Below are 69,014 nucleotides of genomic sequence, written 5' to 3' on the forward strand. Positions count from 1 at the left end.
TTATTTTAAATCGATTTTCAACTTTAAATGTCTGATGTGCTCATTAAAGGAGATGTGGAGATTAAACGCAGGACTACAGTTGCAAAAAGTCTTTTCTAGTAGAAGGTCGTCATTATATAGAGTGGCGGAAAGAAGTCAGACTGGATTCTAAATTAGACACGTGGAGGCTTTGCCACCTTGAACGAGTGCCCTAACCTCTCTGGGCCTCTTCGGGCCCCTTCCTCCCGAGAGGGTGGCTTCCCCTCTTTTAGCTTGACACACATTTTCTGGAGAAAAATGGAGACACCGCATGCGTGTGCCCCGTAATCTGGACAGGACTCTAAAGTGAAAAGGCGTGCCTCCGATTCGGGTCCACGGCTAGAAGCACCCTTGTGCCGAGGTGGAGGGGCGAGGGCCGCCGGGCGCTACTTTTAAAGCGAGACGAATCGACGTGTTACTTCCTCCTTGCTGGGCTTCTGTCGGGGAGGGTGGAAGAGCCAAGCCGGGGCGCAGAGCCGGGCGGCCGGGGCGCAGAGCCGGGCGGCCCGAGGGACGGGGCCGGGTCCGCGTCCGCATCTACCCCTCTCCTCTCAAGAATTCCAGGTGGCCGAAAATCAAGAAAGGTGCTCGTCTCCCCGGACGAGCAGATGAATTCGAGCTACCGTCGCGAGCTCGCGCCCCTGCCCGGCCCCCTTGCCCAAGGCAGGAGACGGGTGCCCGGGAGGACGGGACGCGGCCTTCGTCCAGCGCGGGTCTCCGCGCGTCGGCCCATCGGGTAGGAATGGGCTCCGCGTCCGGGTTCTGCTGCTCTCTGAAGAGTCGGGGTGAGGGTTCGGAGGACGGGGACCGGGGACCCGGGGACCCGGGGTGAGGGGACAGTGTTTTAGGCGTCGTTTTCCTCTGGGTGCGGTGCTCACCAAGGCCGATTCCCAGTGCGCGGGGAGAGGGGGTCAGGGAGGGGGTCTTGTCCTAGAACTTGAACTTCCTCCTCCCTCCCCACGGGGCACTTGGTGGAAGACCAGCCTGACCGGGTCTGGCCAGGACCTCGCTAGAAGCGGGCCAGAAAGCCCGACCTGCGCTGCCCGCCTTCCTCACCGGTTCATCAAGTATGGTCTGTCTGTCTGTCTATCTGTCTTGTCTTGTCTATCTATCTAATCTGTTTCGATGCAATCTCAGCCCCGATTCTCCATTCTTGGGTTCAGTCTACAATTTCGTCTCTGCCAGGAACAGACGGACTTCCGCGGGTCGGGGAAACGCCGCGTATTTTTGTAGTCTGCCCTTGAGAGGACCGCACAACCTGGTACTTCCCATTTGTCAAAAGTCCCCCGACTTGATGCGGGGTGCTCAGCCCGCGGCCTGGGTGAGAAGCGATCGAAGGGGAGAGAGGGAGGCTGGAGAGGTGGAGGGTTGATTTTTCCTGGCAGAACACGGGAAAGGCAAGGCGGGAGGAGGACTTCAAAAACTGTCCGAAGCTCAGAGGCCACCCCCCTCCGCGGCCTCCGGGGAACCGGCGGTCACCCCCTCCGGACGCGCCCCCCGCGCCTGGCACCGCGGCGCCGACGCCCCGCGCGCCCCGCGCAGAGAGGAAGGGGGCGAGTTGAGGCCCCCCCCCCCCCAGCACAGGCATTTGCCCAGCACCTGGGGTAGGTTTTTGAGCCCTAGGAGAGAAATTTGGTGCTCTGGACCCGCGCGCGCGAGAAAGCCACAGGAAACAGAAACAAATGTTCCGCCGCCGGCGCCTGGAGGGGCCGAGCGCCGCCCCTGCCCCCCCCCCCGCGCCCCGCTCGGGCTCCGCGCCACCCCCGCGGGGCTCGAGATTAGGAGGCGGGGTGGGGGTGGGGGAGGGCACCTGGGCGGGGAGAGGCAGGAGCCGGCTGCCCCGGATCGAATCCTGGGTTTGCGGGTCCCGGGCTCAGCCGCAGCTGCTCCTCCGACCAGGGGTCTCAGGGCCAAGTCTATCGCCGCCCCAACCCCGGGAGAGGGAGAGACTGACGGGGGGAGGCATGCAGGGCCGGCGTGAGAGCTCACTGCGGGGCGCAACAGCCCCGCGTCCCCCTCCTCTGCGCCCTGACTCCCGCGAGCGGCCGCACAATAATCCCCGGGTTTTTTGGGGGGGGGGGTGGGGGCCGGCCTGGTCTCAAGGCTCAGCCCTGGTGGGGGGGCGCTGCTGGCCCGCGGGCCGTGGAGATGGGACACGTTCAGGGTCGCTCCAGCCTGGACTTCCCACTTCTCCGGCGAACAGGCCGGCTTGATGGCGTGAGAACGGGGTTCACACCGGGAGGCCGCACACCGGGGTTCCCACGCGAGGTCGCTCCTCCCCAGCGCTCCCTTCCCGAACCTCCGAGGCCGTCACCGGGCCTCGCGCACGCGGCGCTGGATCGGAGTGGGAGGAGGCGGCGAGGGGACCCCAACCGTGCGGCCTGGGGCTCGAGGAGTGCGGGGCCCCGGGAAGAGGGGGGGCGCCCCGCGCCGGCGCGTCTCCAGCGGCCGGGCCTCGGCGCCCCCGGGTTCCCCCTCCGCCGCGGCCGCGTGGACCCCCCTCCCCGCCCGGCTCAGGTCGCCCGGCTCCTCCCGGGCGCTGGCGGCGGCCCTCGCTCGTTCCTGCGTTCCCACCGCAGAAGCGAGTGTGGGGCGTGTGCGGGAGCTGGACGGGGCTCATCCCCCGCCCCGGCCCAGCGCGCGGCCCGGGATGGAGAAGAGAGTGCTGGGAGACAAATTCTACCGGGAGAGACAGACCGACAGACAGACACACAGAGAGAGACGGGGCTACAGAGCGAGAGCGAGCGCGGTGCAAGGCGCGGGAGGCCTCCGCCGCTGGGTCCCGGGGCCGCTCCGTTAACCTTGAGCCGTCGGAGGGACGCTGGGCTCCGGCTCGCGCGCCGCGCCGCCTGCCGCCTGACCGCCCCCTCCCCCGGGGGAAGGCGAGCCGGGCCCTCCGCAGCTCCGGGCATGGCTGCCGGGGGAGGCGGGGAGGCCGCGGGGCCGGGCTGGAGGGCTGGGGCCGGCTCCCCGGCTTCGGTTCTCGCCCTGACGGCCAAGTCCGAGAGTTCGAGGCCAGGAGGAGCCCCTGGTCGCCCGCCGGGAAGCCGGGACAACCCGGGTGACCCCGCGCCCCACCAGGGACCAGGAGCCCAGGCGGGAGGTCACCTTCCCCCCCCCGCCCCGCCCTCCGCGGTGGACGCGAACCCCCGGGGTGAGGTGGGGCGGGGGAGACGGAATTCTTCCCTCAGCCGTCCCGGGGCAAAAGAGCGAACCGCCCGACCTCCGGGCGGCGGGGGGCGCAGGCCCGGGCCGGCCCCGGCGCTTCGCGTTCGCGGAGACCCCGCGCCTGGACTTTGCCTGTGGGGAGCGCTCGCCGCAGCCCGGTGGGCGGGCGCTGGGCCGCGGGGCGCCCCGCCCCGCCCCGCCCCGCACGTGACCCGCCCGGGCCACTCCGCGCGTCCGAGCGCGGCGCAGGGGCGCGGGGACGGGCGCGGGCAGCCGCGGGACCCGCCGGAGGCCGGCACAGGGGCCGCCGCCGCCGCTGCCGCCTCGGGGGCGCCCGGGCCTGCGCCCCTCTCCAGACACCCGAGGCCCAGCAGGTAGGGCTTAAAACCCAAAACCTCGCCCTCCCCTGCCTCTCCGCTGCCAGGCCCGAGCTCCCGCGCCGCCTTCACCCCGGAGTCCGGCAGCGCAGGTGGGACGAAAAGGGGGCGTCGGGCACCCCGGGACCCCAACTCGTCCCCAGCCAGCTCCTCGTGGGACTCTGGCTTCTTTACCTCGAAGCCGAGGGGGCGGGTGACCGGGCTCCTCTCGGGCGGCCTTGCGTACTCGGGATCCGTTTCCGAGCGTCGGTTCTCGAGCTCAGGTTTGCGCCCGCGCCGAGCCGCGGTGGGCGGCGGCCGTGTGGAGCCGCCCGGGCCGCCCGATGGCCCCGCGGACGGCGGGGACGGCGGGCACCGCGGGGCCGGACCCCGGGCCGGGCAGCGGAGTCGCCGGACTTGTATCGGTTTCCTTCTAGCCGGCCTCCTGGTCTCGCAGCCCTAGGCCCGGGAGCTCAGCCCCCCGGAAGGCGAGCGATTTCGCCCTCCCAGGGCGCTCCGGGGTGACCCTCCCCGCGGGCCGCGGACCCACGAGCCTGGTGCTCCGTGGGGGTCGGGTCCCCTGAGGAAAGAGGGCTCCCTAGGGGGTGCACTTTCACCAGATCGCGAGAAGGGATTTGGGATCGGCCGGCCGGCCGGCGAGGCCCGGGCTGCGGGGCCCGGGGCGCTGGGGCGGCCGGGGCGCGCTCCGGGGACGCACTTCCGTGCTTTTAGCGAAGCCTGGCGGCCCAGAGCCGATCTAGGGGCGCTTCACGGAGGAAACGTGGTCCAGGACCGACAACCCCGACCCTGCCTCGGGACGGCTGGCGGGCGTGTGGGGTCTCGGTGACGATGGTGCGGGGCAGGCCCGGAGCCAGGGCGCGAGCCGACCGGGTTTGGGGAGGAACGACTCCCCGGGGCGCTTTCGCTTCTCCCACTCCCCAAAGTAGATCGGAATATGGCTGGTAGCTAAATTCAGGGAAGGAGAGAAGCGTTTCCCGTTGTCTTGCGAAGTTGGGGTGAGCTGGGATGAGGGAAGTTGGGGGTGAATGGGGGGGGGGCAGGGGGCCTGTTCGCTAGGCTGCCTCTGCGGTGCGCAGGTCTGAGGCCCAGTAACCGGGAACAAGTTCTTACCTTCCCAGAACAGCACTGGGGAAAAGACACCCCAACTTCCACTGGCCACTGCGGGCAATGCAGCTGCCATTGGAAAAGGCAGAGCGCACGGAGGACGAGGGGAGGTTTGTTCGTATTTTTAGCGATTACATTTTCAAGCCTCTCGGGTAGACACCTGTTTGTGTACTACAAGTTAGGTGACAAAACTCGAAGTCGCCTTCCTTTCCCGCAGTTATGTGAGGAAAAGAAAATGTACAGCGTTGTCTTTTAGAACTGCGGGAGTACCACAGAAAATAAGTGAAATGGGTCAACTACTGGATTTAAAAGTCAAATACTGAATCTATCTCTTTCAGGCAAATGTATGTATTTACTGACTGAAGGCCAGAGATTTTTTTTTCTTGGCCTTTATTTTCATAGAGAAGGTTTGATGATGTCAGGTCAGAAATTGTTCACCAAACCCAAAAATGAATTGTATGTTTTGGAAGCAAATAATAAAGCATTAGCAGTTACCATGCAATATATAATCCACACTGTTGGCTTTGCTGTTAGTAGCAGAAACCTTGCAACATGGCAAAGTGTTAGAGTTTATGTATTAAAGGCTTCATTTTTGGAATTTTTACAATAATAAATGTGATGATTATCACATCCCAGGTACTTTCCTACGGCATAATAGAAATCTGTAAGAATAGCCAACCTTTGCATACAACCGATTTTTTTGGGGGGGTACCTGATTAAACAGTCCAAAAAGGTCTTGTTACAAGTGCCTTATGGACATTCATTTATAACCCACTCCCAATTCTCAAAGATTCTCTGAGGTAGGCCCCTTAAATGTTTGCCCTTGGCAGATAAGGAAACTGAGGTACTGAGAGGGTGGGAGATTTGTCCAAAGTTACTCATTCGCCAGGTGCAGAGCTTGCGCTCAGTGTGCAGTTCTGTTACTATTCTTGCAAGTGTACTGTTGCAATGAAAAACAATCCAGTGTTAGATGTCCCGCCTCTTCTAAGGGAAAATGTGGGTGTCATGAACCACTGAAGACCCCCCCCTTGACAGGTTTCAAAACTTACATGCTTTCATTCCCCCTCCCTTTTCTTTTGTAAAATATGGACCGATACTTTTACTTTATGGAGACTGATGACACACAGGTATGTTAGAAAATGAAGATATTATTATTTATTATAATTAAAAGTCCCTGGTCATACCCTAACATAGGAAGCTAGGGAGCATACAAGCAAATTCTAGACACCCCCTTCCCCACAAGCAGTCTCGTTGCTTTTAGATGGACCTGTGACTCCACAGGAGAAAAGGAAGAGAAAAGAAAGGTTCTGTGACTTAGAGTCGTTCATTCAGTTGTCTATAAAGTGACCTTGTACATTCCTATTCCTCCTTCTTCTCCTTCTTCTCCTCCTCCTGCTCCCCCTCCTTCCCGCCCCCCCCCCCAGTCCCCATCTGCAAAATGTCTAAAATGTAGCTCTTGGAGAAACTTGTAGCTTGTCCATTTGACACCGCGTGTATGATGAAGAGGCTTCCCGACCCCTTACGAGGCTGAGCAGACACTTGCCCATTTATAAACATTTAGACTCTACCTCGAGTGGTTTTTTTTTAAGGATTACAAACAAAACTTTCTTAGGTTGCTGGTTTTTATAAAGTTTGTCACGGTCTCCCGCCTCCCCTCCCCCTCTCGGTCGGGAAAGACGAGGACTCCACGCGTCCCATTCTTGAGAAATCGAAACCCCGGTTCCCACAGAACCCTGCAGCAGAAGAAATGTGCTTGAAGGGAGAAGGAGAAAAAGAAAAGAAGACAATTAAAGCCCTTCCCGACAACCCCAACGTGTCCTAGAACGCAACCCACCACCCCTGCGGTGGGCAGCCTGGCCCCCTCCCCGACACCGCAAAGGCCTCCACCGCCAGGCGCTGGGGGGGGGGCGGGTCGTGCACCGGGGCGACGACCGGGGGTTCGAAAGCTTGGCGGTGACCTCCTCTCTCCCTTTTTGTCTCTCCTCCTCCAGGACTGCGGCGCACGTGAGGATCAGCCCGCCTGGCCTTCCCGGGGCAGTCGGCGGCGAGTGACGCGGAGGCCCGCGCCCGCCACCCACGCCCGCGCCCCACCGCGTCTGCAGCTGCGGGCGCCGGGAACCCCCGGCCGCGGGCTGGGCGTGCGGCGTCTGCAGCTTCCCCGGCAAACCAACCGCCCGCCCGCGCCTGGCTTTTTGAGTGACTTTTCTTCTTTTTGGTGCCCGTCGCGGCTTGGCGACCTCGGGGCCTGGGCGCTGCCGTCCCCGGCTTCCTCGCCCGGGCTGGCGCTCCACCTCTCCAGCCACTCCTCCACCTCTGCCTTTGCCCCCGCTGGTTAGTGGAGATAAGAGGCCCGCGGACTTTCCTGCCCCGGCTGGCTTCGAACTGTGCCCCTCCAACCCCGGCCTCCTGAGCAGCCAGGACTCCAGGCGAGAGCGGCGGGCGCCTTGACTGTCTTCTGATTTGTCGCCCTCCGGTCCCCTCGCCCCGCGTGGCCCCTCGCCCCGCGAGGGCTCGCCAGGGCCATGTACCAGAGCCTGGCCATGGCCGCCAACCACGGCCCCCCACCCGGGGCCTACGAGGCGGGCGGCGCGGGCGCCTTCATGCCGGGCGCGGGCGCGGCGTCCTCGCCGGTCTACGTGCCCACGCCGCGGGTGCCCTCCTCCGTGCTGGGCCTGTCCTACCTGCCGGGCGGCGGCGGCGCGGCGGGGGCCGCGGCTGGGGGTGGCTCCGGGGCCGCCCCGTCGGGCGCGGGGCCCGGGGCCCAGCAGGGCAGCCCCGGCTGGAGCCAGGCGGGCGCCGAGGGCGCGGCCTACACGCCGCCGCCGGTGTCGCCGCGCTTCTCCTTCTCGGGGACCCCGGGGTCCCTGGCAGCCGCTGCCGCCGCCGCCGCCGCCGCCCGGGAAGCCGCGGCCTACGGAGGAGGGGGCGGCGGGGCGGCGGGCGCGGGGCTGGCGGGCCGCGAGCAGTACGGGCGCGCGGGCTTCGCGGGCTCCTACTCCAGCCCCTACCCGGCCTACATGGCCGACGTGGGCGCCTCCTGGGCCGCTGCCGCCGCCGCCTCCGCCGGGCCCTTCGACAGCCCGGTCCTGCACAGCCTGCCCGGCCGGGCCACCCCCGCCCGACACCCCAACCTCGGTGAGTACGGGGGCGCTGTGGGCGCGCGGGGACGCGTGGGTGCTGGGAGCCGTCGAGGCTCCGAGCGAGGCAGAATGGAGCAGCGCGGGGCGGGGTGGGGGTCCCCGTTCCGGGAGCCTGGCCACCGGGCGTCGCTGGGGCTCGAGCGCGCCAGGTGGCAGCGCCGTTGGGGCGGCCCCCGAGGGCCGATGATCGTCCTGGAGGGGGGAGGCCACGCCGGAGACAAGAGGGCCAGCCTTGGAGGCGCCCGACGGCTGCGGCCGGCAGGCTGGGGGCGCCGACCCGGGCCTGGTTCTTCATCACGGCCCCGGGCTGGGGACAGAATGACCATCGGGCGATCCGCTCGGGGCGGGGGGCGGGGTGCCCCTCCCCATCGGTCCTGCGTGGCCTGGGAAGGTCCCCGCGGGGATCCCGCCACATACGTACCGCGGGGAAGCGAAGCGGAGCAGCCGCGGCGCCGGTGCCGGGTTCGTGGCTCCCCGGCCTGGGTCTTGCTCAGAACTTGCCCGGGAAGCGTCGGCCCGGGGGCGGGACAGCAGGCCTGCCCTGCCTGGGAGGCAGAGGGTGGAGGACGCGAGCGGGGGACGCCTCCAGACTGCCGCAAAACACCGAAAACGAAACGAAGCGAGACGAGTGAAGAAGGAAGGAGGGTCTCCATTCTGCTTTTAAATTCGGGGCTCTGGACGCATGCTTTGTAGCGCTTACAATCGCGTGCTGAGAATTTGTTGTCGGGTTGAGAGACAGACAGACAGATAGAGACAGGGAGACATAGAGAGAAGTTCCAAATGGAAGATGGAGGAGACTTTCAGATCTCTGACTGTAAGAGCCCAGTGAGGGACAGGGTGTGGGCACAAGGTAGGCATTCAGAGTTCTCAGTGGGTGCTGAACTTAGTAACGTCTCCAAATTCCAGTGTCAACCCAGGGCTAGCATCCCTGGGATCCACGAAGCCCAGGTTTTCCCTCCTGCCCGCACCCCGCCCACCCAGGACGGGCACTCAGATCTTCAGCTCTGCTGGCTTCCACACACAGGCGTTAAAGAGCTGCACAGACACGGGTTTAGGTTCTTCAGTGAGACCTAGGACAGCACACTAAGAGAACCAGTTCCAGAATCTTCCCAGAGGCCTGGCCCCTCTGGGGAGTTACTGCCACCCCTGGAACACATGGCTTACACCTCTCCATGGAGCCTCTTTCCCTGTAAAACGGGATAGGAGGTTCTTTGTGTGTGGTCTGAAATCAGATATTCAGGAAGTTGGTTTGGTGTTGGCTCTGCATAATGATGTGACTTTGCTAATGTCATCCCTGTCCTGTATAGTGAACTACTTTTCTGGCAGGACTTAGGCTTTTCAGTGACAACTGTCCCCAGTAAGTGGGGCTCCTGTTCTCCCCAAGTAGAACTAAAAATGAGCAAATGCAGTATCATTGTTGTAGGGGCAGTGAGCTGAGAGGGAAGGAGAGAAAGCAAAGCAGGTTCTTCTATCTGAGCGCTGCAAGTTCTTCACCCAAGTGCGACATTTACTTAGGGTCTTGAAGGGTGGTTTGTCAGGGAAGTGACCTACGAATAAAGAAGAGAAAAGAAAGATAAGCTGGCATCTACTCCATACAGTGTATACTTCATGAAATAATGGAACTCAGACTGTCTTTTCCATAGTAGGTAAAAACACATAGACTGTTCAGCCTTAACTCATCTTCAGTGAGGTGAAGTAAGAGAACACCTTTGCTTTTCTATGAGGTATTATCTTGTTTAGTAGGCAGAGTGAACATATTGCCAGAGTTCTTATACTGGAAACAAGCAAAAATCAAAGTGGTAAAAGCCAACAAGGGCAGAGCTCTATGCTTAGGTTGGAAATGATTTTGTCCTAACTATAATAATGTGTGTGCCCTTTAATTCATTCCAAGTTCAATAAGACCTGCAACCCTGAAACAATTGTAGAAGCCATTAATTAGACTCATTAATGGACTTCTGTGCCCTTACTGAGGGCAGGTGCAGAATCTTACTCAGATTTAAGTGCCTGGCACATGCTGGACACTTAACAAATATTTGAGCAGAAATCTAGGAGGTAATTGCCCCAGGACTCTGTCCTGCCCTGGTCAAACCACACAGAGTGCCTGCCGAGTCCTTTAAGAGGCAAAGCAGAGCAGGGTGTGGTACTACATTCAGTAACCCCAGCATTTTGGATGCCAAGGCAGGAAGATTGTGTTTGAGGCCAGCCTGGGCTGTATAGTGAATTCCAGACCACCCCAAGCTACAGAGCAAGATGCTTTCTCAACAAACAAACAAAAAAGCCACACAAAAAACAGCAACAAAAAAAAAAGAGTGGGCTGGATGGCAGGGAGCGGGTCCTTGGGGAAGCCACTGGAAGAAGAAGGACTCTGAAGGTCTGTGGCCTCCCATGCCGCTCTAGGGAAGCAGGTACTAAGAAGAACGGTAGGGTGCATGGCTGTACTTGCTGGTAGATGCAGTTAGTGCTCTTGGGGTTGTTTTTCTGATAAGCTGGGCATCCAAGAACTCACATCTGCCCTTCGAGCTGTGCCACAGGCACAGCCGTAGAACTGTGTGTGATGAAATGCGAACAGTCTTCTCTTAAAGAGCTGAGCTGTGTGACGCTATCCATTCCGCAGAACTCATGGAGATGTACTCCTTTTTTTTTTTTTTTTTTTGGCAGAACTGGGGATTGAACTCAAGGCCTTGCATTTGCTAGGCGAGTGCTCTCTCTGCCTGGGCTGGGCTGGACTGCGGACCTCCAGTCTGTGCTTCCCTTTGTCACTTGAGATGACAGGCACACGCCACTTGCCCAGCTACTAGTTAAGATGGAGCCTCCCCAACTACTTTTTACCAGGGCTAGCCTTGAACCATGAACGCCCAATCTCCGCCTCCCAAGTAGCTAGGATTAGACTTGAGCCACTGCACCAGGCTGGAGATAAACTTTTTTGTTTTTGCTAGTTGTGGGGCTTGAACTCAGGGCCTAGGGGCTGTTCCTAAGCATTTTTACTCAAGGCTAGGGCTCTACCACTTGAACTCCAGCTTTTTGGTGATTAATTGGAGACAAGACTCTCCTGTTTGGGGTAGCTTCAAACCACATCATCAGATCTCAGCTCCTATGTAGCTAGGTTTGCAGATGTGAGCTACCAATGGTTGTCTGGAGATACACTCTTAAAAGAGGAGTCTTTTATTTAAATATGTCATATCAGTTTATTTCTTTATCGATTCATGCTTGTGTATGCTTAGGGCTCAAAGAGCGACTGAAATGGAAATTATATGTAAGTATGCCTTGGAGGACATAGCATGGTGGTAGACCCTGCTAGAAAAGCTAACATATATTTTAGTAAGGAATAATTCTTTCATCACGGAGAAAGAAGCAATCCCACAGTTCGCAAAGCATCCAAAATCACAAACCACTTGCAGGTTCTGCGAAAGCAACCCACAGTGCAATGTGCATGTCTCAGTCCTGCCAAAACCATTCACCTGGAAACACGGTCACCCCATTATGTGTGGGGAGGGGTACTCAGGGGGTTCGGTTCAGGGAGTTTATGAGGGAGGTCAGGGGAAAATATTGCGGTGTTTGCTGGATCTTTGGGGTGCTGCTTATCGATGAAGCCAGCTGCTTTCAGAGCCAGCTCATTTGTGCAGGAAACCAACCTTGTGAGGCCAACTCTGAAGTTGCCTGCTTGGCCAGAGAACAATTTGTCAGTCTTCAGGGAAACCAGAGTTGTTTGACTTTCCGGTTACCACCCTGAGCAGGTCGATCAGAGTTGGAATTGGTCTTCAGGGCTAAGTGGAGAAGCAATTAAATAAAGCCGGTGCTCTGGGGTGGCCTGGGGTGTGTCACTGCCTCTGGTGACACCTGTCACTTGCCCAATTGTATCCCCAGAAGAGGTCAGGCCACATTTGCTAGGCACTTTCCACGCCCGCACTGGAGCGATGCTCATGAGGCAGTTTTAAATAACGCTTTCCTCCGTGTCATTCACCACTTCTGTTTCTTTTTTCTTCCTTAAATGCACTAAGAAAACAAATGCACTCTAAGGTGTAGGGAAACAGGGCCTCTGAACTGTGGAGGTGGGAGTGTAAATTGGTACTATCTTCATAGAGCAGCTTTGGGAAAATCAGCTAGATTATAAAGTAGATGGCTTTGCTGCAGGATTCGAACTCTGAATTTCTTCTGTGCTGCATATTAATATCATCGCTGCATATAATACTTCATGTCAGAAAACAAAAATGGGAAATTAAAACCCAAATTGGAAGTAACTTAAACGTCCCCCCTCAGGAAGTATTTGGACACAAGGGGTACAAAGCCACCACAAGCTGTCATTTGGACATAGAAAGATGAAGGTCGCTGTGGAGGGGGGTGGTATCTTTCCCAAGACATTTGTGTTTACATAATTTGTAAACAAATGTTTGTGTGTGTGCTGGTGCCAAGGCCTGAGTGCTCTTAGTTTTGTTTTGTTTTGCTCAAGGCTGGTGCTCTACCACTTGAACCATACTTCCACTTCTGGCTTTTTTGCTGGTTCATTGGAAATAAGAATCTCACAGACTTCCCTGGATAGGCTGGCAATGAACCAGGATCCTCAGATGCAGACCTCCTAGTAGCTAGATTATAGGCAGGAGCTATCAGTGCCCACCTATGTAATAAATATTAAAATATAAATTGTTACTTGGAATGTGTAATGCTGATAGCCAGGGGGCGGGGGGGGGGAGTGTGGGATGATGGGTAGGGTAGGGGTACAGGTAAAAGGGTGAAGGATAAGTGTTTGGAACTTCAAAAAAAATTTAACCATCTTAACATTACTTATAGTCACATATGTGCTTCATTGTTAATCTATTAAATAAGAAAATATATTTGAAGTATGGGAATGTTGAAGTTAGGTTTGGTTTGAATAGTTATTTTTGTTTTGTTTTGTTGCCAGTCCTGGGGCTTGAACTCAGGGCCTGGGCACTGTCTCTGAGCTTCTTCTGCTCAAGGCTAGCACTCTTACCACTTGAGCCACAATGCCACTTCTGGCTTTTTCTGTTTATATGATACTGTGGAATCGAACCCAGGGCTGCATGCATGCTAGGCAAGCACTCTACCACTAAGCCACATTCCCAGGCCCTGGTTTGAATATTCTTACTACCTGGATTACTAAAGGAAGAGCTCAGTAGTGTTACATATGGACACATTGTTGTATAACAGCACTTTTTATCTTTTAAAATGGAAACTCTACCTACTACAAACCAGCCCCCAGCCCTGTCCTGAGTATTGCCTTGTTCTACTTCCTGCCCCTATGAACTTGACTCCCTCAGGACCTCAGATCCATGGAATTATTGTGCTCAGCAGGATGCCTTCATGGACCATCTACGCTATAGCACATGCCCACTTCGTTCCTTGGGTTATTTGAATAGTATCCCATTGTATGGGCAGACTACATTGTGTTTACCCATTCATCCTCAGATGCTCACTTAACAGCTACTAGTGTTACAAATAATGCTGCTGTGTGAATGCAAACAGAATCTTTTGAATTAAAAATAGATAAAAATATAGATGTTATTACTTATTTCCAAAAATGTATGTTAAACTAATTAAGCTTTAAAAAATTTTTTTATTGTCATATAATTTCTTTTTTGCCAGTCCTGGAGCTTGAACTCAGGGTCTGGGCACTGTCCCTGAGCTCCTTTTTGCTCAAGGCTAGCACTCTACCACTTGAGCCACAGCGCCACTTCCAGCTTTTCCTGTGTATGTGGTGCTGAGGAATTGAACCCAGTGCTTCATGCATGCAAGGCAAGCACTCTAGCCACATTCCCAGCCCCCAACATTTAAGCTTTTTTAAAAACAGACATATGTAATTCATGAATCAGCTTCCTGAAAGTCTTGAGACCTTTTGGATATTTAAGTTTAAGGATTCTATATTTAGTGTTTCTGGATACACAGGGGAAACTCTTTAACATATAACTCATTGTTTATTGAGCTTAATTTTTTCTGTAGCTGTACATGGCCCAGAAGCTGCCGTACGATTCAGCTAGGCAGATCAACGCCATCATTACCGGAAATCCTGACTTTGGCTTTGGTTTTGCCCAGCTCAAGGCTGCTTTTCTGAGGGCACTGTCCTGTCCCATCTCCTTGTTTCAGTACTGGGAGAAAATAAGTCAGGAGTTGCCAGGGGTGCCTACTCAGGCTGATGAGCCCCTTCACGGGCACAGACACCCACCCAGCTGTGGTTGAAGCCCTCTCCTGGTGGGCTTGCCCTCAGGTTACACTGGGACTAGAACCTGCTAGAAAACCACTAACCTAGTTATCTTTCTCCAGGATACAGAGTGATTCTTCTACTACAGTCTTGTGAAAGACTGGCCGGGCTGGCCTTTGAAAATGATAGGGTGGTATGAATTTAAAATGAGCCCTCTGTGGAAGTCCAGTGTCGACTTGCATGAGAGGGAATGGGCTGCTGACCTTTCCTTCTTGGTCCCAGGAGGGCTGCAGCCTGAGCTGCTGCCTTAAGAATGCAGTGGGACCTTTGATAGACCATGCCAGGCCTCTGTAACACATCCACCAGTATGTTACTCAGACACTGCATTGGCTGTCTATAGAGCCGCTCCTTTGTCATTTGCTAAAGACAGGAAAATAATATGAATGCCGTTGTAATAGGAATAACCTCAACCTGTTAATTATGTAAGACCAGTTTATAGTTTGGGTACATCAATGTACCCGAAAGTACTGACTTTTGAGGGATGGGAGCTGGGGTACCTTGTACAGTGTCCCTTTGGAGTATGTTGGCTCCTTTGTCATGGGTCAGTGAGGAAATCCCCAGGGATGTTTAAGTCTTTCCTTAAAAAGAAATGAGTGTTAGCTGGGTGCCAGTGGCTCACGCCTGTCATCCTAGCTACTCTGGAGGCTGAGATCTGAGGATCATGGTTCAAAGCCAGCCCAGGCAGGAAAGTCCTTGAAACTTTTATCTCTAATTAACCTCCAAAAAGCTGGAAGTGGAGGTGTGGCTCAAGTGATAGAGCAGTAGCCTTGAGGGAAAAAGCTAAAGGACCGAGCTCAGGTTGAGTTCAAGCCCCATGACTGGCAGAAAGGAAAGGAAGAGAAAAGAGCAAGAAAGAGAGAAAGAGGAGATCTCTATTTTGCTAGAAGGAAACAGATGGAGAAAGATGAAGTAAGCGGCTCTGCCTTAGAATGCAAGGCAAGGCAGGCTCTAGGTTTGTAGCTGCCTTCCTGCCACAGTTTGCATTTGTCACACGCAGGGCAGGGTGCGAATCCCTTCTGAACCACCAGTGAGCGGCAGCTGGAGCCCAGGCTTCTCACAATTCCACCCCACTGGCTTCTCCCCTGATGGGCCCCTGCCACCAGCCGCAGGCTCTGCAGTGTCCTCCTGCAGTCGCCCTGCCTGTCCCCCCAGAGCTTGTGGTGGAATGCCTGGAAGGACTTTCAGCCCTGTGCAGACTGCGTGCTTTGCTGTCCCTCCCTCCTGCATACAGGGAATGGACGAGGACCCCAGCACTCACACCCTCCACACTGGAGGATGCTCCTGCCTTCAGCGGGCTGCAGGCTGCTCACAGCCGAACCCTACCTCTGCCTGTCTTTGCCTGTCTCTGAAGATTGCACTGTGGTTGCTGTCGGAGCTGAGACAGGAGGGGAGACAGGGAACACTAGTTAGGATTTTCATAAAGGTGCCACGGAGGCAGGGATCACAGACCCTGGGTGAACGCGCAGGGGTGAGTTCTGAGCTGAAGGGAGCAGCGCCGGTGAGTAGCAGTTTGCTGGTTTCTGGCGGGCAGGCTGTGGTTTTATCTTTTTACTTTCTAATCAGAATTGGGCCTGGATAATCAAGTTTATCTGAAAGAAGGGAGTTTGGTTTTCTGGCCTTTGGCATTTTGCAGGAGCTCCGTTTATGACTTGATGTTTTAAATAATTGTCTTGCACACTAAAGGCAAGCGTGTCCAGCAGGTAAACCTGGGTTACAGTTATTATTACACAGCCCCTGCCTGTGGGAGTTGAGGCTGTCCTTTTCCTCCATATTGAATGATCATACACACACTTTATTTTGGAGGATAAGAAATCCAAAATTACCACTCAGATTTGGTAAAAATTTTTGAAGATTAGTAAACCCTGAACTTTGGGAACCACCTCAAACCCAGATCAAGTTTTGCTGCTGCTGCTGCTTCCTCCTCCTCCTCTTCTACCTCCTCCTCTTCTTCCTCCTCCTTCTCCTCCTCCTCCTCATTCTTTTAAGTTTTTGCTTCTTAAAACAGAATTCAGTCTTATTTCTTAAGCTTCCTTCCCCCTCTTCCTGTTTAAATCTTTATTTCTACTCCAGAAATCCAGTCAAACTTTATCACCTCCATTTAGAACTGATCGATAGCAACTGGTGAGCAGGTTAATTATAATCACAGAATAAACGCCCCAGTCTCAAAGTTCACCACTTTTGCAATGTTTTCAAACCCCTGGGGGACCCAAGGGGCTCTCATTGACCCATTGAAGCAGGTGTGGGGAGTTTGAACTGAGGGCAGACAATCCGATCTGATTTAGGACAACTCAATTTGTTTTCTTATCTGTAGCGTTTCCTATCTTATGATGTCTTGTTGTTTCAGATAAAAAAAATTTAAAAGTCCATCAATTGAGCTGGGAAATGGCAAGTTATATTTTCTTCTGATAAAAGTGTTGGGGTTGCTTTATCAGATTGGACTGAAGCTATGCATGTCTCCGTCCAGGTGGTCATGACCTTTCCTGATATTTTATCAGGTATTAGGTGGATTTTTTTTTAAATTTTCTTTCTTCGACCTAGGAAAGAATGACCTGACTTCCAAGATCATAAATCAAACCGAGTAAAGAGAGGTGATAGATAATACACGTTGCCCCTCAAAATTGAGTAGGCGGAGAAAAACAAACAACAAATAAAACCCTTCCCCAGCCTATGGGGAGAACTTGACTTGACCCGAAGAAAGAATGTGGCTCCCACGGCCCAGTTAACAGGGGAATGCTGCTTATTTTAAAGAAAGTGTTTTCTAGGTTTCGGAAGTAGTTGTTTTTTTTTAAAGTAGTGTCAGTAAACTTTTAGTTATCCTATTAAACTCAATTTATGTTTAATATGTCAAAATGAAAACCTCAGATTCACAGATAGAAAAGGGCATTAATCCTTGAAAAATATAAATATGTGTGTATGTGAAGTTTTTTTTTTTGGTCAGTTGTAAACTATGGGCCTGGGTGCTGTCCCTCAGCTCTTCAGCTCAAGGTTAGCACTCTACCACTTGAGCCACAGCGCCACTCCTGGTTTTCTGGTGCTTTATTGGAGATGAGACTCATGGACTTTCCTGCTGGGGCTGGCTTTGAACTGCAATCCTCAGATCCCAGCCTTCTGAGTAATTAGGATGATAGGCATGAGCCACTGGTGCCCGGATTAGTGTACAATTTTAAGTAATCATAAAACACAAAAGTTGCTGCTTAATGTCACTTAGCACTGAAAATCATGTCTTTTTGTGATGGTACTGAGGCTTGAACCCAGGGCCTGGGCACTGTCCCTTCATTTTTTTTTTTTGTTTGTTTGTTTTTTTTTTTAATCAAGGCTGGTGTTCTACCACTTGAGCCACAGCCCCACTTTGGGTTTTTGGTGGTTCATTGGAGATAAGAGTCTCATGCACTTTCTTGTCTGGTCTAGTTTTGAACTGGATCTTCAGATCTCAGCCTCCTGAGTAGCTAGGATGACAGGCATGAACCCCTGGTGCCTGGTTGAAAGATAATTCCTTTAAGATTAGTGAGCCACACTGGCTTACAAAGACTGCGTGTATTTTAAATAAAGCAAAAATGGGGAAGTGGCCAAAAGAACAGACAAGAATAGTGGGGGGTGGGATTTATGTGTATAAAGATGTTTTTCAAGCTGGTGAGCATGGCTCAGGTGGGTGAGCATGTACCTGGCCTGCTGCAGTTGTAAATGGGCACCACGGTGGCAGGGTGTGTTGGCTGTAGCTGTGCACCTGCAGCTTCGGAGGGTCCAGGAGCCCAGCAGCGTGGAGAAGGTGCTGATGTCCTGGAGTCTGCGCAGGCCTCCCCGCCTGCACATCCACATCCGTCGTAGGCTGCTCCGAGAGAGCCCACTGGAGATACTGTACAATCCAGCATCCCCAGAGAGAGTGGCTCAGGAAGACAGCATCTTCAGGAAGCCCATAGCTGTGGTGGTGATACTGACCTTCATGAGCCCACCCAGACAGCAAATTCACACTCCTACTACCTTCATCAAGCTGGTTTCCATGGCTACCTGCCTTCTTCAGCAACTGCATTCGTGAAATCTTCCATCAGATGAACTCACTTGGTTTTCTCTTTTATCTTTGAAGAAGCTGGTGTATGCATTGGTACCAGGCCTGGCCTTTCCTAACCGGCCAGGCCAAGAAACCTTCCTTCCTGTTCTGTGAGACAGTTCATAAACTGAGCAAGATTATCTCTGAATTCCAGCAGCTCAGACGGGGCCAGGAGATTAAAATTAAATGTGGTCAGGTGCAGATGGCTCACGCCTGTAATCCTAGCTACTCAGGAGACTTAAGATCTGAGGATCTTGGTTCAAAGCCAGCCTGGGAAAGTTCCAAGAGACTCTTATTTCCAGTTAAGCACCAGAAAGCCAGAAGTGGCACTGTGGCTCCAAGTGGTAGAGTGCTAGCCTTGAGCAAAAAGAGCTCAAAGTTACTGTTCCATCTGAACAGTTGCAGGGGGGAAATTGTGGTTCTTCTGGAGCCTATAGCCACTTAGTCCTGCCCTGGGGTGGCAGGCATAGGAGTGGGGGTACAAGGGGAAGTTTGGAGCAAGGCCTTGTCTGTGGGGTCCTGAAGTCTGAGTGGATGTTCATGGGGGAAGGGTAATGCCAACTGGGGACCATGCTGGGGTCGCTTTTCTGTGCTTTCAACTGGGAGCTAGAAAACAGAGGCCTCAAGAGTTTGGAGCTGGCCTGGTTGTATTGGAGGTCTTGGAAGTGGAGGCTTTGCTTACATCAAGTCCCCTTCTCTCCAGTCCTAGAACTGCACACCACCCCGCCCCCCCCCCCACATGGTAGCGTATGGTGATGTCCCTCTGTCATGGGCTGTGCCCCTCGGCACAAAGGCCTCGAGCTCCCTTGGTGAACCCACATGCTGGCATCTCCTTCTGCAACGGATGACCATGTTTGTCCATCTGCTCATCCGCCCATGGGCACGCGAGCTGCCTCTGCCCTCTGAATATACTGCGAGCAGTGCTACCGATTGCACACAGTCTAAGCCCCCACTTCCACCTCTCCCGAGGATGGCCACATCCCCTGGGGTTCTGTGTGGTTTTGAGGGCCCACCTTTCTGCTTCTCCCACAGTGGCGGCACCATTTTATATCCTTTGTGGCGTCTCGCCTAACATCTCTCAGTTGTGTGCACACCCCAAATCTCATTCTGGGCAGCGCCATTGCAATTGATCAGTCACATCCCACCGATGGCAAGTGCACCGAAGCCCATTTGTGCTGTTTCCCCGTGGCTCCTTGCCTTTGTTTTTGTGTTTTCCCCACTTCTGCAGGGCCGGGGATCAGACTTAGGTCCTCCTGCGTGCTCAGCTAGCATGCTACCACCCAGCCCCACCCCAGCCCTTTCTTGGCACTGGCCTTTGAACTTGCCTGGAGTGTGTCTAGCTCTTGGCTTCAGGCTCCTCCCCTTCAGCCCCAGGTGTGTTTCAGAGATGGCAGCATCCATCCTCAGGACTTCCTCCCCCGCCCCCCCCCCCAGCAGCCTGGCTCCCCTTTAGACTCGGCAAGGTGGCAAGGTCGGTTCCGCTTGGGAAGCAGGCGAGGAAGGTCTTGGCGCTGTGTGTGAGTGGGGGTGGTGGCAAAGGCACCAGCTTGGGCACATGAGTATACAGCTCTCTCGCTGCACAGAGGGTGAAGGCAGGAGCTCTGTGAGGAGCACGGGGCGTCATTGGACCTTGGCAATGAGTGAGGGACCAAGATGGGAGCTGAGGAAGGCTAAGGGGAGATCTGCAAGTCCTCTAGGCAGAGTGAAGATGCCGTCAGCATTTCCTCTTGGGCTCCTGTAGCCATCCGTAGCGTGGGGGTGGAAGCGCTGTGCGAGGCCTGCGCAGGACGCCCCCCCATGCTTCCCAGAGCCCCATTGAGGTGGCAGGTGCGCATCCTACATTACCTGCCCAGACCTGGCGCCTACATTTGATTCTTCTCCTTTGGCTCCTAAGCTGCCCTTCCCTGTGGAAGCAGTGCTGGGGAGCCCCCTGCTCAGGGCACACACTCCCTGTGGGGTGGAGGAGGACAGGGTCTTGGCTAGAATGCTTGGACCTGAGGCCCACGGCTGATGGTCCTGTGATCTGGACCATTCCCACCTCCTTGCTTTTCAGACCCTCCCCCGCTGCGGTTAGAGATGTCTGGAGGACCTTTGAATGGGAGCTGGGTAAATTTGAATAGGCTGTGGCAATTACAAAAGCGTTTTGCACTCCCACTCCTGTTTCAGCCTCCACCGGGGCCCCAGGGCAGGGCCTCTGGTGGTGGCATTTGCCTCTGCTCCCTGGCACCATGCCCGCTGAGGGCACAGGATGCGACAAATGGCCCTGCTGCAGAGACCAGCTTGAAGATCTGGTGGCCTTTTTGAATTTCACTTGCTGCGGAGAAGAATGGGTCCTGGGGTGTTTCTGGAGAGTGCTGGGGTTCAGGTAGGTCTTGGTCGTTATTGGAGTGCATGGAAGTTTGCGCCTGGCTGGTGAGTGTGGAGGTCAGGTTTTGTGGTGAAGGGTGTGAACAGCCCAACGGCACTGGACTCTCTGGTGCCATTGTTTCCTTCTGCCCTGGTAGTTTCTTAGTGACTGGACGCAGATGCTCCATGTATTTGTTCTATGTCACCTGACTGCGGAAGAGCTGGGAGGAAAGGGGGAAGAGTCCACAAGCTCAAGTTCAAAGAGAACAGGAAGGCTGCGGGCTGTGAGTGCTGCAAGCCATGTGCTCCCACCTCAATCTCTGTGGGCAGCTCCCGCCGGTCCCCAGCCTGCCATCTCAAAACCACGCTGCTTGTCCTACTTGGAGTTGCTTTACACTGGAAGCGTTTCTGGGTGTCATTGTGGGATCCATCAAACGATTGCCTAGAAAATGCCGGACAAGTGTCATTAACGGAAGAGGTAAAGCCTGGCCTTCGCCCTGAAGTCACGGCCGTCTTGGTCCCACATTCATACCTGCATGACGGCGCTTCCCAGACATCCCTGGGGAGGAGAGAAGCCATGCCTATTTGTAAAGGGGGCCCCCAAGGCAGAAGAAAGCCAGAGTGGAGCTTGTCAACCGCTTTTACAGGGAGAGAGACTCAGGGGCCTGGGAGCAGAACAAGGGAGCCGTAAGAATTGTGCAAAGGTGTCTAGACCTAGCAGACTAGAGGGTAAGAGACAGCTTGGCACCTCCATGGCACCCTGTCAATGTGGTCAGGGCCCGTGGAGTGGATCTGAGGTCCATGACGGGCCGCATGGCTGTCCACAGGTCATAGCCTCAGGCTGAAGCCTTCTGAGTAGAGGAGCCCCACCCCTTCCCAGGGAGCTGGGGGGCAGAGGAGGATCCCGAAGGGCCCGCTACCCTGTGAACCAAGCCGGGCACATGGCTGGCCCTACGCTGCTCCTCAGGCCCTCATGGTGCCTGCTGGGCTTTCAAGCGCTCCCTAGAGACCTTCACATCCTGGGCTTGGCAGCAGGCTCCGGTTTTACACTCTGGTCTAGAGAGTCCTGGAGTTTGCACCCATCCAGTTTGCCCTCTGCAAGTTCATGTGATCTGGCCTGGTGTGGGGCCTTGCCAGGACCTTCTTGCGATGCCAGGAGGGAGTTTTGTGCATCAGGGTCACTTCCTCTCAGCTCGCGTTTCTCTGCAGACTGAGACTCCCTGGCAGACTCTGTTTAAAGCACCTAATGGAGGAGAATCCCTCCCTGCCTGAAGTGCTTCGCCCACGTGAGAAGACACTTTCCTTCGGGGAATGTTGATATTAAGTTTCCTGCTGGGTATAAACACATCTCCAGGAATGGTATTAATACTGGGGACCCTTTCTTCTCAGACAGGGCAGAGGGGGAGAGGGAGCGCAGGAAGGGGAGGAAGAGAGAGCTGGCTGAATGGGCCACAGAACCAGCTGTGAGCACAAAAGGAGAGCCTTGCCTCTAGCAGACTTTGTGCTGTCCTTTTCACTTCTGCCTATACTCCTCACCCAGCTCTCAGCTGCTAAACTCTTTATTGAATCACCACTGAGGCACAGTGTGGCCAAAATCAGATACCATATTTTAAAATCCTTGCTTTAGCCAGGCACCGGTGGCTCATGCCTGTAATCCTGGCTACTCAGGAGGCTGAGATCTGAGGACTGCGGTTCAAAGCCAGCCCAGGCAAGAAAGTCCATGAGACTCCTATCTTCAATTAACCACCAGAAAACCAAAAGTGGCGCTGTGGCTGCACTGGTAGAGTGCTTGCCTTGAGCTGAAGAGCTGAGGGACAGCACCAGGCCCAGAGTTCAAGTCCCATGACCAACAAAAACAAAGAAAATCTTGGCTTTACTCTTTATAATATTCCTGGTATTCATACCATAGATTTGAGTAGAGAGCTGGAGGATGATGCAGGACCCTTGCCTGGCATGCATGAAGCTCTGGGTACCATCCCCAGCACAGAAAAAAAATCAAGAAGAAGCTACTTGCTTGGCACTGATAGCTCATATCTATAATTCTAACTACTCTGAAGGCTGGCATCTGAGGATCTTGGTTCAAAGCCAGCCCAGACAGAAAAGTCCATGAGACTCTTATCTCAAATTAGCTAGCAAAAATCTAGAAATGGAGCTATGGTTCAAGTGGTAGAGCATTAGCCTTGAGTGGAAAAGCCAAGTGACCTATTCAGGCCCTCAGTACAAGACACACCACAACAGAAGCAAGTTCATGAGGTTGCTGAAATAGTGTGCCTAAAGCATAGTGCTTGGTCTGTGCTGCCACATGACCCACTGGTCACTCATGAAAACATGTTAGTTTTGGGGCCAGACCTGTGGTTCACACTTACAATCTCAGCACTTGGGAGTCTGAGACAGGAAGATGTCGAGTTCAAGGCCAGCTTGGACTACATATCAAAAATCTATTTCATTTTTAGGGCTGGGAAGGTGGCTCAGTGGTAGAGCGCTTGCCTTGCATGCATGAGGCCCTGGGTTCAATTCCTCAGCACCACATAAGCAAAAAGAAAAAAGCCGGAAGTGGCGCTGTGGCTCAAGTGGTAGAGCGCTAGCCTTGAGCTGAAGAGCTGAGGGACAGCGCCCAGGCCCAGAGTTCAGGCCCCACGACCGGACCCAAAAAAAAAACAACAACAAAAATCTATCTCATTTTTAAAAGCTAGCTATGTCCAGTAGAAGAGTGGTTACTTACAATAGAGTATCTTGGGGTCCACTAGGAGATGGTGGCTTAGTGACTGTGCTTAGCCGCAGTCCTCAGGTGGGGTCAGTCCTTCCTCCTAAGGGCACACTGACAGAAGAGGAAGCTAGTCGGGGTTATAGATGTGGAAAGAGTGAGATTTGTCTCTCTTCCATCCTTCCAAGAAAGTTGGGACCAGTTGTTTGTCTCTAGAACTGACCCAGAAGAAAGCAGAGTAGTGTGGGGCAGCAGGGAGAGAGTGCGAGTTCTGGCGTCCCTGGGGACGTCTGAGCCACCCCCCCCCCCCCCCACACCCACAGGGAAGCCGGGCGGCGCTGGTGGTGTTCGCACAGGACTAACCTTGTTCAATGAAGTGTTTGCGCTGTCTGCTGCCTGTGGGCACCCGGCCACGGGACACCGGCTTCATAGTGCATGTAGAGGATGCCAGGAGGAGTCCCTGGTTAATTGTGTGGTGCCCAGGGTATACCTTCTGTGGAACCAGGGCCCAAGTATTGGGTGCTTCTGTCCCTACTCTAGCATGCGGGAACTTGTTGACCATGCTAGAGGATGTGTACAGGTCGCCCTTGGTTTGTGTTCTTGGTAAAAATAAAGGAATTGGCTCCAGCACCTCAGGTCCGCGCGCTTTTCCAGCCTTGACATCTGTCTGTGAGCATCAGGTGGAGCAAGACTGCTGGGGATGTTGTAAGGACTGTGCCAGAAACAGGAAGTGAGTATGAGATGTGGGAGACTGAGAAGGGCCTTGTGCTGGTCAAAGGGGTGGGGGGGCTGCTGAGGGCTGCAGGCCAGCAGGGGGCAGAGCCAGAGCCCGCAGGTCTCGAGGACACTGGAGTATGGCCAGGACGCGGAGCCCTTCCTGGGCTCCTTCTCTGCTTGTGTTGTTCGCTTCATTCCTGGCCACTGTCCTGTGGGAGGAATTGCACCAACTGCAGCGGGTGAAGACACCGGATACAGGACCTGGCCCAGGCCACCAAAGGGCTGAGGCTGGTGGGGCCCATTCCAGCCTGGCTTCCTGGGCCAATAAGAAAACGGGGACCACTGCGGTCAAGATTTGACTGATGGCCGGTCCCCCGTGGCTCACACCTGTAATCCTAGCTACTTAGGAGGCTAAGATCTGAGGATTGGGGTTCAAAGCCAGCCCTGGCAGGAAAGTCTGTGAGACTCTTATCTCCAATAAACCACTCAGAAAACCAGAAGTGGTGCTGTGGCTCAGGTGGTAGAGCACTCACCTTGAGCTGAAGAGCTGAGGGACAGCACCCAGGCCCAGAGTTCAAGCCCCATGACCAACAAAAAACAAAAACAAAATAAAACAAAGATTTGGCTGATGTCATTTGGCTCCTATGTTTTGAGACATTGAGTTATTACACAGCCCGGGCCAGTCTTGAATTCATGATCCTTCTGCCTCAGCCTCCTCCATGCTGCGGTGGATAGGCTTTGACAGATTGATTTAACAGTAATGTTTATTGATTGAGGAGAGAGAGGAATACAATAACCCAGACGTGGAAGGAAGCTCAACTGTCCATCCATGAGTGACAGATAAATAGATATGGTATATTCACTCAGCAGAGTATTATTCAGCCTTAAAAAAAGAAATTCTGGGTTTGGAGGCGTGGCTCAGTTGGTAGAGCACCAGCTAATGAATGACAGTGTCAGGTGCCAGTCTCAGATGTAAAAGGGGAAAAGAAGAAGCTCCGACATGCTCCAGCACGGGCAAGGCCTTGAGGACATTATATAATGAGAAATAGATTCGTCACAAAAAGAAGCAGTGTTATACCACCTCCTCTGACAGGAGAATGGAGAGAAGTCAAATTCACAGAAGGAGGGAAGATGGAGATTGTTGGGTGCAGAGTTTTGGGCTTGTAGGATGAAAACATTTAGTAGAGTAGTATGAATGGCCATGCCACTGGGCGGTGTCAGGTGGCCTGCTTTGTGTCACTAATGAGAAAGCTGAGGAAGAGGTGGGTGGAAAGGGGTGGTTCTCTACCCAGTTAACCCAAGCAACTAGCCAGATTTTAATCTGCATATTTATTATGTTTTATAATTTCCATTAAAATGTGAAGTGACTTTAAAAAAACAAATGCAACGATTTTATCTTTTCGTCATTTGGAATGCAAATTTTACAGATAAGGCGAGGGTGGTTCTCTGTGGCCTGGGGCCTTTCTTTCCCAGTTTCCCTGGGAGAGGGCTGAGGAAGTGAAAGGGAAAGGCTGGGCTGTGGGAGGCCTGGCGTCACTGAACTGCTGCTGTGCCTGTCAGCTGCGGGGCTGAGCTCCAGCTCTCTACCGCCCCAGGATCATGGAGAAGCTCCACTCCATTTGCTTTATATTTGCTTTGTAAATGTTTGTTGGGTTAAAGAGTTCTGAGGCTAGTCACCTAAAGGAGAAAAGATGGAGATCCACTTTAAAGAACACAATGCATGACGACTATCGTTTGCTAGACAGAATGAGATGCTACCGTAAGGGAAGTGATATTCCAAAGGTAATTCCAAATAGAAGCCGCAGAAAGCCTGCCAAGAGCCGTGGAAGCCCTGGGCCAGCCCTCCTGGGCCCAGAAGGCCGCTGAGGAGAGCCAGGGACGAATGGGAGGCGGCTGAGTGTGTGGCTGAGGAGCCATGGCGGCTTCTGGGGAAAGATGGCGGAGGAAAGGGGTGCCTTCCCTCTCTCCTGGAAGATCACCCAAACAAGCCAAGACGCCTTTCCAAATAAGGCAAATATTCTCTAGACCCAGCTCACAACCCCAGCTTGGAATTACTACCAAATGGAATTGCATTCAGGCCAGGTTAGGGGAAAGACTGAGAGCCGGTCTGTATTTCTCAGATTTCTAGCTGGGAGCAAATTCCCCTGTTGATAAAATAAATAAAGGTGTGTGTGTGTGTGTGTGTGTGTGTGTGTGTGTGTGTGTGTGTGTGTGTGTGTGTGTGTGTGTGTGTGTGTGTGTGTGTGTGGTGGAGCACTTGCCTAGCAAGCTCAAGATCCTGAGTTCAAACCCTAGAACCACTAAAATAAATGAACACAAAAAATGAGGTTAGAAAAAAATTTTTAAAGTGGCATTTTTATTATTTGCAAGTGAAAGATGGTTAATTCAGTAAGCAAATATGTCAGATCTTTATGGCGAAAGTATAAACCATTTCTTCCAGGGACTGGTGGCTCACACCTATAATCCTAGTTACACAGGGGACCAAGATCTGAGAACCCAGGTTTGGAGCCAGCCTCCGCAGGAAACTTAATGAAACTTCTATCTCCAAAGAACCAGTAAAAAGCCAGAAGTGGGGCTGTGGCTCCAGTGGTAGAGCACCAGCCTTGAGTGAAAAGCTAAGGGACAGCGCCAGGTGCTGAGTTCAAGGCTCAGTACAAGCACCAAAAAACAAAACAACAACAAAATCAAACCTTTCCTGAAGAAGGGGGAAAAAAAGGGAACCAAAGAATGGGGGAAAAAAATTATATTATGGGACTGGAATTCTTTATTCTTTGTTCTTTATTCCAACATTTCCCAAACAAATCTATAAATTTAATGCAGGCCAAGGAAACATCCCAACAGAATTTCTTAAGTGCAACTTGTCAAGTTGATTATAGAATTTACGTGGAAATGTTACTGTACAAGAATAGCCAAGATAAGTTTTAAAAAGAAGACTTAAGAAAAGGGAACTTGCCTTATCAGAAATCAAAACAAACTAAAGAGGTGCTGGCGCAGAAACAGACACAGCCTGGTCACTGCCGCGCAGTTGTGTGGAGAGGTGAAAAATGACCTCCTGGAACACAGCCAAAGGCACTGGGGCCGGGGAAGCCGGGGCATGAAAAGACTGGCATTCGCACTGGATCCTTTCGGTTAGCAAGTATGGCTAAACAACTGTGGGGATTATGGAGTGCAATGTAAACGTTGTTCCTTTACCTTGTAAAACTAATAAATCCTCTTAAAAGATCGAAATAGATCTGTGCAGACATGGAAAAAGTTCTAAAGAGCGATATTTCCATGAAGAAACGAAGCTGCAGGAAGTTATATATATGGTACCTCCTCAAGGTTGCTTTACATTCCTCCTGCTCCCCGGAGAGACCATATCCCTGCGCTGAGGACATAGGGCACTTCTTTGTTCAATGACATGACTTGAAGTCACCCTGCAACCTCCAGGCAGAGGCCTGAGTAGCTACTACACGGTTCCACCATGACTTTGACTTTGTCTCCTGCCAAGATGTTCACATACAACCCAAATCCCAGAATGAAACACACACATATATCAGAATTGCAGTAACTGCTGCGGAAATTAGATAAAGAAATCCTTATTGTTGTAACTCACTGAGATATAGGGGATGTGTTACAACATAAATCAGCAACAGAGTGTGCTGTGTATGTGCTTTTGAACAAGGCTGTACCAAATCTAGGACATCCTTGGGGAACTTTTCTCCAGCATAAACAGATAATTACAAAAACTGAACGCAACTGGAGTACGCACAGTGAGTATCTTAGTTTAATTGCTATAAAAGAATATTATACTATAGATTGGATGTCTTAACAACACATCCTTATTTCTCACAGTTACTGAATCTAGGAAGTCCAAGATCAAGGCCTGGCATGTCCAGAGTCTGGTGAAGGCCTCATCCTAGTTTGCCCTTGGTGATGTTCCAGCCCCAGTGCCACCATGCTGGGGGTTAGGATGTAAATGGCAGGGCAGGCGTGGATGGGACACAGATATTCAGTCTCTCGCAATCAGGAAACACGTGTGTAAAAGTGATGGAAAACTAAATCTTTACAGGTAAAGTCGGTCCACATGTGTCTACGTGATTAGAACTCAGAAATAATCACAGACAATAGAAGGTTGGCATGGTGGGTAGCCTAGGAAGAATGGACTGTAGTAGGAAGCTAGACATTAACTTTTCCAAAGGCTTCATTGCTGAGGCCTGGTACTTGTGAGGCAGGACCTCTAGTATTTGAGCCGCACCCCCAGTCCTTTTTTGCTTTATTTTTTCGGATAGGGTCTTGTGCTTTTGCCTGGGACCCACCTTGGAATGTGATCCTCCTATGTATTCCTTCCACAGAGCTGGGACAGCAGGCACCACTGCCATGCTCTGCTTGTTAGTTGTGATTGTATCTTGGTAATTTTTTGTTGAGATGAGCCTTGGATCTTTATCCTCCTGATTTCTGCCCCCCAAAGCTGGGATTATAGGCTTAAGTACTTCACGTTCAAGTTGTGGAGAACAGACCAAGAGAGGTAAAATAGCAGGGAACATTTTCATCTCTGTTTACTTCTGGGCTTGATTCCTACAGTCCTTGCCTTGAGGTCTGAGACGTGTACTTTCTGATATTGACACAATGGGTGAGCCATTCCTCAATGGTAGAGAAAGCTGAATGACACTTGGTTGCTTATGGCGTCCTCTAGGGACTGGAGGACCATCTTCGAGGCTGTGTGCGTGTGGATACGGGTAGACTGGGTATCTTTTTACCAATTAGCTGCAAGCCTGTCTTTTAGGGTAGACTTGTCAGATAAAACTAGCTTTTAAGAAAAGCTCCTGGGGCTGGGAAGGTAGCTCAGTGGTAGAGTGCATGCCTTGCAAGCATGAGGCCCTGGGTTTGATTCCTCAGCACCACATAAACAGAAAAAGCCGAAGTGGCGCTGTGGCTCCAGTAGTAGAGCGCTAGCCTTGAGCTGAAGAGCTGAGGGACAGCGCCCAGACCCAGAGTTCAGGCCCCATGACCGGCAAAAAAGAAAAAAAAGAAAAGCTCCTTACAACTTAAAAAAATTAAACTGAGTGATATTGAAGATCACTGGTGCAAGAACTGTGGGTAGATTTAACTTTGCTCTGATAATAATGTAGATAATTTTCAAACCAGGGAGACCCACAGTCATCTAGTATGGCACTGTCTTTCACAAAGAAGTTTCCAGGCAGAGACAGGTGAGCTGTAAACAGCACAGAGTCCGCTGCCAGGAGAGCCGCCCCCCACCCCCCCACCCCCAGCCTGAGCTCGCCTTAAACCCTGTCCTTCGTGCAGAGAGCTTGTGAGGCTGCAGAGTTAGGGGGTGGATTAGCAGAAGATGAGAAGAGCAGGCCATGGGAGCTTAACCCTGATTGATTAAGTAATCGGAGGGAAAGCCTAGAGGGGAACCCTCCCTGTGGATCAATTTCTACACCCCTGCTCCCTCCCCGGCTTGAAAGGCGTAAATCTCCCCTGAACCACTTCCCTAGCGTTCAGGGCAATAAAGAGGTCACATTATATCTCCATAAATCTCCCCGCTGGCTGGCTGGTTGCTGCCTTTCCCTTCAAGAAGGGAAATTGCTTCCTTGTGACCCTGGCCATGGGCCCATGAGGAAAAGCCTTTCCCCAGACCCATTGTCTCGGCCCCGAGGGAGCTGCCCTGGCAATTTGTTCCATGTTTCCGTCCACCCTGCCAGCCTGCAGCTCACCTGATAGGCTTTCAGAGAAGCACATGGGTCTGACCAGAACCTCCCCTGGCAAATTCCCTTTTGGGGGCCAACTAAAGCAAAGGAGCTAGGTGTGCTGCAGGTGTGCGGCTGGGTATGAGAGGCCAAGCAGGGCTGGTGCAGGGTGGCTGGGGTGCAGCCAGGGTCCGGGGAAGGGTGGCAGGTGCCGGCTGCACAGTGGGGCAAATGGGGTGCATTTCCTCACTTGGGAGCCAGGTTGCTTCTGTGAGTGAGGTAAGGCTCTTCCGGAAAGCGCTATAGATGGAAGCTGCCCAGCACGTCTATTCGTCTGCTCGTTCCCACACGGGCGGTGAAACTGCCACTCTTGCTAGGAGCCACTCTGCCGCTGGAGCTGTCTTTAGCCCTTGTGTTTTGTTTCGGACATAGAATCTTGCAAACTATCTGGGTCAGCCCTGAACTCAAGATCCTCCTGCTTCTGCCTCTCACCTGGCTGAGATTGCAGGCAGGTGCTACCTCATTCAACTAAAACCTGCCTGGCGTTAGGTTAAGGATGTTACTACAGGAAACAGTTGACAGTGGTCCACAGGAAATAATCCACATAGTACTACAAGGGTTACATAAAGGCAGGTAGTGAAAAAAAATTCCCCAGCTATGATCTCCAGAATGCCTCTCAGGAAGCAGCTAGTAGTATTAGCAGTCTGTCTTCGTAGAGATACTTATTTTATACACAAAGGATCCCACAAGCCTACCCTTCCTCCCTTCATTTTGTAAGAGGTATCGTCTGTATCGGTCCTTACTTTGCTCCAGGTGTTACGCCGTGTCTGTTGGAAAGGCTTTCCTATCAGTAATAGAGACCACCTCTGTTCTTGGCTGTGTAGTACACCCCCACTGACTCTGCCAGTTCACACTGGAGAACATTTCAGTTGCTTGCCACAACTGTCCCAGTAGGTCTCCTGCTGCCCTGGCCCTCTGTACAAGCGCCAGCACCTCTGCGGGATAGATTCCTGGCGTGGAATTTGTAGATCCACTACACAGGCTTTTGACGAGCTATGGCCAGGTGCCTTTCCTGCGAGGTGCGCTGTGTCACAGCCCTCACGCCCAGGACGCTGGGCTCCCACCCCCACCCTGGGCATCGTGAGATGGGGCAGGCTGGGAGGAGGGCTGGCAGGGATGCCAGCACAGCCTGGTGACAGGAGGCGCAAGCACCGTGCTGGACTTCGCCCACGGGGTGGCTGGCAGGAGCGTTTGATCTCTTCCCACATGTGCTGGGATTGCACCGAGGGGAGAGGCTTCCCTCTTCCTTCCGATGTCACCCTGCCAGATGGGGTGGCACCTGGGCCCAGGGTGCAAAAGGTGTTGTGTGGAGTCTTTGGGACTATTTTGAAATGAAATGCTGTCAGGAAACTGAAGGTGGGGGTGAAGGAATAAACATCTCTAATGCTCCAAGTCCTAGGCCAAGATTCTTGTTTTATTAACTATTTATTTAATTTAAAATACTTTAGAAAAAAAATGTTAACATTTAGTCCAATTTGAGTTTAAAAACTCAAATTTCTAGCTAGACGCCAATGGCTCACACCTGTAAGCCCAGCTACTCAGGGGGCTGAGATCTGAGGATTGCTGTTTGAAGCCAGTCTAGGAGGGAAAGTCAGAGAGACTCTCATCTCCAGTTAACCACCAAACATCCTGACGTGGAGCTACAGCTCACGTGGTAGAGCTCCAGCCTTGAGAGAAAAGGCTGAGAAAGAGCTCCCTGGTCCTGAGTTCAAACCTGGGCACCGGCACCAAAAACCAAACCAAACCAACAGACACAAACTCTCAATGACAAAAGCAAACTAGGAAAGAATGTATTCTAGTGGATTCTTAGAGTGGCTTGACTTTGGTGGGGTATGCTGGTGATTAATGCTACCCTCTGTACACACGTGTGCCACTGGCAAACCTTGGCCCGGCAAACATAGCTACGAGGTGTGTGCATCACGAATCCATCTCTGCATTGGCCGGGAGCAGAGCTCTCAGATGCATCCTGTCTTGCCTGCGATTCTGCTGCTCACCAGACACTGTGGGGTGCAGAGCAGTGTGCGCCGAGTTCGCATGACGCAGCAGGGAGCCGTGTGCTGGGGGGGAGAGGGTGGAGACCAGGGCACTGACCTTTGGGAGTGTCACTCTGGACCTTGCTTTCCGCCTCCGAGTAGTCCCAGGTTGGACCTTCAGGACCCTCAGGGCCTTAACTGGGAAGAGCTATAATCACGGAGTAAGGCCGGCTTCAGAGAAGGGCGGGCACCAGGAGCCCAGGGAGTCTGTGAAGCAGCCAGAGGTTCGCTCGCTGAGCCCAGCAAGGCTCTAGTGCTTGTCATTCAGCCTGTGGCTGTCAGCCTGTGAACCATGGAGTGAGCGCTGCCAGGGACACAGGACACAGGTGTGTGGGGCAGTGGTGCATTTGTGGGTGTCGTAGGATGTTCATGGAGTGCCACAGCCCGCATCCTGCATCGAGCGAGCTCCGCATGCCCACCACAGACCCACCGCCAGGTTCAAATACCAGTACTCCCTTCCCACCCTCCTTCACAGGGAGGGTTTGTCCTATGATCGTACCCCACGGGAGGGGCTTCTTATCAGTCCCAGAGTCTAATCCTGACTGGGATGAAGGATGCAGATCTGCCTCTTTCTGAGATTGGATGAGCAGAGAGTCGGACAGTGTGGACCTGGGCTTCCTGTGACCCTCGCTGGCCCGGCCAGTGAGCCCTGTTGCCACACTAGCTACTGACCCCAGAAAAAGCTGAGTCTAGGGGGACAGTTAAGGCCTCTGGAGAGGCTGCTAACTGGGGTTCAGTCCCAGCTCTGCCGTGCAGCTCCAGCCTAGGTAAGATCTATTAGGCCGCACTAACATTTCTTTATAGTTACCCTCTCCTGCGCACCAGCCACCCCCTCTGCCCGCCCTCCTGTGCATGGACCAGGTGCAGCAGAAGTAGGAATCTGATCTGGGGCACTGCATTGTGAGCACTTCCCTCCTCTTCTGTCTGTCTCTCTGTCCCTCCTCCTTCCTTTCTTTCCTGCCTTCTTTTCCTGGTGTTTTTCTTCCTTCTAGAATGCTCGGGGCTTGTTTGCGACTTGGATGATGACCCGAGTCCTGTCCTCTCTGCTTGGGGGGCAGTCCTGGGTGGACACGGTGGGCAGGAGCTGAGGCTGCAGCAAGTCCACGAGGCCCAGGTGCCATCGCCACTTCTCTCCGCAGCCCAGGAAGCTTCCAAAATAGGTGCTTTAATCCTGACCCCTGGAGGCCCAGCCCCAAGCCTCCCCGCCAGCCTGCTGTCACAGGCCCTGCCCAGAGCCTGACGAAGCCCAGAAGCCAAGGCTCAAGGGCTGCCAGGAAAATCAGGGCTGGTTTGTACCTCGTGCCCTGCACCCAGGCGCCAGCCATGGGGGCAGATCTGGGCCAGTCAGGAAATCCAGGCCCAATCTCTGGTGAACTTTGGATGCAACATGGGGCTGGGGCTCAACAAGAGACATTTGGGTGGGGCTTGAGACTTTGTTCCTGAAGCCCCTCAGTTGGGGGAGGGGGAGATCTGGGCAGGTGACCTCCCCTCTCCTTAACCAGCCTAGGTAAAGGCTAGCTTTTCAAGGACGAGTTCTCCACCTTCCAGCTGCTGGAAATAGATGACTGTCCTCCACGCTTCCCTCCCCCAACAGATCCGGAGTGATCTGGGATGGAGGAGGAAGCCCCAGGAGGAGACTATAAGGCGCAGGCCTGCAGCAGGGGTCACATCTCATAGAATCATTTGTTTTGAGCCTCGGGGCCACAGCTAGACCAGGGCACCTCTTACCAGAGACTCTGCTACCTTTCTAATGTGCCGATGTGCCCAGCGCTGGCACGGGAAGCAAGGGGCAGATGCTCTTCTGTGGATATTGGCGCTGTGGTGCATCCGGCAGAAGCAGCGCCAACCGCACAGCCGCGTGAGGTCCCTCCAGTGTGGGTCGACTCAAGGCCTGGCTCTCCTTTAGCAAGCGCAAGGCCCTCGGGGCAAGTCCCCAGCTGGTCAGGGCGTGGCCCTGCAGGGCCAGCTGGCATGTGGGCCTTGCTGGGTTCTCCAGCTATGCCTGGCTTGGGCCAGCGCTCGCAGGGTACTGCACCAGGACTCCGATCTCTTCTCCCTGCCTCTCTCCTGCGTCTTTCCTTCTCTCAACCTGGAGTCCCAGAGCAGAGCCAAGGTGGGCAGGCTTCTGGGAGCGAAGGAGGGTTGAGCTAGAGCCTCTGAGGACACCAGCTCCTGCAGAAATCACTTGGGCGGGACCAGTTCGCCATGATTGCTAGGAAGAGCCATCCTGATGGGAGGCAGTGTGGCCCGGGACGGCGAGGATTGAGAGGTCCAGTTTGGGGTCTAGGACACTGTTTGTTTTGACCTTTTGATTACAAAAATAATCATCAGTCATAGTTCCCATGATCAGGAACTCTGAGATCTCTGGGCCTGGCTTTTACAAGGCCTCAAACTTGGGCCAAGCCTGTGATCCTGATTCCGAAACCGTGATCCTCCAACCGCGTGCCTGCCCCGGCTTGAGAAGAGGTCAGATTCCCCAGTCTCCTGGCTCTTTTATCTGTTGTCTCCCCTCCCCCAGACCCGCACCAAGCTTTGCCCCTCCCCCCCATCCCAGCCCCTAACCATCATCCATCATGGCTATCTCATTTGGTGTTTGCAAAGCACTCCTTGGCCATTGTGCTCAAGTTTTTCTTCTTGTTTGCAAAGTACTTTACAACTAGTATCACAACCCTGCCCTGTCCAAGTGGGGAGGGGCTGACCCACTTCCAAGGGTGAGGTTCCCACTGGTCCCAGGTGGGTGGTGAGTGGGCCAGAGCCCCCATGCCCACACAGGCACTGCTGGGAGCTGCCTCCGGAGGTCCTGCCCAGTGTCCTTCCTATGAAGAAATGTATATGGTGGTTACTAAGTCTCATGTCCAGTTTCAGAGTTTCTTTGGGGCTCAGTTACCCTCTCTTCCCCTAGAGGTAGTGCTAAACGGCAGACCTTCATTCTTTTCATTCTTCAGCCTAAGGGAGGTGGGAGAATAGATACTCTGTTAGATACAACGGGGTAAAATAGCTACTCCCTTAATGAAGACTGGGAGCAGCGTGGAATGGTGAGATTTCTGTGTGTGTGTGTGTGTGTGTGTGTGTGTGTGGTACACTGTTACTGGGGCTCCAATTCTGGGTTTTACATTCAGCTTTTTCACTCAGGGTGCCACTCTACCACTTGAGCCAAGTCCAACTTTTTGCTGGTCAGTTGGAGTAAGAGTCTTGAGGATTTGTCTTCTCAGACTGGCTTTGAACTGTGGTGCTCACATCTCAGTCTTTTGAGTATCAGCCATTGGTACCCAGCTAGATTTCTTAATTTTTTAGCTCATTTCTTTTTAAAGTGTGTAATACGATCTCTGACATTTTTTCAGTCATCGACCCCTCCGATGGTCTTTGCTGCCACCACTGTCTACAGAATTTATTTTTTTAATTTTACTGTCAAGGTGATGTGCAGAGGTTACTGTTACGTATGTAATCATCTATGGAATTCATGTGCTCAACTTTCCTCAACGATGACCATGTCTTTGTCATAACCAGTTAAAGTTTTGATATGTAACATTACTGAACAGTCTGGATGGCAAATTTGAAGTAGAAAATATGGGAACTTCTATAGCTTTGGAGTTACGGGGTTATTGTGGGGAGACCTAGACCTGTCCGATGGAGAGCTTTTAAGAAGCATGGCTTTCATTTCCTGTCCAGCTCTTCCTTTTGGCTGTGGTGTAAGCACTGACCCTTCCATCTGGAATGGACTCCATACTTCCTGTCCTAGACTAGCAGCATCTGCCACTAGTCCTACACTAGGTGGAAGATGTTTGTTCTGAGCACAGATTGAGTGATCCTGCAACTTCTGATTGATACCTTGGGCCCCATTGACCAGCTACATCATTAGGCACCCTATTGGCTCCTGATGATGCATAAATAGCAGGTGTTCAATATATATTTCTCACTGACAAAACCTATTTGCAGCCAGGAAAATAATTGAACTCATTCTTTGAGGCAGGCAGGCAGGCCTGTGGGAGTTGCAGGTGAAACTTCTGTGTGTTTCTCAAGGCAAGAGAAGCCAAGCAGAGAACACAGCCAAAAACGGCTGGGTCCCTTGACAAGATTCCATCCTGTGTGAAACCATCAGTGTGGAGAGAAGGAGCCCTTCCTTCCCCAGAGAGGAACAGAGGAGGTTTTCCATGGGGGAAAGCAGCTGGTCTGCTTCGCTCTCATGGCAGAAGAGTACAAATCTTACCTGTTGGAGAACCACACTGAGACCCATGAGAAAAACCACAGACTAGCTCAGATTTTCTTTGATAGTGAGAGATGGGGGAAAGTGGGTAGAAGTATAGATGAGAAAAGATTAGCTTTGGTTACAAATTGTTGAAAGCTGGGTGATGGTGATTTTATATTCTGCCCTCGTCTGAATATAGTAGGTTTTTTGTTTGTTTTAATGGAACATTTCATACCAGTTGGAGATGATCCAGAAAGTCCTCCACCCTCAAGCCTGGCATAAGCGACGCTTCAGGCACGGTTCAATGTTGAGGATGTAGTGCCATCTAGTGTTTGCTGCAGATAAGACTCTGACATCACCAGTCGGCCCTCTGGGCGGTGGTCTCTCCATGGTTTCCCTCCTGGGAGGCCCTGGGTGGAAGGCACAGGGCTGGCCGGCTGCAGATGTGCTGACCATGCTGTTGATGCTGGTGGTGCAGGCTCTGGAGATCGGTGACCTTGGTGAAGGGGCCTCAGTATGACCTGAGAATAAAAATAGCCTCTGTGCCTGCTGCGCTCAGCTCCCGGCCTGAGCAAACAGCCCTGCGCACCTGCACACTGTTTACCCGGCACTCACACAGCTACCTGTCTGCAGGTGCGGATGACTGTTTGCGTACCCAGAGTTGGGGGAGGGTCCCCCATCCTCCAGCCCACATTCCCTTAGAGCTAGCAGCTGGGCCCTAAACCCCCAGGGCTGGGCCCTGAGGAGAGAAAGTGCTGGAACTCCCTCTCCCAGAGCACACCCCACTCACAGGGATGGAGAAGGGGAGGGGACCTACCTCACTGTCGGACCGCAGGACAAAAATGAGGGGCGGGAAACTTGGATGGCACGGAGTCAGAGACTTCTGGAAGTTCTGAGCCAGGCTTGATACTGGCCTCACGTCTCTCACCAGGGCAAAGAGACACAGTGCAAAGAATTTGTCAGTAGTGAAATTGTACAGCCAGGAGAAAGGTGTGGTGAGTGAGTGACAGGCTGATGCTGGAGGTCAGCAGCCATCTGGAGCGCCCCATCTCGGGTCCACTCTGAGATGCTGTCGCTTATTACATAGAGGTGTTTATGTGCCTGTGAGCCAGGGAGCTGTCCAGTCACTGCTGGACGAGGAGGCCAGGAGGACGCATTAAAGTGGGAGAAAGGAGGCAATGAAGCCTTTCCCAGGGCAATCTGGAGATTTCAAGAATATAAGTAGAAATCTAGGCCCTATGAGCTAGGCATTCTATTTCTAGGAGAGTGTCCAAAAGAATAGCCGGAAGTTCTCAGATTTACATGCAGAACGATCAGTATTCATGAAAGAAAGACCAGACATTAGATAAAGATTACCTGATTATTGAATGAAGAGTAAGAAGATGGCATGTATTTTTGATGATGGAATATTACACTGTGCTAAAGTGAGCATTAGAAAATGCTTTGATAGTCTGTAAACAAGACAAGGCCTGACCTTATATAGCTTGATCCCAGCCAGGTAGAAAGTTGCCCACATAGAAAGTCTTGCAAAGGCTTCAATAGAACAAAATGTGCGCTGGACACTGGTGGCTTGTACCTGCAATCCTGGCTGAGATCGCGGTTCAAAGCCAGCCTGGGCAGGAAAGTCTGTGAAACTCTTATCTCCAATTAACCTGCCAGAAAACCGGAAGTGGAGCTGTGGTTCAAAGTAGTGTATTGCTAGCCTTGAGCAGAAAAAGCTCAAGGTTAGTGCTCAGGCCCTGAGTTCAGGCCCCATGACTGACTCCCCCCCCACACTCACACACACTCACACACACACACACACTCACACACACACACTCACACACACACACACACACAGAACAAAATGTGTGCCATGGTGGGAATGATCTATAGTGCTTTCTAGTTTTCCTAATGTAAATATTTATCATACTTTCATTCAATGGAAAAAGTAACCATTTCAAAAGGGAAAAGAAAGGTCTGATCAGAATACTGTGTGAGGTGAAAATCTTAGAGGTGAGGCTGGAGGTGAGACCTGGACTGAAATCGAGATGTCCCCTCCAGCCCAGGTCCCTGGTGACTCCAACAAGAGGCCCTTAGTTCTGGGCTTCTAGATCTCCAGGTGGCAGGCGAATGGTGTAGAAAAAGCCTTGACCTCTGTGTCCCTTCTTCTCTGCTCCCTCCCCCAGTAGATATGTTCGATGACTTCTCAGAAGGGAGAGAGTGTGTCAACTGTGGGGCGATGTCCACTCCGCTCTGGAGGCGGGACGGGACGGGACACTACCTGTGCAATGCCTGTGGCCTCTACCACAAGATGAACGGCATCAACCGGCCCCTCATTAAGCCCCAGCGCCGGCTGGTACGTAAGCTCCGACAGCCTGTAGGCCGCCAGCATCTCCCTCCGCTCTGTGCCTGGTTCGTGGGATTTTGGAATTGGTGGTTGAGGAGTCGGGTGGGTGGGAGCAAGATGGTGGGGCCCCAGGCCTTGCCCTGGCCTTGGGCTCCACGCGCAGGCTGTGCTAGGAAGGTGCTTAGTCTGCTCTCCCTCTGCAGAGCGCCTCAGCCACAGAGAGCTTTGGCTCCCTGGTTGTCTGGAGGCTCTGGGTCAGCCCCTGGCAAAAGGCTGGTTCCTCCTCAGTTGATCAGTTAATACAACCTGGAGCCAGGATGGCCAGGACAGCCAGGACGGCCAGGCGGCCGAGGCTGGGAGGCCTGCCCCCGAGTCCTGAGCAGACTTAGACCTGGAAGACCACATCTCCTTCCACTTTGACCAGCACCAACAACACTTCTTGGAGAAGTCCCCGGCCCACAGTGCCTGGCTTTGCCGGGCCATTTGTGTGACAAGGAGTGACCCGAAGCCAGTTTTTGGTGCCCGCGTTGGCTGTGCTCATGAGCGGAGGCCTGGGCTAGGCAACCCCTCAGGTGCTAAAACTGCCGGGAGCCTCCTGAGGGGCCTGGGCCCCCCCACCTCCCCCACATGGCTCAGAGGGCTTTTTCCTGTGTTGCAGTCCGCCTCCCGCCGAGTGGGCCTCTCCTGTGCCAACTGCCAGACCACCACCACCACGCTGTGGCGCCGCAACGCCGAGGGTGAGCCAGTGTGCAATGCCTGTGGCCTCTACATGAAGCTCCACGGGGTAAGTCGGGCCGGCCGCTCCTCACCCGCCCTGTGAGCCGGCGCCCACACACCTCCGCCACCCCAGCCCCACTCCACCTCCCTCAGACCAGAATCCACATTCCGTCCTGAAAGAGACCGAGATCTGGAGGGAGGCTGAGATCTGAGGATCGCGGTTCAGAGCCAGCCCGGGGAAGGGAAATCCGTGAGACTCTTATCTCCAATGAACTACCAGAAAACTGGAAGTGGTGCTGTGGCTCAAGTGGTAGAGCGCTCACCTTGAGCTGAAGAGCTGAGGGACAGTGCCCAGGCCCAGAGTTCAAGCCCCATCCAAAAAAGAAAAACCACAAAACCCAAAAATGAGTTGATGCAAATAACTACTTGTCTGGTAAAGCAAAGCAAGACCTTCATATTTACCTTAAACAAAAGTAAACTTAGATGAATTAAAGACATGAAATGTAAGGCACACTTGAAATATAATTAACTGAAAGTACTGGACAATAAAATGCTGCAACAAACATACTGAACAAAAAACTTAAATACAGTTAAAACACTAAGCAATGGAAATGTGAAGAAACCGATTGCTGGTGGCTGGAGCCTATAATCTTAGCTACTCAGGAGACTGAGATCTGAAGATACTAAAGCCAACTCAGACAGGAAGGCTGTGAGTCTCTGATTAGTGATTAGCCACCTAAAGCTGGAAGTAGAGGTGTGGCTCAAGGAGTGCCAGCCTTGAGGAAAACAGTCAGTACCCAGGCCATGAATTCAGGCTCCAGTATTGGCGGAGGGCACACACACACATGCACACACACACACACACATACACACGTGAAGAGAATGTAAGATAAAATACATAATTTGTGGGATGGCGAAAGAACTTCTGAAGCAAGTTTTAAATCTCTTAAATCAAGCAGGAAAATGAACATATAACATGGTCTATATCGTACACATGGAGCTGTGTAGGGAAACATGCAGGCAGCCTCTCCAGCCTCCAGCCTTGCTCTCTGGTCCTCCCGTGAACTCCACCGTTGGCTGTGTGCAGCCAGACCCGGTGCAGGGCAGAGCTGCAGTCCTCCATGCCTTCCTTCCCCACCTGCCTGTTTCTGCCTGCCTTCCTGGCATCCCTTTCATTTTCAGTGTCTTGGTGCGAATGTTAAGGCTTTTGCATGCAGTGATCCTGCTGTATAAACTGTGTGTCCGTCTACACTGCAGCTCATACAGCTCTGTGACACCTCCTAAGGAAGCCCCCTGGGATAGCCTCATGTTTCCTCTCCTACTGTTTCTCCTTTGTTTGCTTGGACCACCCCTCAGTCTGTCTGGTTATTTCTACTCATCTGTCTTTCTCACTAAACCAAACTTATGGTGGGAAGAAACCCCACTTCTCCAGTATACATGATGTACCAGGTAGTATAGTTGCCCAGTAATAGTTTTATTCAGCACTGGGATCAAACCTAGAGCTTCACGTATGCCTGGCCAGCTCTCTACCATCTGCCACACCTACAACCTGCAGTGATTCTCGTGAAAAACTGCCCACCTAGTCTTGGGTCCTGGGTTTTAGAGGATTGCTTAGATGTTGGGCTGTGTGTGTGTGTGTGTGTGTGTGTGTGTGTGTGTGTGTGTGTGTGTGTACTCTGGCAGATAATACAAGTAGGAAGCCTACTGACCTGTGACTCTCTCTTCTAGGTCCCTAGACCTCTTGCAATGAGGAAAGAAGGAATTCAAACCAGAAAACGGAAGCCCAAGAACTTGAATAAAGCTAAGACACCAGCAGGTGAGGAGATCTGTGTGTAAGTAGGTGGGGGTCAGTAGCCCTGAGAGTATGAGCACAGGATCTTCTTGGGTGGGTGGGCCAGCCCAGGTCACCCAGGTCCGTCCTTGGCTCTCAGGACAGAATGAATTACCCAGTTAAAGGAATAATAATAATAATACCACCATAGAACAAGACCTTTGAAGCAGGCTGTGCTCTGGTTACTGCTGCTTGCAGTGGACCAGGGGAGGTCTGGAGGAGAGATGTTCTCTTTGGAGGACAAAGTCCCGTTAACCATCTTCCCAACAGACTGATCTGCAGCCAAAGCATCACTACCATTATGTGGTGTTTTGGACTCTAGAAACTTCTTCATAAATAGTGTCTCATAGTCCGTGATCCTTACAAGACCTAATCTGTTATGAGAAACAATCTGTCTATTCTTTCCCTCCCTCCCTCCCTCCTTCCCTCCCTCCCTCCCTCTCCCTCCCTCCCTTCCTTCTTTCCCTTTCCCTCCCTCCCTCCCTCCCTCCTTCCCTCCTTCCTTGCTGTTTTGCAGTGAAAGCCAGTCTTTGCTGATGGTCTTTAAAGATCAGGTGTCTGCGGGGCAGGCAGGCACACCCTGAGTGATTACACCAAGCCGTTTCTTCCCTAGTGCTCAGGCCCCTCCTCTGTTTCCTCACCGGCTGAGTACCGTGGGGTGTGCCATCTTCCCATGTTTCTAATCAGCAAACTGAGGCCCAAAGAGGGTGATGACTTAACCACAATCACAAAGCTGTTCATCAGCTGATCTGGACTGAAAACCCAGGGTTTTACCACGTCACTCTGTCTTCTTCTTCGATAGATTAAGAAAAGGGTTGGCAATGCCTCCGGCTGCCCAGAGCACCCCCACCCTGCACTGCTACCGAATCGAGCACACGGCTGCTCTTTGTGCAGCCGACAAGTGGGCTACTCTGAAAAGGTTATCTTGTCACGGAAGCGTGACGGGTCAGATTCATTGCCCGTTTCCACAGCCAACACCATGGTCAAGTTCAGAAATTCCCAATTCAACAATGGTGTACTCCTCCCAGTAGAAATATCTCCTCCTAGAATGTTCTGACTCCAGTGGAGTTCTACTCCTCCACAGTACCACGGAGCGCCTGGGAAACCAACCCTCCCCTCCTCCCCACTGCTGCCACAGTTACAGACAGAAAGAGCAGGCAGTTCCTGTGAACTAACACAGGCCATTTACAGTCTCCATGTGTCCAAATTACCATTACTACTCACATTCTTCTGTGAAGACATCTATGAGTTTAATTCTGTGGAGTTACAATAGATAGCATTTGCACTTTTGGGAATCTCAAGTTTTGAATCTTAAAACATATGGGGCCTCAATATTGGAATGCCGGGGAGCAAGAAGGGATGAGCAGGTCATTTGAACAAGTGCCGGTTGAAGAATGGAGGGACAAAAGGTGAACAAATGCAGTACTGGTGCTTAGTAGACACTGTGTAGAAATGAACTCTACAGCTTGTGGGTGGGGATGGGAGGGAGGAACTGGGAGACAGCGTGACATTGTCCAAAAAGAAACGTGTTCTTTATTCAGCTTAGGTAATGTAACCCCTTTGTACACCACCTTTATACTACTTCTACTACTATTTTTGAAAAGTGCCCTTGGAATTCTGACCCTTCTGCCATTCTGGGATGGCCTGGGTCTCGGGGGGCCCCCTGCAGTTGTCCCTCCCCCCCCCCATCAGGTGTCATGACTCTCACTTCATTCCAGGTCCTCCGGGCAGCGAGAGCCTCCCTCCCACCTCCAGCACCTCCAGCAGTGCCACCACCAGCAGCAGCAGCAGCGAGGAGATGCGCCCCATCAAGACAGAGCCCGGGCTGTCAGCCCACTACGGCCACAGCAGCTCCATGTCCCAGGTACGTTCGTGGGTGGAGAGACAGAACTGCCGGGGAGGTAGACCGCAGGAGCTCGGCTGGTGCTGGAGTGGGGGCTGCAGGTGGCAGAAGGAGGCGCCCCATTCTAGACTACTGATGGGGCCACTGATGCCCCATCCCGCACAGTGCTAGGCCCCAACGGGGGTGTCCAGGTGTGCAGGAGCAGCCCAGTGACCTTTGGAGATGAAGAGAGGGGCCCAGGGGCCGGCACGTGGGACAGAGAGGAGCCAGACCACACACCCCCGCGGAGGCTGGGCTGGAGGCAGAGCAGGGCTCTTGGCCGAGACGGATCTCAGCAGGAGGATGGACAGACGCAGGCCTGGAAGCGGCTGGGGGTGGGGTGGTGAGCATGGTAGGCAGGCTACCAGTTCATGAGGTCTGGCCTCAGGCACAGGGCCACAGGTGCCTCTTGTAGGTGATGATGGCCCCCTCTTCTCCCTCTTTCGGGAATGTGATGTTACCACCTACCTCCCTGTTCTCCTGACACTCCTGCCTCTCTGATCTCTTGTCTGCCCCGGGGTTAGGCAACACCATGTCCTAACCCGCTTTATATAGGACCTGGTCCCAGAGAGCCACAGTTCTGGAGAACAGCCGCTCTGTGATGCGCTGGTGATAAGATTGTAGAAAATGTGCCATGGCCCTCACACCCTTCTGAGAACACACAGCACTTGCAACCCTATTGGCTCACCGCCAGTGACACAGGATGATGCAGACCTCCCTGCAGCCAGGGCGGAGGCAGAGGGCAGCACTCGCTGCTCGGTCCCAGCAGAGGGCAGCACTTGCCCTCCTCCTCCCCTCCCCGGCCCCGCCCTCAGCCCTCCCAGCCTCCCATTGACCTCACCTGCTTTCCGCTTTTCAGACGTTCTCGGTCAGTGCAGTGTCTGGCCATGGACCCTCCATCCACCCCGTCCTCTCTACCCTGAAGCTCTCCCCGCAAGGCTACGCGTCTCCCGTCAGCCAGTCGCCGCAGGCCAGCTCCAAGCAGGACTCTTGGAACAGCCTGGTATTGACCGACAGTCACGGGGACATAATCACTGCATAATCTCCCTCCCTCCCTCCTCAAACTCCTGCTCGGACGTGGGACCTGGGGCAGCAGGGACCGAGGCTGGGCCTCCCCGGCCTCCCCCCTCTTGTCTGGGAATGGCTCCAGAGGAACCCCTGGGAAGAACTTGAAGCCGATGGACGGTCAGCTGGAGGCGGCCGGGGCTGGCTGTCCTCAGATGTCCCTTCCAGGAGCCACCTTGGCCGTGAGCCTGCCAGATCTCAGGCCTGGAGCTGGACAGTTCTCATTCTCCCCCACTGCGCTGGACAGAGGCCAGGGGCTTCTCCCCTCTTCCTGACACTGTGACCCAGGGCGGTGGTTTTCCATCATGCTCCAGTGCTGGGGACCTGAGGACAGCCAGATGGCCCGGGGCTCTGGGCTCCCAGGCAGGCTGCACGGAGCCTCTGCCTGGGCCGGAGCGGGGTGCCGCCCGCGGGGCAGCCCTGGCCTGGCCTAACACTCCCCCCGAGGCGTGGCAATCTGCCTCCACACTCGAGGTGCAGCCTGGAGCATTTCCGGGGAGACAGAGGAGGAGAAGGAGGAGGAGACTGCATGACCACATGGGACCACTCCAGGAAACACAGCTTGGCCGCCCCTCCCCAGCCTGCCCTCGGTGATTGAGCTCCGCCTTCCCTGAACATGCCCTTCCCTTGGCCAGGGAAGAGTTGGGTAGTGTGGTCCCCCAGTGGCCCTCGGGTCTGCCGCCAGGCCACATGCCAAGGGCTCCAAGGATGGACAAAACCTGCTGCTATAGCAACGCTGGTGATGCTCATCTCTACCTGGGAGCCCCCGCCCCCCATCTGTGGACAGCGGCCTGCCCCAGGACTCTAGGAGCCCGCCAGGGCCTTGGCCTCTCCACGGGTCAGACGGTGCCTGACCTGCACCTATCCTCCACAGAGCCTCTGTCCACAAGGTGAAACACACGAGAGTTTGCAAAGATCCGTGGGAAGCAAATCCGGAGCCAAACGAAACCCATGGGAAGAAAGAAGGTGCCGGATGCGAGACGGCACTGCGGCCTCCAGGGCCATTAGACTGTCCTTGAGCTGACCATGTCTGTCCCGTCCTCAGCCGTGGCTGTGGCGTTGCTCCATCCCCTCCCCAACGCCGCCCCTCCCCACACACCTCTGGTCGTTGCAGAGAACATCTTTGAACCAAGATCCTGTTCTAATCATCCTGGACGTTGTCTTCCCCCTGAAGGCCGCCCTCCCATCCTTTCCCGACCCCGCAAACCTGTTAACATGGTCTTAAGGTGAAATGGCTGTAAAATCAGTATTTAACTAATAAATTTATCCGTATCCCTCCCTGCTCCTCCCTCCCTTAATGGAACAGTGCTGCGGTGCTGGGCGCCAAGTCTCTCCGCAGATCCTCTGCAGGCCGCTCGCTGAGGACTTGCCCCCATCCTGTCGGCAGCTGGATGTCTGGGGCAGTGCTGGCTCGTGAACCGGGTGTGCGGCCCAGCCCTTGGCTGGGTCACCTCTGGCTTTTCCTCATTAGAGAGGGCTGCTGTGACCTGAACCCAACAGCCCTGCCCCTGCCCCGTGGGTAGAAGCAGGAGGCGCCCTGCCCTGCGTGGGTTGGCAGGGGGGTTGGGGAAGCCCGGTTAATAGCTCCTGTTTGGACTCCCAAGGCTCCATTTCCCGGGCAGCAGATGACCTCTCCAGGCGCCCTGGCTGAACATGCACCTTAGAACGTGATCCCCACTGCTTCTGCCTCTTTTGCTCTGCCTTCTGGTTTAATCCAAATGGACGCCTGGAGGCTGGAGCTTTGTCCTACCTGACCCTGTGGCTTTACTTTCTTAGGTGACAGAACAGCAATTTGCTCCTCCAGACGTGGCTGAGAGGGGAGGAATGTCCCTGAGGCCACGCTGTGGCTCCATCCCTGGGTTTGAACTCAGACCCTGACTTCAAACACTTGCAGATTGTCCCCATCCAGACTGGTCCTACCTGTCACTTGGCTTTTGCCAAACCTGCTGAACATCGGGGCATCATTTAACTTTCCACAGCAGGTAGAAAAAAAAACACTGTTCTCTATAAAACCAGCAAAGTTTGGCAAAGGAATAGCCAAACTTACCAAATCAAGCTACTGGACTGGAGGTGTGGCTCAGGCAGTAGAGTGCCTGCCTAGCACGTACCTAGGTCCTAAGTTCAAACCCCAGCAGTTGAAATCAGGCTACTGCCAGGAACACAGGTTCCTGATAGATTATGCAACTCTGCAAATAGATTCAAACCCTAAAGCTACAGGGGCTCATGTTGGCCATAGGAAGTACACACTTGCTTAAAATATGTGCTACTTCCTTTAGAACAAATGCCATATAATATCTGATCGCCTCACGATGAACTGGTACCTCACTCCAAACAGAATAAGCAGCCTCTTTGCTCACTTGGACCTGACACTCCCCATCAAGATAGCATAAGAGATGTTGTTTCTGGATGGCATGCTGGGGGTGGGGTACATGTCAGTGCCATTCAAAAAGATGCTGGATTCAAGCTGTGCCCCCTCTCATCCCCACCCCCACCCCCGTGGCTGGCTGTAGCAGGAAGTCAGGAACACCTTCAGGACATCAGCCCCAGGTCCTACCTTTGTGACACCTTCGAGGAAAGGGCGCCTTTCCTTGGATATGTCCTAAAGTGACCCCAGCTTTAGCCCCCTGCAGTCCCCTGTGCCCTGCTCCCGCCACAGCTCCCACATCTTCAGCAGTTCTAGCTACATAATCGCTTTAGTTTTCCTCATTTTTTATACATTAAAAATACAGCTGCATGTAAACTATACTTTTTTTTTTCTTCTGGAGACAGAGTTATATAGCCCAGGTTGGCCTTGAACTTAAGATCCTCCCAGCTTTTGCCTTCTCCGTGCTGGGACTATAGGCATGTGCCATCATATTCAGTTCTCAGTTTTTAAAGGAATGAAGATTATGACAGTTCAACTCTGTTAAAAAGAGTTCTATGTGCTGGTAGCTCATGTACATAATCTTAACTAGTTGTGAGGCTGAGATTAGGAGGATCATGGTTTGAGGCCAGCTCAGCAGAAGTTTCTGAGTCCCTTTCTCAATGGAAAGCCAGGCAAGGTGGTGTTTTTCTGCTTGTCCTAGTTATGTGACTGGAGACGTAGCGTAAGCAGATGCTTCCCAGGCCCACACTCATGTTCCAGGCATGTAGCAAGACTCCTCAAAATAACCAACAATAAACAGGGCTGGTACGATGGCTCAGTGGCAAGAGTGTCTGCATACAAGCATCATAACAAGCCCTGACTTCAAATCCCAATATCACACACACACACACACACACACACACACACACACACACACACCAAAAGAAGGAGATCACTAAGCTGAGAGCCCACGTCAAGGCAAGGGCTTTTTTGTGATCTGGTGATGGATACAAATGGACAGATACTTAGGGACTTTTTGACACTTAGAAACCGTTTGTGGCTTCCTAGTGGGAGAGTCTCTGGGTCTCTGCAGGCACATTCTTTTTTTTTTTAATTTAATTTTATTTTATTTGAGAACATACTGTACAGAGGGATTACAATTACATAAGCAGGACAATGCATACATTTCTTACCAAGCATTGCAGCCTCCTCCTTTGTTTATCCTTCACCTCCCTTCCCAGCCTCCCCCCTCCCCCCCATGCAGGCACATTCTTTGAGGGGCTTTGTATCCATAAGTCTCAGGATTCTGGGAATTTTGACAGCGATTTTGAGGCCATGCTGAGCGGCTTGATGCACCTTGGCTGCATCTGCATGTGTTTTACTCTGGGGCCCTCTTGGCGTCCTCTGGGCTGCTGCAGGTTGTGACCTGAAATAGGGCTTTATGAACTCCAGAAGCTTTTCTATATTCCTCCAATTAAGAACCCTCGCTCTGGGGCTGGGAAGGTGGCTCAGTGGTAGAGCGCTTGCCTTGTATAGGCCTGAGGCCCTGGGTTCGATTCCTCAGCACCACATAAGCAAAAAGAAAAAAGCCGGAAGTGGCACTGTGGCTCAAGTGGTAGAGCGCTAGCCTTGAGCTGAAGAGCTGAGGGACAGCGCCCAGGCCCAGAGTTCAGGCCCCACGACCGGACCCAAAAAAAAAAAAAAAAAGAACCCTCGCTCTACAGCTCCGGTGTAGTCCAGGGCTGAGGCTGGCTTTTCCGGCTGACCAGTTCGACTCTGTCTTCAGTGCTCCCATGCTTGGCGGGACAAAGTGAAGGCAGCGTGATCTTCCTCTTTAGCTACAAGGCCAACCCTCCAGCTGGCTGGGACCGCCATCAAGGCCTCTGAAGCCACCGCGGGCTCCGGGGAGGTCCCACAGCTGGAAACCCAGCCGTCAGCACTGTCCTGCAAGGCCTGGATTGGCTAAGCTGGTGTCGCCCGGGTATCCGGGGTCTCCAGCCGCTGGCCGGAACGAAAACAATCCTGCCAAGGGAAAGAAGTCTGATTGGGTGACTTGCTGACTCATTTAAAGATCAAGGGGTCTCGCCCGAGGGTACAGACCCTGAAGTTTTGCCATCCAGGGAACATGCCCAGCCTCACTCGGGCCTCGGGAGAAAGGTCCGGACCCAGGCACGGGGCTGCAGCGAGGGGCTGCCCGGGAGAGGGCGTCCGCATCCGCCCCCGTCCCGGCCGGTTACCCGAGATCGGCCCCAGTCCTTCCAACAAAAACACGCACGGCGGATTGAGCACTGCTGCCCGTCAGACACTGCCAGTGGACGTACGATCCACACGCACGCAGCCCGTGGATCTCAGATGTCCCGTGGCTGGTCACCAGGCCACGAGTGAAGAATCAGAACGCAGGCGTGTCCATCGGACTCCAGGACCGGGGTCTCTGCACCCCACCCGTTTCTCCTGCAGAGCGGAAGCGGTTCTGGGTGTGGAGACAGACACCTAACCCTGGAGAGGTCGAGGCAGAAACGATCTCAGCTGCTAGGGTTCTCTGGGCTAACACAGCAGGCCCCGCCCCTGCACCAACCCAGCCTGGCCAACGGCCTTCTCCTGTGGGCGGGATTCACACAGCAGGCCCCGCCCCTGCACCACCCACCCAGGGAGCCTGGCCGACGGCCTTCCCCTGTGGGCGGGATTCACACAGCAGGCCCCGCCCCTGCACCACCCACTCTGGGAGCCCCGCCTTCGGCATCCCGGAGGGCGGGATGAACGCCTCCGGCCCCGCCCCGCCCCGCCCGGCCCCGCCCCGCGCCCCGCCCCGCCCCGCGCCCGACCCCGCCCCGCGCCCGGCCCCGCCCCGCGCCCGGCCCCGCTTCGCGCCCGGCCCCGGTCTGTCGGATCAGAGGGCGTGCGTGCGTGCGTGCGGCTACGCGGGCGCGCGCGCGGAGCACCCGCGGGCTCAGGTCCACCCGCGGCCGGTGAGTCCCGCCGCCGTCCGCGGTCCCCCGCGGGCCCCTTCCCCGCGCGGTCGGAGGCCGCTCGCGGCCGCCCGCACGTGCCCGCGTCGTCACGCGTTTCCCTCGTGGGAACAGGCCGCGTCTGGTCTTAGCCGGGGTCCCCCGAAGGCGGCGGAGGGCGGTCCCGAGACCCTCGCTCCCGCCCCACACTGGCGTGCATGGAAGACGCCAGCTTTCCCCGGAACTCTCCCGTTTTTCCAGAAGCTTCTTGCATTTTCCAGAACTTTCTCAGGGGGCTGGGCCAGGCTGGGACCCCGTGTTAGTCGGGCGGCCTTTGTGGGGGGGGTTCCGGAAGCTGGGTGGGCCCGGGCCGCGTCCCTGGGTGTGCAGTTGAAAGCCACTTTAAAGGGTGTTTCCGAAATGCCAGCCGCCTCCCGGGGACCCGGGACCCCCGAGCCCACAGGGTCTGGTGCTGGGGCGGACGCCGCTGGCCTTCCCGGGAGGATCACTGGGTACTGATCTGTAGTTGCCGTGGAGACAGCCTCTGGCTCTGTGAGCATGATTGCTTCCGTGCTTGCTGCACCTGTCAGCTCCGCCTGCCCGGATGTCACCTCCTGCTTCTCCCCTACCTAGGGGTCCACCTCCATAAGTCAGCAGCTGAGGATTGAAATGACTTCCCAGGGAAGGGGAGGCGGTGAAACCAGGAGAGAAGATGAGTTAGGGGTCCAAGGTCCACACAAAAAGTTACAAAGGCTGGCAGGGCTCCTAGCTGCCAGGATGCTGAGATCTGAGGATCGCAGTTCAAAGCCATCGAGGTGGGAAAGTTCATGCGATTCTGACCTGCAGTTAGCCACCCAAAAGCTGGTAGTGGAACTGTGGCTCAGGCACTAGCCTTGTGAGAAAAAGCTAAGAGACAGGGCCCAGGCCTGGAGTGGGCTGCTTTTGAAGTGCATGGTGCTGTCGATCCGCTGCTGAGCACACTGTTGCTGTCAGGAGACATGTCTGGGCTGGGAAGAGAAAGCATTCACAGGAGGCTGGCCATTCTGTGCTCTGACTCGCACCCTCAGCCCTGCTCTCTTTTGGCCATTTATATTCTTGGAGTTGATAGCAAAAACCAGCTGCTTGGAGTTCAGCACCACAAAAAGTGTGTGTAGGGAGGGTGGGAGAGAGGGGAGGAGTGGGTAAGATGGGGAGGGACAGACTAAGTCCAGTGACCTCTTTTGCCTGTTTCTGCCCACAGGGATGCCAGAAGGACCATCCTTGAGGAAATTCCACCACCTGGTCTCCCCCTTTGTGGGCCAGCAGGTGGTCAAGACAGGGGGCAGTAGTAAGAAGCTCTGCCCTGCGGTCCTTCAGTCGCTGTGGCTCCTTGATACCCAGGTGAGGTTACAGACCAGGCAAGCCAAATTTGCTGGGAAAGGCACTATATTTTATTGAGTGTTATCTCTGGGTATAGTCAGTTTGTGTGTGTGCATGCTGATTGATTAGTTCTAGCATAGAAAATAAATTATGGGCTGGGAAGGTGGCCTAGTGGTAAAGTGCTTGCCTAGCATGCATGAAGCCCTGGGTTTGATTCCTCAGTACCACATATACAGAAGAAGCCAGAAGTGGCATTGTGGTTCCAAGTGGTAGAGTGTTATTAGCCTTGAGCAAAAGCATCTCAGGGACAGTGCCCTGGCCCTGAGTTCAAGCCCCAGGATTGGCAAGAAGAAAGGAAATTCATTAAATTGAATAAAAGAGTGGCAGTTGGTATGTATTACTTAGCTAACCCCTGGATAGTACCAAACCCATTAGGTGTGTAGAGTAGCTGTGCTGTCTGGAGCAGGTCTATCTTAGAGCTAATCTAATTCCATGAGCCAGCTGCCCTAAGCACTGAATTGAGAGCCAAAGCAAGCAGTTCAGGAAGCTGTGGGCGAAGAGTCAGTCTGAGGCCACGTCTGTCTGCAGAGCCCTTGGGCCCCTGCCTGGGCCTACAGGGCTTGGAAACTGTGTTTATATTTTTCTAGGTGCATGGCAAGAAATTATTCCTTCGATTTGATCCTAGTGAAGAGCGGGAGCCACCTGGAAGCCACCCGCTGCCAGAGTCTCTCCAGAAAGGAGCGGAGAAGGATGATGCTGTGGACCCCACGCTGGCCTCGGGGCCCAGCAGTGCGCACACCTGTGCCGGTGCGGCCTGCTCTCTGGAGCCTGGTTCCAGCAGGGCCAGCAGCACCGAGTGCCCGGGAGGACGCAGCCCTGCAGCAGGTGCCCAGACGTGGCTGCAGGTCAGGTTTGGTTTGTTCGGCAGCGTCTGGGTGAACAACTTCTCCAGAGCAAAGAAAGCCAACAAGAGAGGTGACTGGAGGGACCCCATGCCCAGGTAACGTGCTGTCTTGTTGGGGTCTTTGCAACAGGAGGAGGGACAAGGTTTTCCTAGTTTAAGTCTATGAATGTTGAGAACAGTAGCTTTGCGTATAAAACTCTCCTACATTTAGGATTATTTCCTTTGGATCAATTCCCACAGGAATTGCTGGTTGAGAAAGAACATTTTCTTTTCTTTTTTTGGTAGGTCATGGGGCTTGAACTCTAGGCCTGGGTGCTGTCCCTGAGCTCTTCAGCTCAATCCAAGTGCTCTACCACTTGAGCCACAGGGCCACTTGTGGTTTTCTGCTGGTTAATTGGAGATAAGAGCCTCACAGACTTCCTACCCAGGCTGGCTTGGAACCTCAGTCCTCAGATCTCAGCCTCCTGAGTAGTTAGGATAACAGGCGTGAGCCACTGTCGCCGGGCAGAGAGAGCATATTCTTAAAGCTGCCTATTAGTGACACTGGGGTTTGAACTCAAGGCTTGGAACTTCGAGGCAGGCACTCTGCCACTTGAGTCATGCCTCCAGGATTTTTGCTTTATTTCTCAGATAGGTTCTTGTGTTTTTACCAGGCTGGCCTCAACTGTGTGGTCTCCCTACCTGTGCTTCCAACATAGCTGAGATTACAGATTTGAACTACGTTGCTTGGTTTGTTAAAATAAATTCCTACTAATTTTTTGCCTGGGTTTGCCTCAAGCTACGATCCTCCACATCTCTGCCTCCTGGGGTTTCTGGGAGTACAGGTGTGACCGTGTCTAGCCCAGGGTTGCACATTTTTATGTGCTGACTTAATAGAATTCTTCTGAGCATTTGGCCATATGTATGAGCACTATTGACTTGAAACCTCTTGACAGGAAGGTTGGTCATTTTTTGTGATACGTGTTGCCAGTGTTGTTTCCATGCTTGTGCCCTTTGATTCATGAAGCTTATTGGCCTTTGGGATTTTAAATTTTTATGTAGGGGCTGGGAATGTGGCTTAGTGGTAGAGTGCTTGCTTAGCAGGCATGAAGCCCTGGGTTTAATTCCTCAGTACCACATAAACAGAAAAAGCTGGACGTGGCGTTGTGGCTCAAGTGGAGAGCCTTGAGAAAAGAGGCTCAGGGACAGTGCCAGACCCTAAGTTCAAGTCCTAGAACTGGCAAAAAAAATTATGTAGTTAACAGTGTTTCTCTTATCACTCTTTAAAAAAAAACTGAACACAATGATTACCTTAGCTCACCTGTTCTTTGGCCTCCCTCCTTCCTGCCAACCCCCCCTCCAAATAATTTTATTTGTTCCAGTTTGGGGCTTGAATTCATGGCCCTGGTACTGTCCCTGAGCTTTTGTGCTCAAGACTAGTGCTCTACCACTTGAGCCACAGTGCCCCTTCCAGGGGTTTCATTGTGAATGTGCTGACATTGTGCCAGTTGCACATTCTACGAGGTACCCCATCGACCTCACCTACTCTACCACTCTCCCTCATCCTTTTCCTCTTTAGTTTTTGTGTGTGTTGTGTATGTATGTATGTATGTGGTTCTGGGGTTTGGACTCAGGGCATTGGCACTGTCCTTGAGCTTTTCTGCTCAAGGCTAGTGCTCTACCACTTGAGCCACAGCACCACTTCAGTTGTTTTTTTGGTGCCTGATTGGAGATAAGAGTCTCACAGACTTTCCTGCTTGGACTAGCTTTGAGGCTTGATCCTTAGATATCGGCTTCCTGAGTAGCTAGGATGACAGGCCTGAGCCATCAGCACCTGGCTTCTTCTTCTCCTTACAACAGTTTCAACAGATGAATTTATTCTACTTTCATACATGCAAATAAATTGCATTGTCTAATTGACCAGATGTACTTTGTTTTCCTAATTTTGTTGAATTACCAAGTTCCTTTTCTTCCTTGTTTTATGGCTGCTAAATTGTATTTTTTATTAGCTAATTACAAAAGATTAAACCCTTTTTTACTCTTTTCCTCTTTCCCTCTGAGATGAATCTTTTTTTTTGTCAGTCATGGGGCTTGAATTCTGGGCCTGGGTGCTGACCCTCAGCTCTTCAGCTCAAGGCAAGCACTCTACCACTTGGGCTACAGCGCCACTTCCCTGAGATGACTCTTTTAAGATACAAACATAGTAGCAGATACCTGTAATTCCATCACTTGGGTAGTATAGATGTAGGATTGCAAGTCGCTGGTCTGGGCTATATTGTGAACCCTTTTTTCAAAAAAGAGGAAAATCCAAAAAAGTGAAAACACGTAAAACATACTTTTATTTGCTAATTTCTTTTCTATGACATCCACCCCAATGTCTGAGGTTGCTATACTAGTTTGGAATTTGATTTCTGGGTTATTTTAAATAATTAGTATTAAGCATATTAAACAGTATTTTTTTTTTTTTGGGTCCGTCGTGGGGCCTGAACTCTGGGCTTGGGCGCTGTCCCTCAGCTCTTCAGCTCAAGGCTAGCGCTCTACCACTTGAGCCATAGTGCCCCTTCCGGCTTTTTATTTTTTGCTTATGTGGTGCTGGGGAATCGAACCCAGGGCCTCAGGCATGCAAGGCAAGCGCTCTGCCACTGAGCCACCTTCCCAGCCCGCGTATTAAAAGTATTAAATGGGTAGTTTTGCTTCAAAATTCTTTCCTAACTAAATCACAGTTCTTTACCTCACTATCATAATCACCATCTCAGCAGTGCTTATTATGAAATGTTACATCTGGCTCAATAGTACTATTTACAAAGTGGAAAATCTGGACCTCACTGTATTTTCTACAAAATCCAGCCCTCTTCACCATTTTTCCTCCTCTGTATTTCCTTATCTTGAGAGTCTTACCCATTTCCTTCTTGCTGGGTGAGAGCTGCTTCTTGAATAGCTCCCTATCTATGTTTATGCCTATCTGAGTTTCTCTCTGTCCTCTCTAGGACACTAACTAGGTCAGGGGCAGGCTCTGGTTCTTCCTGTTCTCCCTTTTCTTCCTCTTGTGGAGCCCTAGCTACCTTTACAAAGCAGCCCTTTCTCTCTTAGTTTGTGAGGCTACTGTGCTTTCCTGAGCTTTATCTGGCAGCTGTGGGGAGGGCAGGCTGTGGGGAGGGCAGGTAGGTGTGTCTGGGAAATCTGGCCTGAGGCTGGCCCCCTCGGAAGCCTTCTTTTCACTCACGAGCCTTGTTTCTGGTCATGTAGCCGTATCTTCAGAACTTCAGAGTTTTCTGCTTTCTCGATTTCCTTTTGTAAACTCGGATTGTTGTAATGAGAAAAATGAAGCTACAGTAGATACGTTGCAGTGTTTCAGCTACTCCATTAATACCTGAGAAGTGTTTGACTTTTGATGAGCTATCCCTCTCTCTCTTTGGGGACCCCGTCAGCTTCCCCAGGTTGATCAGGACTGATGGTGCAGAAACTGAACGTCCATGTGAGCTGACAGTGGAATAGGAGCTGTGCGTGGGGGCGACATGACAGTGGCCGCTACGTGGTGTGGCTTGGCTGTCTGGTGGCAGGTGCGTGTGCGTATATATGTATGTGACCTGAAGGCGACGTTTCCCTGAGGCCTGGTGCTGCCGTGATGGATGCTGGGTGTGTCCTAAGCACATGGAGGCCACTGTGTACTGTGATCTGACTCTGGTACCTGTAACCTGACTAGCGCTGGGGTGGTTGTGTGTACACAGGGCCTGACTGGCATGGTGGTTGTGTGTGCACTGGGCCTGACCGGCACAGTGGTGGTTGTGTGTGCGTGGGGCCTGGACATACAGAGGTGTGACCTGACTGTAGTGGTCACTACATGCACCTCTGGCCTGACCGCACTGTGGTCTTGCCGTGAGTATGACCTGACTCCCTTCCCAGGTTGGTCCTGCACTTCGGTGGTGGTGGCTTCCTGGCATTCTACAATTGCCAAATGTCCTGGAGCCCTCCCCCAGAGCTCAGCCCCAGTTGCGACATCTTGTCAGAAGCATTCCATCGAGGACAGGCCCTGGAGGCTCTGGGGCGGGCCCAGCCTGTGTGCTACACACTAATGGACCAGAGATTCTTCTCAGGGTTAGGTAAGCCTCGTGGGAAAGGGCCAGTCACGGGCTGTGCAGTGAGAAAGCCCTCCCCTGGGTGTCACCAGACCTCGGGGTCCCCACCTCCCATTGCACCAGTATTGCGGGTCTTGAGGGGGACCACTCAGTTTCCTGAGCTTTCCCTTGCTTTTGAACTGAGAGCGTTCCATCAGACAAGCCCTAAATTCTCTCACCCTGACTGGATGTTTGTTGGGACCTGACAACTGCACTGGAGCGTGACCTTCCGAAGTGCAGAGGTCGTGTCCACGCCCCTGGCGTTCCCCACTGCCTGATGCAGAGTGGCATGGTGGCATGGAGGCACGGAGGGAGGGCCCGGCCCAGGACTGCGGGGACGGAAGCCCACATTCATTTTGCTGATGTCTGCTGCTCTTGCAGCTGGAGCTTGATGCTGTCAAGGCACAGAAGCATCAGGTCAGCATTAGGCGCTGGGAAGCCACAAGCAAGAAGCAGGTTCCCTCTGCTATAGACCGGAGTGCTGAGATAGCACATTTCCGGGTGGGAGAAGAGATGGGTGGTTGGAGAAAGTAGAGAGGGCCTGGCTGAAGAGCCTGCTGGTCTCATGCCCGTGGCACGGCAGGAAGTGCCACAACCAGCTTCTAAAGCACAGCCAAGGCGTGACCCGCTGCGGACCAGGGAGGATCTGGCCAGCGCTGCCATGCTGCTCACTGAGAAGCACCCGTCCCGGTGCCCAGCAGCAGCACTGCGCAGTGGCCACAGCAATATGGCGGTGTTACCCCTGGTCTCCACAGGGTAAGAACGGCCAAGCCCGGTTAGTAGCCGTGGACTCAGACGCTGCCTCCTGTGACGGCAGGGCGCCACGTCTTCCCATGCGTCTGCTGCCATCCCTCCAGCTGTGGCTTCATTTGGGGATGGTTTCCACCCTCATCCTCCGCTTGCTGTGTTGCAGGGAACATCATTAAGAATGAAGCCTTGTACCGAGCAGGGATCCACCCCCTTACTCCAGGGGTGCTCCTGACACCTTCACAGCTGGAGGCCCTGGTGGACCATGTTGTGCAGTTCAGTGCAGAATGGCTGAAGGACAAGTTCCAGGGCACACGTCGTCACATGCAGATCTACCAGAAGGAGCAGTGTCCTGCTGGGCATCAGGTCCTGAAGGAGGCACTTGGGCCTCCAGCCGGGCTCCAGAGGCTCACCTGGTGGTGCCCACAATGCCAGCCTCCTCTTCCCCCTGAAGAACCGCAGTAGCCGGGACTCTGCTGAGGCTCTCAGGAGCTACTTGACGGCACTTGCCCTTGGGTACTGGGCCATGTCCGTGTCCGGGACAGAGGACAGGGGAGGGGCTGGCTGGGTAAGAGAAGCATGATAGGAGGGTCAGCATTGTTGATCTTTATGTCACTGGAGTTGTGTTGAAAGCACAGCTTTTACTGAGGTAGATTTTTCCTTTTCTGGTTCAGTTCACTCTTGGGAGCCTCGGGGCTTCCTACTTTCTACTGTTAGAATTTTGGCAGTGGGAAGAAGAGCGCCCGGAACAGCAGGGCAGAAATGAACACTGGGAAAATGGTTGTATTCACCCAGAACAACGGCATAAATGAACACTGGGACGACAGTGCACCCAGGGTTGCTTTGTGAGTAATGTGTATTGGGAACTTTGTTGGTTTGGTATGTATAGAGACACAGGAAAAAGACATTGTCCTGGTTCTATTGGAGCTGCTCATCTGCTCCTCTCACCACAAGGAGACACAGGACTCACCTGGGCGCAAGAGGTTTGCCAGGGCAGCAGGTGTACCCATGGCTTTTAAGGGAAAGCTACCTGTTACTCCTTAACCTGATATACGGGTGACTGTTGATGGTTGAACAATTCAGTTGTCAAGAAATGTACAGAAAGTTCCTCTAGAAAAACCTAGCTGAAACCTGAGCACAGATATGAAAATAAAACTTATTTTTTGTATCATCTTCATCTGGCAGTGAAGGGTGTGTGTGTGTGTGTGTGTGTGAGTGTGTGTGTGTGTGTGTGTGTGTGTGTGTGTGTGTGTGTGTGTGTGTGGCAGTGCTACACCGGGCTGCTTGGCTTGTGTGGGACCACTTCCTACACTGAGCTCCAGTGTGTGTGTGTGGCAGTGCTGCACCGGGCTGCTTGGCTTGTGTAGGACCACTCCCTACACTGAGCTCCAGTGTGTGTGTGGGAGGGGGGGGGCAGTGCTGCACCGGGCTGCTTGGCTTGTGTGGGACCACTCTCTACACTGAGCTCCACTGCTAGCCCAGAAAGGTCTTCTGGTGTGAATAGCTGGGCTCTCTGTGTAGGTGATCTGGGCTTGCTGGGCTGGCCAGGTGACTCACCCTAGAAAGAGCAGGAGAGGGTGGGAGGAGGGAGTGATTGATGAGAGAGAAATCAAAGCTGGCTTTTCTTCTCTTCGTCTTCCTGGAACTATTGACTGTTGCCTGCAAAAGGGACGCACTCCACTGTGCTCGGATTCTTTGATGGTCACGTGAACTGTGCATTGGGGTCATCTGCCTGCTCTGCACTTGGTGCTCACACAGCATTGAGGGCTCACCACTGCGCCTTCCCCCAGAAGGATGGGAGATTCATCTTGAATTTAGGACCCACCTTGCACTATATGTTCACCCTGCATTGAGGGTTCTCAGGGAGAGGGCACACCCCATCCGGACTTGCCCTGAATTAAGTGTTCCCACATTATGACCTTACCTCACAACAGGTGCTTACCACTTATGCTCATTCTTTTTTTTGGGGGGGGGGGGGTCTGGTCGTGGGGCCTGAACTCTGGGCCTGGGTGCTGTCCCTCAGCTCTTCAGCTCAAAGCTAGGGCTCTACCACTTGAGCAATAGCCCCACTTCCGGCTTTTTTCTTTTTGCTTATGTGGTGCTGAAGAATCCAACTCGGCCTCAGGCATGCAAGACAAGCGCTCTACCACTGAGCCACCTTCACAGCCCTTAAGCTCATTCTTGTGCATTGTCTGCCAAACAACCCATGCAGCTACATGCTCTTTTTTTTTTTTTTTTTAATGCTGGTCCCACTGCTTGAACTCACAGCCTGGGTTTTGTCTCTGAGCTGTTTTGGTCAAGGCCAACACTCTACCACTTGAGCCACAGCTCCACTTCTGGATTTTTGGTGGTTAATAGGAGATAAGAGTCTCAGGGACTTTCCCACCTGAGTAGCCAGGATTACAGGTGTGAGCCACCAGTACCTAGCTATATTCATTATTATTATTTCTTCTTTCTTCTTCTTCTTCTCCTTCTCCTCCTGCTCCTCCTCCTCCTCCTTCTCCCTTCTTTCTTCTCCTTCTTCCTTCTCCTTCGTCGTCGTTGGTTGTGTGATTTGAACTATAGGCCTGGGCGCTGTCAGCTTTTCAGCTCATGGTGAGCACTCTCCTACTTGAGTCACAGCGCCACTTTCGGTTTTCTGGTGGTTAATTGGAGCTAAGAGTCTCAGGGATCTTCTTGCCAGGGCTGGCTTTGAACCGATATCCTCAGATCTCAGCCTCCTGAGTAGCTAAGATTACAGGCATGAGCCACCAGTGCCTGGCTTATACTCATTTCTTACTCTCCTCGTTTTATGGTGAAAAAATCTAGGAACTACGGAAGGTGCCAAGGAACCCAGACCTAACAAGGTCCAGACCCACTGCCATGGTATAGGCTGCCACAACCAAATATCAAAAGTTGGGTGGCAGTAGATACACACTCGGGTCTGTCCACAGAAGTCCAAGGTCAGCGCTGACTGAGCATTCCTTCCAGGCTTGTGGGTGGTCCCTGCTCACAGTCCCCTACATGGGGAAGAGTGCCTGCATGGCTTTCTCTTAAAAGAGCACTCACCCCTTCCTTGGGTCATGAATTATGGGATTAATTCATGACCTGACTTAGATTGTTCATGATTGTGATGTTAAAGACTGCCACTGCTTCATTAGTGGGCAGCATCTGGGGCTAGTGATCCTGTGTGGGATTTACAGTCCTACAGGTCGGATTAAGGCTTCAGCTCTCTGTGGTAAGTGGGAGCTACAATGAAGGCCAAACCGCCAGGGAGCCAACAGCCCTGTGTGCTGTACTGATAACCAGGAGGGGCCGCCTAGTAGGGCAGCTTCCGCTCCTTTCTCCGGGGGTGGGGTAGAACCTGGGGCCTGCCCGCAAGCACCTGTCAGCCTAGCCGGCCTGGCCGATCGGCAGTTTGGTGGTGGGCCTGGGGTTTAAAGCCTGCTCAGGTGGGCTCTGCTGATTCTCCTCCGCAATCCCAGGTACTCGGAAGCCTGAGCTCGGAGGGTCGGAGTTCGAGGCCAGCCCAGGGGGAGACTCACCGCCCAAAAGGCAGGAAGTAGTGTGGCTCAAGTGGTAAAGCGCTAGCCTGGAGTGGAAAAGCGAAGAGACAGTGTCCAGGCCCTGGTTCAAGCCCCAGGGCCCGCACTAAATGTGCTCGGATCTCAGCGGACTCCTAACCAGAACCACACGCGGGCTCGCCACCAGTGCCCCGTTGAGCTCCGGAGCTCACGCGACGCGGCCGCCGCGCCCGCCGCGCCCCCGCGAGCGGAGGAAAACAAAGCCTGCGCTGAGGAACCAATCGCGTCCGCCGGCCTCTTTCTAGTTCTCCAATGGGCTTCTAGGTTGTGCCTGTCACGCCAGGACCATCTCGCCGCTGATTGGCTGTCGTCTCCCTGGTGCGAGAGGCCCTGGCCAATCAGGGCTCATCACTCCACCCCGCAAGCCCAAGGTGGCCGCGCGATCGCCCGCTGCCGGTTGGGATGGGCGGGAAGTGGGCGGGGTGCCTCCGCGTTGGACCCGCCTCCGCGGCGGCCTGGCCGGCTGCGACTCTTCCACCTCAGTCGGCCGAACGCGGGTTGCGTCGGTCCAAGGTTCCCAGAGCGGTTCCCTGAGCCCGGCGGCTCCCGGCATGGAGTTCCTGAAGTGCCTAGGCCATCCCGAGGAGTTCTACAACCTGCTGCGCTTCCGCATGGGGGGCGGGCGCAAGGTGATTCCCAAGATGGACCAGGTGCGTGGAGCATCCCTGTATCCCCGCCGGGCGCCTGGGGACCGGCCGGCGGCCTGGATGGGACCGGGGAGGGGGGTGGGGGGACGAGGGAGATGACATGGGGGCGGAGGGGGAGGACGGGGGGGCGGAGGGGGAGGACGGGGGGCGAGGGGGATGACATGGGGGCAGAGGGGGAGGACGGGGGGCGAGGGGGATGACATGGGGGCGTGGGGGAGGGGCGTGGGGGGCGAGGGCGGGGGGGCGAGGGGGAGGACATGGGGGCGGAGGGGGATGACATGGGGGCGGAGGGGAAGAGCAGGGGGGCAAGGGGGATGACATGGCGTGGGGGGCGAGGGCCTGGGGGGCCGAGGGGGATGACATGGGGGCGGAGGGGAAGAGCAGGGGGCCGGAGGGAGATGACATGGAGGGCGGGGGGGGCGAGGGGGAGGGCTGGGGGCGAGGGGGAGGGCTGGGGGCCAGCCGGGCCCCCTCCCCTGCCCGCCCCGCCGAGCCGTGGGCCTGGCGGAGAGGCGGCGTCGCTTTCCGCTCGCGGCGCGCAGGTGCCCGCCGGTGCCCGGCCTCCAGATTCGATGGGAAGGTGGGTCGCCGGCGGGAGCCCTGGGACCTAAAGACCTGAGGGAGGCCGCGGCGGGCGGGCGGTACGGAGGGAGGAAGTGTTCCCCCGGTGGATTAGGTGCGCAGCCTGAAGACCAGGACCTGCTGGTGGTGTCTCAGCTGCCTGGCGTCGGTGCCTGTCCCTAACGGCTTCCGAAGGAGCGGTTCTTGTGCAGTCACTGAATGACCCGGCGCCGGCAGAAGGGTTTCATGCTTGTTTTTATCCCCATGGGATAAAAACTGTACTTTGTTTGGGGGTACCCTTTATTGTTTGTTTCTTTTTAAATTCGAACACTTGAGTTTTCTATCTGAAGGAAATGGCTTTATTTTTATCTCATTACTTAGAATCCTCAGCCTTTAAGGTCTAGCCCCAGCCCAGGCCACCTCTAGTGACCATTCAGATGACATCCAGAACACCTGTTCCCATGCTACTGCCCTGTGGATGGCAGATAGTAAACAGACAAGCAAGACAGTCAGAGTTTACCATCTTGTCAGAACCATTAGGTGTTATAAAGTTGTTCAGGACTGGGTCTGGTGGTGGACACCTGTAGTTTAAACACCTGCACGATCGATGCAGGCAGGAGGGTCTTGAGTTCCCAGCCATTCTGGGCTATGAGGTAAGTTCAAGGCCAGACCCAATTACATAGTGGGACCCTGCCAAACAACAACAAAAAAGAAAATGTAGGAAGGCATCACACTGATGTGTTTCCTCTAGCACCTATGTGTGTGTAATGTGTGCATAAGCAGACTGAAGAAGTTTGAAACTGAAAGGAGTAGAACGTAGGTGTGAGAGTTGGTTACTGGGATTTGAACTCAGGTAGAAACAGGTGCTCTGCGACCTGAGCCGCCACAGCCCCACACCAATGGCTTTTATTACTAGCTGTGTTTCACCTTACAACAAGCTTACAACTCAGGCTTGGATTGTGTTACTTGCGCATTGACTTAATGCTCCCAAAGCTCTATTCAGATATACAAGTCTCTTATTTGATTGTACACCTCAGGCTAATGGAAGTAGCATGTAAAAATAATTTGGTGATGTGATTCGAGATCATCTTGGATACAATAATAGCTGGTTTATCAATACATGTGAAGCTGACTTTATGAACAAAACTGCCTCCAGAAGTTTCATTTAGTTTAAACAAGATAAACTTGGGTGAATGCCAGCACATAGGAAATGTCATAAGGAAACTTAATCAGTTGGGAGAAAGTTGCTTCTTGCTCAGGTAGGGATTAATCTTTGGAGGGCTGCCTAAGGGAAATGCAGGTTTAAATAGCTTCTGTGCCTTGTTGAATCATTTTACTGTTGTTGATTTTTGTGTGTTGTGTGCCAGTCCTGGGGCTTTAGCTTAGTGCCCGAGGGCCCCTTAGCATCTGGTAGTTAAGTGGAGGCCAGGGTCTCACTGACTGTCCTGCCTGGTCTGGCTTTGAACCAGGATCCTCAGATCTAACCCTCTGAGAGGCTAAGGATTACAGGGTGAGCTACTGGTACCTAGCTTGAATAATTTTTAAACTTGAAATGCTTAAGATTTTTATTTGGGATCCTCTTGGGAATTGTCACTACAGGTTAGACATACCTAATTTGAAACTTGAAATGCTCCAAAATATGAAATGCTCCAAAATCAGAATCCTTTTGCTTTGTGTACTGACATGGTAGGACAAATGGAAAATTCCATACTTGTCCTCCTAGGACAGGACAGTGCAGGTACCCTGAAAATACTGTGTCAATTGCATGCTTTTTTTTTTATGTGAGGAATATATACATATATCTCAAATGCATTTCATGTTTAGTTCTATCTCTCACACCTCCAGGGCTGGGAATGTGGCTTAGTGGTCTAGAGTGCTTGCCTAGCATGCATGAAGCCCTGGGTTGGATTCCTCAATACCACAAAAACAGAAAAAGCCAGAAGTGGCTCTGTGGCTCAAGTAGTATAGAGTGATAGTTTTGAGCAAAAGAAGCTCAGGGACAGCACCCAGGCCCTGAGTTCAAGCCCCAGGCCTGGCCAAAAAAAAAAAAAAAAAAAAGATTAAAAGGCCAACAGTTTTACGTTCTTTAGTTATTATATATTACACTTTCTAGATCCTATACTGACTTTGACCCTTCCTTAGAGTCAGTTTTCACATGTGGTCTGGCCACTTTTGGACTTTACATTCCTTTCTTATAGATGCTGTTATTTCTCTAATTCCCATACCATAAGATTGACAACCTAAAAATGCCGGGGACGGGGGAGGAGATACTTCATTTCTGAAGGAAATGAGACCAAAATAAGACCAAAAGTTAACATACACTCAGCCTCAGCCACAGCTACCCAGTGGTTTGTTATGGCTGGCGCTCAGCTCTAGGCCTCCTAAGCAGCTAGGATTAGAGGAGTGAGCCACCAGTATCCAGCTGTAATCTCTTAACATTGGAGTGTGGGATGAAAGGTAACATGTGTATTATATTTGGCAGGAATGGTGGTTACTAGTCTGGATGTTGAAGTCCAGTTCTGAACTTGGTGGGTTTGGTGTTTTCTCTTGCTAGGCAAATCTGTTTTATTCAGAACGAGGCTGCAGGGGTGGGTGGGTGAGTGGGTGGCTGTTTTCCCAAGGGGACTGCCTTTCCTCGCTGGACTAGAGCCCCAAGCTCGCACCTTAGCCCTGCATTGTACCACTCTCCCTTCTCCAAATGCCCAGGTCCTGTGATTTCCTACCTGGGGTTCTGGGGAATGTACCTGTTGTCTTTCTCCCTCAGTCAGCAATAGAAATAAACATCTGGAGGCCCCAGGGATGGGCACGGAGAACCTCAGGGACTCAACCTGCCCTACCCCCCCCCCCCCCCCCCCCCCATCACACAACTCAGGGGAATCAAGTCGTGGAAATGTGTAGAGTAGTGTTTTCCATGAAGCAGTCACATTTCCCCACAGTATTCTGCCTTTTTTTTCTTTCATTACTCCTGTGGCTTGAACTGAGGGCTGGGCACTGTCCATGAGCTTTTCTTGATCGCAGCTAGCACTCTACCACTTGGAACTACAGCTCCACTTCCAGTTTTTGGGTGGTTAATTGGAGGTTAGAGTCTCACAGACTTTCCTGCTCTGGGCTGGCCTTGAGCCATGATCTTCAGGTCTCAGCCTCCTGAGAAGCTAGGATTATAGGTGTGAGCCACCAGCGCCTGGCTGCTGCTGCTTTTTCTTTTTGATCATGTTTGTGTAGCAGCTGCTCTACCACTTAAGCCACTCCACTAAGCCAACATTACTATTCCTGATCACTTGAGGGGACTGTGCAGGTGGTTCACTGAAACAGAGACAGGAAAAAAATGGTGGGGGAAGAGTAAGGTTAACTACAGGTTAGAGTGTTAGGGTATAACTTACACCCTTCACAGGCATGGGGGAGAGGCAGGGAGAGGCAGTGTGTGGGTCTGTTAAACTAGTTCCTGAGATTGTTGATGTTCAAATCCAATGAGATTATGCCCTATTTTTTTTAGTCGGTTGTAAGGCTTACACTCTGGGCCTGGGCACTGTCCCAGCCTCCCTGGTCCCCTGGCACAGAAGACGGGGGTGGGGGGGGCGGCCTCCCTGGGTCCCCGGCACACAGATGAGGGGGGGGTGGGAGGGGCGGGTCCCGCGATCAGGTGAGGGGGGCGGGGGGCAGGCTCCCGGGGTCCCCGGCGCACAGGTGAGGGGGGCGGGGGGCGGGCTCCCGGGGTCCCCGGCGCACAGGTGAGGGGGGCGGGGGGCGGGCTCCCGGGGTCCCCGGCGCACAGGTGAGGGGCGGAGTGGGGGACACGCAGGAGCTGCAGGAGCTCCGGGCGGTGGGAAGGCCCCTTCTGTCGAGGAAAGCCTTGGAGACTTCAGGGTGGAGCCGGGGTCCGCGGGGTACAAGACTAGTGGGGTCCCCACTTCGCGCCCGGGTGGGCGGGAACCGCGGCGGAGCGGCCGGCCAGCCGGTGTGTGTTGGGGTCAGCCGGTGTGTGTTGGGGCCGGTCAGCCGGTGTGTGTTGGGGTCGGCCGGTGTGTGTTGGGGTCAGCCGGTGTGTGTTGGGGCCGGTCAGCCGGTGTGTGTTGGGGTCGGCCGGTGTGTGTTGGGGTCGGCCGGTGTGTGTTGGGGTCAGCCGGTGTGTGTTGGGGTCAGCCGGTGTGTGTTGGGGTCGGCCGGTGTGTGTTGGGGCCAGCCCGGTGTGTGTTGGGGTCAGCCGGTGTGTGTTGGGGTCAGCCGGTGTGTGTTGGGGCCGGTCAGCCGGTGTGTGTTGGGGCCGGTCAGCCGGTGTGTGTTGGGGCCGGTCAGCCGGTGTGTGTTGGGGCCGGTCAGCCGGTGTGTGTTGGGGCTGGCGTGGCCTCCGGTCGGCTGCGGGGGGTGGGGGGGGGGTTGGAAGGAAAGGGGGGAGCGGAAGGGACGGGACGGGGGCGGCCCTCGGCCCTTGCCCCCTCCCCCTCCAGCCTCCTTGGGGGTCCGGGGCAAGGAGGAGGTGAGCCCTTGTAGGCCGGGGCGGGGCCGCAGCGCAGGGCGGGGCGGGGCGCAGGGGGCAGGGCCGGGCGCCTGCAGCCCAGCCCTCCCGGCCCAGCGCTCCCATGGCCGCCGCCTCCTGCGGCACCAAGGCCGTGGCCCTGCTGAAGCGCACGTGGGTGCTGAGCCCCGGCGCCCCCCGGCGCGGCCGCGCCTGGCCCCCCAAGGATGCGCCCCGCCCGCGGAGCCCGCGGCCCGGCCTTGGGGCCCCGGCCCTGCCCTGCGCCTGCGCGCAGCCCCCCGCCGCGCCGCCCAGCGCCCCCGGTCTGCTCTGCCCACAGGACTCGCTCAGCAGCAGCCTGAAGACTTGCTACAAGTACCTGAACCAGACCAGCCGCAGCTTCGCCGCGGTCATCCAGGCGCTGGACGGCGAGCTGCGGTGAGCCAGCGGGCGCGGGGGAGGGGGCGCCCCGTGTTTACTTGAGATCGCCCTTCCAGGCACCCCTGGCCTGGCCCTCTCCACCCCCACGGCTGGCCTGGCGCCTGACCCTGGCCCCCAGCCAGCGCAGGCACTTTCCTGTGCTTGCCACACGCTGCTTTCCCCTTGCAGCACGTTCAGGGCAAGTTGGCCACTTGCTGCCTCAGAGGGCACCCGTGCTGAGAAGTCACCGGACCTTTCACGCCGCTGTCTCCAAAATACTAACGCATCCACACATTTGGCCTACCGCTCCCCCTTGGCACAGCACCTGCGAAACTCGCTCTGGGAGCTGTAGTGACAGCCCCCTGGAGTTTACTTTTTTATTTTTATTATCAAGCTACTGAAGTCTATTTACTCTAGTTTAAGATGGGAAAACCAAAATAAGTTTCATTAAGTCTGTGAGGGTTTGAATATCTTTTTACAGTTTTGTGTGTGTGTGTGTGTGTGTGTGCGCGCGCGCGCGTGCACGCTCGTCTGTCTGTGTGTCTGTTTTGTTCTGGGCTTGAACTCAAGGCCTGGGTGCTGTTCCTTTGCTTTTCATTCAAGGTTGGTGCCCTGAGCCACAGTTCCACATCCAGCATTTTTGCTGGTGATTTGGAGACAAGGTCTTGCTTTGTAGCCCAGGATGGCTTTGAATTCAAGGTTTCCTGACTCAGTCTCCCAAGCGCTGGGCCTCCAGGCCCGATTTGGATGTCAGGTGCGTGTTGCAGTGTGGTCACTTGTCCCGTTCTTGCAGCCATGCGGTGTGCATATTTTACCTGGTGCTCCGAGCTCTGGACACTCTGGAGGATGACATGACTATCAGCGTGGAAAAGAAGGTTCCTCTGCTGCAGAGCTTTCACACCTTCCTTTACCAGCCAGAATGGCGCTTCATGGAGAGCAAAGAAAAGGACCGACAAGTGCTCGAGGACTTCCCCACGGTACAGAACCATAGCCCTTCTGTGCACGTGTGTTGATGATTGGTAGGGTTTTGTGAGTGAACCTAAAGATGAACAAGTCTGGGGTGCATGGTGTGCTGGGAACTCCTGCAGCTGAGATCCTCTGCAGACTGTCTGAGCTGGAATCCCAGCGTATCTGTTGGTAGGTAATGTGTCTGAGTGCCCTGAGTCTGGTAGCTCAGCCAGGTCACACCTGTGGGGAAGTGTGAGGGCAGACGATCTGCCACTTGTGGCTTTGAAGTCAGAATCGTAAGGACTGAATAATTGCATATAAGTTACTTAGAATAGTATATGACATGTATTCTGCAAGTATTTCTTTTTTTTTTTTTTTGAGTCTGGTTGTAGGGCCTGAACTCTGGGCTCTTCAGCTCAAGGCTAGTGCTCTACCACTTGAGCCACAGCACCACTTCCAGCTTTTTTTCATTTTGCTTATGTGGTGCTGAGGAATTGAACCCAGGGCCTCAGGCATGCAAGGCAAGCCCTCTACCACTGAGCTATCTTCCCAGCCCCTTCTGCAAGTATTTCTGCCCATTTTATGGGAGTAAAGTGGCTCGAGAGCCCTAAGTTTACATTGTGCATGTGCCCATGATGCTTCCCTGGCTTAGAAATACAAATTTGGTTTAGCAGTGTTACAGGTTCTCATGTCAGTGCCAGGGCTTGAACTTGGGGCTTTATATCCTGGCTCTGCTCTTCTCACTCCTGGCTGGTGTGAAACCCTTCTTTCTATAGACAATAGTCTGACCCTTGGAGAAGAACCATCCTTATGTGGCTTTTGCTACTGAGACAAATCTAATCTGTCAATCTTAGTGAGGAGGATTTGGGTAGACAGGAGACCCACCCATTATGAAAGAAGGTTTGAGAATGACTCGGGGCAGAAATATTTCATGTAGCTGAGAACACTTCCCAAAGCCAAAGCCAATATTGGGTAATACAGTTCGCCATGAATCAAAGGAGTTTGTGGAGAACGGAGTGAGGCAGTGGAGCTGGGGCTGAGGTGGGCTCTGGTAGGTTAGTGTCTCAGGGTGCGTGGTCACCAGAGAATGGGTTTCCTGTGCCTGGCCATCACTAGAAGGTATGGCCATTACTAGCCAGAAAGCTTCAGATTTGAACACGAAATTAAATTTTCCCTGTTTGGAGTAGGAGGGTTAGAAAGCAGAAAATTGTTCCTGGCATAGGGCAGAAGGGAACAGAATGCAGCCAGATGTGAATGCAGCCAGATGTTAACTCCTTCTATCCTCATGGATGAGAAGACCTGTGAAGTTTCGGTTTCCTTGAACACAGCCGAAGGTCTTCCAGGTGCCAATGGCTCATGCCTATAAATCCTAGCTGCTTATGAGGTTGAGATCTGAGGGTGGCAGTTGAGAGCCAGCCTGGGCAGAAAAGTTCATGAGACCCTAAGCTCAGTTAATCAGCAAAAAGCAGGCAATAAGGTTGTGCCTCAAGTGGTGGAGCATTAGCCTTAAAGGGAAAAGCTGAGCAAGAGGCCCTGAGTTCAAGCCTCAGTACCAGCACAAACGAACGAGCCAGAAGGCCTCTCAGTCTGCATTGAGGAAAATGGGGCTTGGATGAAGTCATGAAGTCATATGTGTGCTGGCAGTCAACCCAGCATCTCCTTGAGCCTGGACACACAGTTTAAATGGCTGGCAGGTCTAACCCAGCATCTCCTTGAGCCTGGACACACAGTTTAAATGGCTGACCAGTTGCTAGGGTTAAGGGTACAGGCCATGGCTGGTTGAGCCTGCCCCCCCTCCACCCCCCCCCAGGGTGTTACTCTGGCCCACGTCAGAGGCCCTGACTTTTTCACCCTCAAAGGCTCAAGGGTCCCTGGGGCCTTGCAAATAGGTTTGCCTAAGCTCCTCCCCTTCTGAGCCCTGGGCACCTGGAAGTCTTTGGCCAGAAGTGATCCTGGGACCTGGGAGTCTACTGCAGGGTCTCTGCAAAGTGGAAGAAGCCTGGAGTCACGAGGGCAGAGCTTGCGGCCGGGTGGGGGGCGAGGGGGAAGCTGGGGCAGCCCGGAGCTCTGCCTTGTCACTTTTTCCTGCTGATTTTCTTTCCATTTCTTTTTTTTTTTTTTTGGTGGGGGGGCTCCGGTTGTGGGGCCTGAATTCTGGGCTAGTGCTCTACCACTTGAGCCACAGCACCACTTCTGGCTTTTTTCATTTTTTGCTTATGTGGTGCTGAGAAATCGAACCCAGGGCATCATGCATGCAAGGCAAGCGCTTTACCACTGAGCCACCTTCCCAGCCCTCTTTCCATTTCTTGAATTACATACTTATGTAATAAGTTCCAAAGAGGAATAGGTCAAACTCAGAAGTGGAAGTGTTTGTTTGTTTTCAGAATCTAAGCGCCTCCTCCTGCCCTTATTGGTCTGTTCTCT

The 69,014-nt window shown here is 53.6% G+C and overlaps 3 protein-coding genes across 5 annotated transcripts in view; all 3 read left to right on the forward strand.

Annotated features, from left to right (window-relative positions):
- Window positions 1-7,185: 7,185 nt before the first annotated feature.
- On the forward strand, window positions 7,186-43,631 carry Gata4 (GATA binding protein 4). Of its 2 annotated transcripts, none has more exons than XM_042699860.1 (6): window positions 7,186-7,802; window positions 37,953-38,119; window positions 38,769-38,894; window positions 40,556-40,643; window positions 42,377-42,522; window positions 43,400-43,631. In XM_042699860.1, the coding sequence occupies exons 1-6, from the start codon at window positions 7,190-7,192 to the stop codon at window positions 43,580-43,582; spliced, it is 1,323 nt and encodes a 440-aa protein (XP_042555794.1). In that variant the 5' UTR covers window positions 7,186-7,189; the 3' UTR covers window positions 43,583-43,631. The 2 variants fall into 2 exon arrangements, with proteins under 2 accessions (XP_042555794.1, XP_042555795.1); XM_042699861.1 differs by having other exon boundaries at window positions 7,190-7,802; window positions 37,950-38,119.
- A 6,505-nt stretch (window positions 43,632-50,136) lies between these two features.
- On the forward strand, window positions 50,137-57,175 carry Neil2 (nei like DNA glycosylase 2). The gene is made up of 4 exons (XM_042699862.1): window positions 50,137-50,274; window positions 50,901-51,253; window positions 55,040-55,236; window positions 56,165-57,175. Exons 1-4 carry the CDS (start codon window positions 50,137-50,139, stop codon window positions 56,461-56,463), a joined length of 987 nt encoding a protein of 328 aa, XP_042555796.1. The 3' UTR covers window positions 56,464-57,175.
- Window positions 57,176-60,034: 2,859 nt separating this feature from the next.
- Window positions 60,035-69,014, forward strand: part of Fdft1 (farnesyl-diphosphate farnesyltransferase 1) — an 18,315-nt gene continuing 9,335 nt past the window's right edge. The window contains exons 1-3 of one of the 2 annotated variants that reach the window (XM_042699869.1): window positions 60,035-60,211; window positions 65,563-65,660; window positions 66,436-66,619. In XM_042699869.1, the coding sequence (XP_042555803.1) occupies window positions 60,113-60,211; window positions 65,563-65,660; window positions 66,436-66,619 (381 nt within the window). In that variant the 5' untranslated portion in view covers window positions 60,035-60,112. Of the gene's footprint in view, window positions 60,212-65,346; window positions 65,661-66,435; window positions 66,620-69,014 lie in introns of those variants that run through there. The other variant, XM_042699868.1, reaches the window with a different exon arrangement.

Source organism: Dipodomys spectabilis, unplaced genomic scaffold, assembly GCF_019054845.1.
Source record: "Dipodomys spectabilis isolate Male_0828 unplaced genomic scaffold, ASM1905484v1 ptg000263l, whole genome shotgun sequence".
Lineage (NCBI taxonomy): Eukaryota > Metazoa > Chordata > Mammalia > Rodentia > Heteromyidae > Dipodomys > Dipodomys spectabilis.

Bases quoted from the DNA above. Each gene is read 5' to 3' on its own strand.
- Gata4 (XM_042699861.1), top strand. From the start codon at position 7,190: ATGTACCAGAGCCTGGCCATGGCCGCCAACCACGGCCCCCCACCCGGG. The intron at 38,120-38,768 runs GTACGTAAGCTC...CCTGTGTTGCAG, and splicing joins TTAAGCCCCAGCGCCGGCTG to TCCGCCTCCCGCCGAGTGGG. The intron at 38,895-40,555 runs GTAAGTCGGGCC...TCTCTCTTCTAG, and splicing joins TCTACATGAAGCTCCACGGG to GTCCCTAGACCTCTTGCAAT.
- Neil2 (XM_042699862.1), top strand. From the start codon at position 50,137: ATGCCAGAAGGACCATCCTTGAGGAAATTCCACCACCTGGTCTCCCCC. The intron at 50,275-50,900 runs GTGAGGTTACAG...ATATTTTTCTAG, and splicing joins TGTGGCTCCTTGATACCCAG to GTGCATGGCAAGAAATTATT. The intron at 55,237-56,164 runs GTAAGCCTCGTG...GCTGTGTTGCAG, and splicing joins GAGATTCTTCTCAGGGTTAG to GGAACATCATTAAGAATGAA.